Genomic DNA, 71,122 nt, shown 5'->3' with positions numbered 1-71,122 from the left:
AGAGAGAGAGAGAGAGAGAGAGAGAGAGAGAGAGAGAGAGAGAGAGAGAGAGAGAGAAAGAGAGAGAGTGTGTGTGTATGTGTGTGTGTGTGTGTGATGTGAGCTGAGGCGGAGGGAAGCTGGGGGCAATGAGTGGCATGCCACCCAACCCGGGGTCTCCTGGGCTGTGCCTGAGGACAAGCAGGATAAGAGGCGATGGCACAGGGTGGAGTGGGGTGGGGTCCTGCCACATTGAGAAACAGTAGGTGAACAAGCAGGGAGGATTCTGGGAAATTCGAGAGGTTCAGAGGGCAGAACACAGAGCACGTGGTGCTGGGAGGTGAGGCTGGGGGAGGGGTGGGCGCTGGTGCGCTGGTGTGTGCCTAACAGCCAGCTCGGTGCAGAAGGGAGCTTGCCCCTGCATCTGCACACCGGCTTAGACGCCAGGTTATTGCCGTGGAGGGGGCACGGCATGCAGCTTGCAGATAATCGTGAAACAGTTCTTTTGGTTGTAAAGTCCATGTAGCCAACTAGTTCACACAGAGCCCTTCCATTGATTTTTGCCAGATTCTTGTATTTGTAGCCAACTGACAGTTGCAGTTCAAGTATGGTTTGACCATTTTTGTGCTATTCACAATGTAGCAGTTACCAACATGACAAATTATTCACAATGCAGTAATGACAAACATGACATATTAGTATTTTCTCCATTACTTCAAGTCTAAATAATCAACAACAACAAATAAAAATAAATCAAGCCATGCTCTGTAGTTTGCTCATTCCCATGGTGTGACTACTCCCATCAGGCCCAATTTCAAGCTGCCACCATGACGTCACTGAACACAGATTCGGGAAGAGATGTGAGGTATTAGAATTTCTGCCATCCTATCTAATAAAGAGGGAATATGCTAATTGACCCTCACACTGTCGTAAAGATGGCAGCACCCACAGCCAATAAGGAGAGCATATGCTAATTGGCTGTCCCACCCTCAAAGATGGCGGCACCCAGAGCCAATAAGAAGGGAATATGCTAATTGATTGCTATACCCTCAAAGATGGCGGCACCCAGTCCATTCAGCCCCGCTGGGGCAGCAGGCACTCGGACTGTGAGAGGGGGCAGGCCGGGCTGAGGGACCCCTCCCTCCAGTGCATGAATTTTCATGCACCGGGCCTCTAGTTTAGATATAATAGAGGCAAATAACCCCAAGAGGGTAGATGACAGTAACATGTAGTCAAACAATTAGAAAGTGATGAATTGGAGCATTTGTTACCTTTGTTTTAATGCAATTTATTTTATTAATTGTGTGTTTATGCAGCTTTCAATAACAGCTACTTAACTCTTGGCTCCCAAAAGCCCAGGTAAGCCAGCCCCAGCACATCCCACAGGGAGAGGCGGGACCTTGGAGGGACGCCCAGCCAAGCAGCCCAAGTCACAGCAGGAAAGGAGGCCCCGGGGGCACAGACCTGAATGGCTCCCTAATCCTGGGACCTGTGAACGTATCACCTTACAGGTTGGCAGGGATTCAGGTGGCAGATGGAACTGAAGTTGTTTATCTGCTCACCTGACCACAGGAAGATTAACCTGGTCCCCCAGGTGGGCCGGAGCAATCACCTGGACCCTTAGATGTGGCGGAGGGAGGCAGAGGCCTCAGGGTGATGTGAACTGAGACTCTGAGACTCGGCCAGCCCTTCTGCCTTTGAACTTGGGGGCAGGGCCACCAGCCAGGCAATGAGGCACCTCTGGAAGCCAAACAGCCAGAACGGAAGCCCCCTGAGAACCTCCAGGCGGAACCAGCCCTGCCTGCTCCCCCATTGTGTCCCAGTGAGACCCGGGTCAGACTCTGACCTCCAGAAGTGTGAGGTAATGCAGTTGTGTGGTTTTACACTAGTGCTGAGTTCATGGCTATTTGTGACAGCGGCCACTCGTACACCCATAGTTCTGTGACCTCTGTGCCCGGCCTGGGGTGCAACAGCCAGGCCCTGGGAGGACAAACCCCCCCCCCCCCCCCCCCCCCCGGGCCTCGGCAGCCGCTTAGCTTCACGGAAGAGGAAAAAGGAGAGCGATCCTGATCTCAGCGGCTGGTAGGATCTAATGAGATTATGAAGGCGGGGCGAAGCTCTGCTGGCTGTCAGCCACGACCCTCTTTGCCGCTGCGGGACGAGAGGCAGGAAGGGCTGGGGCCAGATGAAGCCCGCTTCTCGGGGAGACTGGGGTCTTTTTCCAGAAGCCGCAGCGGTTGGAAGCCAGCCCAGTCTCAGGACAAGGACTGCTGCGCATTATCTCACAACAGATGTGGCTGCGGAATCTGATTCCTGACGGTGGCCTGGCCCCAGGCCAGCGAGGCGTGGCGTGTGGGTTTGCCTTAGTCCTTGAATGATGTGGGAGAAAGCCCTCTTCGGGCATCACGTCCTTCCAACAGATCAGCAAAGCAGAAAACGCCCCTTTCCTCTGCCACAGCGGGACCACGAGTGCCCGGCCCCACCCCAGCCTTCGGAGCCACATCCGGGGTTTCCAGGTGAACGCTCACTGACCGCTCACGTGGAGATGCCTGCCTCCAGCCCTTCGAGCGACACCCGAGAGAAGGTGCGGGTGTAAGTGCCATCAGGGGCTGGGGCACGGGCCAGCGGGTCGTTTTCACAAACACACCCGCTGAGAGAAGGAGGGATAAAGATCACAGGCCTGGACTGTTTCACAGTCCTGAGGTTCCCCCACACCTGCCTCGATCCTTCGCCATCTCGTCCCTACAAGTCACAGATCCCAGGCGGCTCCCGGGTTCACGGTGTGGGCTTTGGCGTCTGGAGAAATGCCAGAACAGCCCTGCTGCTGCGGGGCAGACTGAAGGCAAGGTAGGGAGCTGGGTGCCAGGCTCCCCTTTCTTCCTGTGCCTCCTGCTCCCTCCCCTCACCTGGTCTGGTGCCTCCATCTGCTGCCTCTCCCTGTGGGAACCCCTTTCACGTCCCGCGTGGTTCAGGGTTCGGGTTCTGGAGAAGGCTGCACACAAATGAAAGAGACTAGGAAAGTATTAATTTGGGAAATGGGAGCCAGGCGGGAGCCCACCTCTAGGGGGAGGACTTCACCCCGCTCTGGCTTTGCTATCCCTTTTATTAAGGTTATGGGATACACTCATATTCTTTAGGCAGGAAATTCCAATAATAGCCAATCAGCAAGAATTTACATAAGACTAACAGGTGGAGGCTGCTTTAACTACCAATGTCTCAACTAAACAGTGAGTGATTAGCTCCGACCTTTCAGAGCATTTAAGGTTGACCAGCCTTCCGGATTCCCTGTCCACATCTCTCTATTAGTAGGACAATGATCGGTTTCCGGCATCTCCCTTGGCAGTCTCGTTAGCATCGGGCAGAGCCCAGATCCAGGCCAGGAGGACTAGCCAGCAGGCCCACGTGTGAGGCCCTGGGGAGCTGAGCCCCCTGGCCCCACACCAGCCACCGGATTGGCTCTCTCCAGGGAAGTTCAGGTCTCGGGGAGAAGACGGGGCTCTATTGCAGACGGAGCTCTGTCTGGGGAGGAGGGTCCCGTGTGGCCATCAGACCCCAGCAGCCAAGGCCAGGACAGCAGTGTCCGCGGCATCCAGCAGGCTCGGTGCCAAAGGGGGAGAAACGCCCTCCGTCCCTCTGCCCCGAGAAGTCGGCTGCAGCAGGCGGGGCTGTGGGACAATCGCAGGCAGCGGGCGACAGAAAGCTCGGGCTGCCAGTCCCCACGGCCCGAGTGCATGTGGGTGGTGAGGGGCTCTCAGGTCCGCCTTGGGCAGAGAATCTGGCTGAGCAGATGGGCCCCCGGCAGGCCCCCAGGTGCCAGGACACGTGCCCTGCTTGCTCATGGTGGATGGGCTCTAGGGCTCCGCATTAGGCCTCCCCGGGCCTCCTGGGCTGTGCCCCACGGGGCCCCCAGCACTGGGGCTCCTGGGCAGTTTCCTCTCCTAACCCGAGTTTTGCTGCCTCGCCCATCCTTCCGTCTCGGCAATAAGTCCTCAGAGACACGGCTGTGGGTCTCGCTCCTTTTTCTGGCCCCAGAACGTCTCTCTGCTTTGTACATAGGAGGCTCAGCAAGCATCGACTTCGCTGGCAGCTGTGCAATTTACTCCACTGCGCCCCCTAAAGTCCGGCCCGAGGAGCAGGGCCTCGGGGTGGCACCTCCATTCCAGTCCTCGGCAGAGTTTACAGCCACAGCAACCTGAGCTGCTGAGCAATGGAGGTCCGTGGGCATTTGGAAATCTGCAAAGAAGGCTCCCGCAGCGCTCAGACCACTGTGGGGAGGGTCCCCTGAATGTTGTAAGAAATGTGGATACAAAATGAGGTTCCCACCCTAACCGGTTTGGCTCAGTGGATAGAGCATCGGCCTGCGGACTCAAGGGTCCCGGGTTCGATTCCGGTCAGGGGCATGTATCTTGGTTGCGGGCACATACCCAGTGGGGAGTGTGCAGTAGGCAGCTGATCGATGTTTCTCTCTCATCGATGTTTCTCTCTATCCCTCTCTGTAAAAAATCAATAAAATATATTTTTTTTAAAAATGAGGCTCCCTCCAGTTTATTGTATCCGAACTCTTGCAGGTGGGGCCCAGGAATCTGAAATACAACCCCCTCCCCCCGCCCCGGTGGTTCTAGGGCTGGTGACAGTCTGGGAAGACCCTTCTCGGGTCAGAGTGCTCCTGCGCCACCGCACATCCCATCCACCGCACAGATGACGAGGCCTGGCGGGCCCGGGCAAGGCCTCCTCCCGCCCCCCGCACACGGGCAGTGGGAAAGACAAGCTCCCTGCGCTGGGATTCGAGCTCACGGTCCCCACGGCGCCTGTGAGACGGCTGCACCGTGGCAGGCAGTGTCCATGCTGGGACTCCTGTCCGGGTGGTTTTCTCCAGGCCTCCCTCGTCCCTGCCCCCCAGCTCCTCGTTTCCGTTGTGTGACCGTCTGTGCTTTATCGGTATTGGTCGCCCAGATCTTGCTCTTCCTCGGGGGAAGCCCATCTTTTGCCATCTCGAATGGAGAGCCGAGACTATCTCTGCAAAACTGCCTGGCCAGCGCCCATGAGCAAGACCGCTCCTTCCAGCAGGACGCAGGGAGCCAGCCTCAGGGCATGGGAGTGGCCTGCCTGCACAGACCCTCTCCCCCAGAGTCACCCTCGGCTGGGAGGCCCGGTGTGCTCAGCCAAGGGTCTTGTCCTGTGAAGCCATCTGGGAGACACCAGGGCTTCCCTATGACCCAGGTCTGTTTTGTTGCATGGACTCTGGACTCTTTCAAAGGGGTCTGATCTTTGTGAATTTTGCACAGCCCTAGACATATAATCCCTTTTGATAAAGGGTCTTTGCTCCTGATTATAGGAGCACTGTGGAACGTCTGTAAATATGTTTTCATAATTCCGTGTGAAGCTGGTGTACACTCAAATGAAACCAGTCCACAGTCGCTGCTGCTCTCTGTCCAGGCCCATGATGGCTGTCAGGAGTGGGGTGGGGGGGAGGGGGCAGGATTTGGAATGAGTGTCTATTCCCTGTAGGCCAGTCTCGTGCTCAGACCTTTAGACTCACTGTCAGTTATCACTGCCAGCACAAGAGCAAAGCGTGTGACCTGTCCATGTGAAGCGTGACGTCATTAAAGATGCTAGTCTTGGCGTCTAGCCAACCTCAGAGCACCGGAGCCGAGCCTCGGAGCCTCAGAGAGCCGAGCGCGGCCTGCCCTGCGAGAGGGCAGCCAGCCTGGGCCTCTCGGAGAGCCTGCCTTTGCAATTCTTGGGCACCACCTTCGTGAGAAGGAAGCCTGAACGTGGTGGGTCTGGGTGGTAGGCAAGCAAGCCTGCTGGACAGTGTTCTCCCAGACCAGGGGGCTGCGCGTGGCCTTGGGAGGCCGGCCTGGGTGCCAGCGACCACAGCCCCTTGTGGGGCTTCCAAAATGGTGGCGTAGGGACAGACACCTGCGGAGAGAGGAGAGCTGCAGCTCACCAGGGACTGGGAAGGTTTTCCATCTGGTCCATGGCGCCTGGCATCAAACCTGGGAAAACGCATTAACCCGCATCCGCCTGAGGCTGTTTCTGCCCGGTGCCAACTCAGTTTTTGCTGAGCTGGTGGCAATTGCAGCTACTCTTAAAAGCAGATGTATAAACACTCGGAGAGACAGACGTGTGAACTGTGATGCAGCCTCAGTGACGGAGGCACACTCCCTGCTGGACCGGAGTCAAGGACACGGAGCTGAGCCCCGCCCCCTCCGCCCAGCTCCACCTGGGTCTCAGGGTGACTTCCAGGCTCTGCGAGGAAATCTGAGCTGGAGGCAGGGAGGGGCCGGCCCCCCCCAGCTGCAAGGACATCTCTTTGGGAGAATTCAGTACTGAGGGCCCACGGGCACCCTGAGGCACGTGCTCCCTCCCACGGGTCCCTGTGCAGTAAAGGGTTAACTCGGCCGGGTTGGGCTGTCCAAACCCTGCACCTTCCCAAAAAGCACTGGATCTCCACGGGAATGTCCCACCTGGAAGAGAATCTCCGCACACCTGGGCCCTGACTGATAGAACTGCTCAGCAGGTGTTCCTCGGGGGGGCGGGGCCCAATGTCCCAGAAGCCTGCTGGGCACTGAAAACACCTTCACAGCTACTGACAATTTCATGTAATTACGGAGGCTAATTGTTAAGAGACAATTTATTTTCCTTAAGTCAGTGGTCGGCAAACTCATTAGTCAACAGAGCCAATCTCAACAGTACAACGATGGAAATTTCTTTTGAGAGCCAAATTTTTTAAACTTAAACTTCTTCTAACGCCACTTCTTCAAAATAGACTCGCCCAGGCCGTGGTATTTTGTGGAAGAGCCACACTGAAGGGGCCAAAGAGCCGCATGTGGCTCGAGAACCGCAGTTTGCCGACCACGGCCTTAAGTAAACTCAGCGTATGAATCTTTAGTTGTGTGCATTTTGCATCCACCTGGGAACGTTGAGCCTCTTTCCAGGGAACATTTGGAGTTGGATGAACTCCGGTGATGGACACCCTCGTCACCAGTCCGTCCTGTTCATTGAACTTCCTTGGGCGTGAATTTCAACGGTGTTTACAAACGTCACTCATTTGCTTTTCTTTGGCAGGTGCTTCCGCGATGCGGCACCTGCGCTTTAAAGAACTCCAGCGACGTGAATGACAGAGCGTAGGAGCGCGCAGCTCTCGGTTCCAGGGCACAATCCACTGACATGTTTCGATTGTTTGTCCTCCCTCTTTCAGCCTGGACTCAGCAGCCCAGGGGGAGCGGCACATTTTAAACCGGAGCCAGCTCTCCCGAGGGGATCAATTCCGAAAAGCTGAGCTGCGGAGCCCCTGACCCGCCTTCCTCCCCCAGCCTCGTGGACACTGGAAACAGAGGAGCCCCGGACCTGACAGGGCAGTGACTACGACGGGTTCGACTGATCACCTGCGTCTGACTCTAAACATTCCTGGAGTGAGAAGGGGCTTCTCCCTACAAAACAGCTTCCCCACCCCAAGCAGGAACGGGCCTACCCTCTCGCTGTGGGAGCGATGTGGGTCTGGATATGAGACCTGGATGACATGTTCTGGATGGTTCTAGCAGGCTGCTGATGAGACCTTTCATAAGAGTCGCCCTGACACCGGACTCCATGTCCTATACACAGGAGCTGGTCTCCCCGGCCACGTTCCCGAGCGCAGGGTCTGAGCCAGGGAGCCCCGGGATCTGAAGGCCGAGCAGCCCAGGGCCAAAGTGGACTGTGGACAAGCCCGAGGCGGTGACCTTGGTCCTGAGACCACCTCCTCCCCAGCCTCCACCTCATGCCTTTCCCACCACAGGAGTCACCTGGCTGCAGGCCAGCAGGTGAGGGAGGCGCCCCGGGGAGAGCCCCCAGCTGGGGTGGAGGCCTTGCGTCATTCCACACCCAGCATCTGCCTCCTGGCCAGAGGGATTGCCTTGGGGACGGGGACAGGACCCAGGAGGTGTCAATCGAAGACAGTCACAGCCCCTTTGGCTGGAGACACCACCTTCCTTCTGCTAGACATGCGTGAAGAAGCACGTCGCCCTGATGACTGCTCACGGCTATTTGGGGACTCAGAGGGAACTTTTTGTGGAGGCTGAAACCATGAAAGGAGAGCAAAAGATGGACAAAACCAGGGTCCTTGAGATCTGCAGGATCAAACCTCACCTGAAGCTCACCCGGACCTGGACTTTTCATTTACAGTCGGCCAAAAATGTCCTTTCTTGTTTGTTGAAGCCCGTGGGAGTTGATGTTTCCATTACTTGTGGCCCCAGGCTCCCTAACCAGTGCTAGGACCATCTCCATTTTACAGGCAGGGAAACTGAGGCTCAGAGAGATTAAAGGCACCATCTCTCCACATCACCCTGACACTCACATGCTACGCTGTGGGGTGCAAACGCTGAGCTTTCTCTGGCTTAAGGAACCCCCAGCAAAGTCCTTACTGCCAATTTCTTTCCATCAGAACTACTTTGGTGTCGGTCTCCAGAGTGAGATCTGCAGTCCCTGATCATGAGAACGACCCTCGCGTCCAACCAAGGCTCAATGTCCGGAGCCGTGGGGGCACCCAGTGGGGCTGCGGTTCTCCTCCGTGCCCTGCACACCTCCCTCCCTGCGTGACCATAACTTCCCAGCACTCATTCCCCCAAAGTTGTGTCCAGGCCGGAAGCACTTCTGCTCGAACACGAACGCTTGCCTCCTCCATCGGCCGGATCTCCAGCTTTGCTCAGACCCTGAGAACCTGCTGCAGGAGCCACCGCTGCCCCTCCCGGAGTCCTCACCCAGGGGCACTGCCACACCCAGGGACACTGCCACACCCAGGGCACTGCCACACCCAGGGGCACTGCCACACCCAGGGGCACTGCCACACCCAGGGCACTGCCACACCCAGGGCACTGCCACACCCAGGGGCACTGCCACACCCAGGGGCACTGCCACACCCAGGGCACTGCCACACCCAGGGGCACTGCCACACCCAGGGACAGAGTCTGATCCTTGGCAAGGCTGCCCCTTTCCTCCCGGAAACAGAGAGGGAGGGGGAAGAAGGTGACTCCCTTTGGTGGGAAGTTGGGGGAGGGAGTGGAGTCCACACCGGCTTTGCCCACTGGCCAGAGCATCCAATTACTCCTTGTTCTGAAGATGCCGGGTCTGTCCGCCCTGAATGACCAATGTCATTTTCTGAGCTGCTTCCAGGGCACCCAGGACCCCACCCCCACAGGACCCCAAAGCCCTGCGGAATGATTTCAAATTCCCCTTTGTTTGCTGGCAAGAGGCGCAATCCGGCAAAAGAAAACAAGCAGGCTGTGGAGGCTGAGGAACAGAGGGATCTCCTGCCCTGGTCTGCCCGCCATCTAGTGGTCAGAAAGGGGTGGTGCCGCCTGGGCCAGAGAGGGAGAGAACCACACAGGTAACTCTCCATCAGACCCTCTGCCTCCATCAGACCCGCCACCACAGAGGGAATCACAGCCTCGGCTCCTGGGCAGAGAAGGACTTGGGGCCCCAGGTGGTGTCTGAACATGAGAACTTCCCAGGACTCAGACCCTCAGCTGCCCGAGGCCAACCTGCCTTGGCGAGGGCCCGGACCTTCCCTCCACCTCTCAGAAGTACCCTGAGTTCTAAAGTCCTCAACGGTCCTCCCTCCCACCCCTCACCAGTAAAACAACTACGTCTTTCCTGGAGGGGCAAGAGCCTAAACCAGGAGGAAGGAGATCTGCGTTTCCATTCTGAGCTGCTTGGACCAGTAATTTAAACTTTTGGCCTCAGTTTTCTTATCTGTAAAATGGGATCGGCAACTTCTAACTCATAGGGTTGTTGCGACAACTAGACGAGTGAGGGGAGAATGTTTGTGGTCATGTTTCTTGCCCTCCCTGGGCCTGTGGCAGGAGGCAGAGTGGGAGCATGCCTTCACAGCCACACAGGCGTGGCTTTCATTCCAGCCCCTCCACTTTGACTAGCTGCTTGACTGTGGAAAAGCTGCACCATGTCTCCATTCCTCAACTGTAAAGTGAGAATAATCATACATGGAGGCTTTTAATGAGGACTGAATAAGAGAATAGCTATAAAGTACATGCATAGCTCCTGCAGAATCCCCTCCCCTCCACGGGCAGAGGACCCAGAGCCCCATGGTCTGTGAGGGGGTCTCCCAAGACCCCCGGCTCTGGCCTTACCGGTAATGCACGGCACCACCTGAGCGTGGCATCTGCCTTGAAGAGCAGGAGCAGCGAACAGCCTCTATGGGTGTCAGGGGCCCCGGGATCCCTCCCTTCCTCCTTCTGTTTCAGCTGCCAAGGATTTAGTGCAGTGGTCGGCAAACTCATTAGTCAACAGAGCCAAATATCAACAGTCCAATGATTGAAATTTCTTTTGAGAGCCAAATTTTTTAAACTTAAACTATATAGGTAGGTACATTGTTATTAACTTAATTAGGGTACATGGTATTTTGTGGAAGAGTCACACTCAAGGGGCCAAAGAGCCGCATGTGGCTCGCGAGCCGTGGTTTGCCGACCACTGATTTAGTGCGTTGAGCGATGCCGGCAGAAAGAGTCTAGGGTTAGAGGATTTGAATTGCAAGCACTACGAGTGTATTCCTACATAGCAGCCTGGACACAGCAGCACCCAGAGCCCTCCCGTGCAAGTAGCGTGAGCAGAGGTGCGTGTGCAGGCCCACATGCACACATGTGCTTTATTCTGCCTCTCTCCTTCCCTCCCTGGCCTCCCTGGCGGTGGTCTTCACAGGGACTTTTCTCCAGGTGGATTTTGGGTTCCTAAGGCAAGGACTCTACCACATCCCTTTTGTCTTCCTGGTATCAATATAAGAACTGGACCTCAGCAAACATTCCTTTGTTAGATGGGGGGATGGATGAGTGGGCGTGTGGATGGGTAAAGGGATGGGTGATGGATGGATGGGTACGTGGATGGATGTGTGGGTGGAGAGGTGAATGGTGAATGGTTGGGTGAGTGGATGGATGGACCAGGTCAGGGGTACCTCACAGCACACATGCATCTGTCCCTCTCAGCACTTGTCATCAGCTACTGATGTGAGTGTCTCTCTCCCCAACAAGACCATGTGCTCGGTGGGGGAGGGCTCAGTCTGCTCTCTCACAATTTCATCAGTGGCTCTGAGCCTGAGACCTGGAGCACGGTGTGCGCTCAGGAAATACTTGTTGAAGGAGACACGGGTGACCCTGTCCCTGGGGCAGGTGAGGGGAGACCAGATTCCCACTGTTATGGAAAACACAAATGAATAAATGTAGAATCTTTCTTGAGATGGCATGAAAACTGTAGAAGATTTAAAGCTGGAGTTTCAAAACGCACATCAGCTCTGAAATCCAAAGCCGCACCGTCGTAGGGCTCAGAGCCTGGGTGATTGCATGTTCGTTGTCTCTCATCCGAGGACAGCATGCCATCGGTCCTGAGCTGGTATCAGAGCAAACGGACACGGCTCAGGAAGAGCCAGAGACATGCTCCCGGGCTGGGCCCTCGCGGGTGCGAGCTGAGCATCTGAACCACAGAGCAGCCGGCACAGGCCCATTTCAATGTCAGAGGCAGTTTATTCTACTTGTTCCAAACGGGTTATCCGCAACGGTGCATATCGTAACTCTTCACTGACTCCGAGAATATCCAATACATCAGAAATCCCACTTTTCCCAAATGTTTCAGTAAGTGGTAGTTAATTATATTCAACAAAATTAGTCTCATGAATTCAGAACTAAAGATCATGTTGCAATTCCAAGTTCGTCAAGGAAAAGCACTATACAATCAGGTGTTAACTATCAAATACAGTTCAATTTGCTTTAAATAAAGTAACAAGCATTATCTGTTAGCGTGGTGTAATGAAGAAAATTCTAAACTATTTAGGTTCTAGACCCATTTCCTCATTAATTCATTTTGTGACCTTAAGTAAACAACTCTCCCATTTCTTTCCTGGTTTCCCATTGTGTAATGGTTAAATGGTACCTCCCCCTGTAGTGGGATTATATCTTAATGGCTGAGAAAATGTTTGGAAAAATATAAAAGAGTAATATATATATTATGTTATTTCTACTTATTATAAAGATTTTCATATTAATAGTGTATTTTGCATCACCACTGTGTGAATAAAACAATATCCTGGTAATGCAAGAGAAAAGTTAAGAGCATGTACGTCCACTAGACAATATATTTATTACTGACCTGTTGTTAAAAAATAACGTCAAGTGTACTGTCAAATATCTTGGAAAATTAGGGATATTACGTATTTGACAAAGAGAACCAAATAGCTGGCTGTGTGGATGAATGGAAAGATGGATGGATGAATGGATGGATGTCAAGGGTCTGGGAGCTCCAGGATTGGGGAGGTGACTGGGTGATGGCAGAGCTGTGTCCATGCTGGGTTTGAAGATCCCTGTGTCTGGAGCTCCAGGCATCGCCAACACCATGCCCACTTCTCCATCAGCTCCTCTCCCCGGCCTGCTTGTCTGGAACCTACAGAATCAGCCTCCTGGGGGCAGGCTGAGGTGATGCTTTCATCATCTCTGGGGCTCATCCAAGTGTGGGGCAGAGTAGACGTCCGTCAATGTGTGATGAATGAAGCGCCGAGCTTGATTCACGGCCTGTGTAGGAAAAGTCACCTGGATCAGCCGCATGCAGCAAAGGAGAGGTTCATACAGGAACCCCCTGGAGCATGGAGTGGAGGGTTGCCAGCAGCCCTGAGGACATGACTCCTTTGCCGGCTGAGGGTGAGGGACTGCGCACCAATAAAAGGACAGCAACTCCCATGAGGCACAGAGGAACCGGAACGGAGATGCCTGTGGCCTGGCCTCTGTGGGTGAAGCCCCGTGTCAGCGGCAGTTGAGCCTGGCGCACATACCTGAGCTGGACAGCGCATCCTCAGGGACCTTGGGTCTCTGTGCTGTCTGTGGAGAACCCCCCTCGGACCCAGGGCTCCTGTGCCAAGTGCCACCCTGGTGTGTGGAGAGGTGGCTGTTCGTTTACCGTTTTTCAAAGAGCTGAGGTTTGCAGAGACCTGAAAACTCGTTATAGATGGTTTTCAGTTTGGAAGACAGAAGCCCCAGGAGAATAAAAATGAAGAATAAAAATAAAACACCATTTTCCCTTGGTGCTTTAATTTCAAGGAGGCGGACACCCAGCACGGCCGTGGCACCAGCACACAGCTTTCCTAAGGCATTTAAGACAAGCATGGGCCGGTTATCGGGATTCACATGTTACATGTTAAGTGAAATCCACGGAAATCCTTTTGGAAGTCTCCCCAGGGGAGTGACTGGCCTAGCCCAGTGGTCGGCAAACTCATCAGTCAACAGAGCCAAATTTCAACAGCACAACGATTGAAATTTCTTTTGAGAGCCAAATTTTTTAAACTTAGACTTCTTCTAACGCCACTTCTTCAACATAGACTCGCCCAGGCCGTGGTATTTTGTGGAAGAGCCACACTCAAGGGGCCAAAGAGCCGCATGTGGCTCGTGAGCCGCAGTTTGCCAACCACTGGCCTAGCCCTTCCATCTATCTGGGCTGTAAGGGTTCCAAGACCCCAGATCACGGGTACACGGCTGTCAGGCGTCCTCGGAGCAGAGGGTGCAGGACAAGCCACGCAGCATCTCTCTGGCGTCTCCTCGAACAGCTCCCCCATCTCTGGTGGAGACGAAGGCCCCGGCAGGGCTGTCGGCTTGTGGGGCAGTGTGCTGTGACCCGCCTCTGCTCTGTGACCTTGGGGAGGTCACCGGAGCTCCCTGGGACCGATTTCCTCACGTTAAGGATGTGGCCAGTATCTATCACTCTTTGCTGAGTTGTCCTGAAGATCAGTTACCTCAAGAGAATAAGGAGCCAAGCACAGGGAAGGCAGCCTTGGCTGGGGATGCTGCTGGCCCAGTGAGGAAACGGGGAGCAGGGGCCAGCCATGGTGGGGTGCATCCACACGACAGTACCCAGACAGGGCACAGGGTGGAACAGGGTCTTCATGACCCAAACCCCGGGGGGCCCACCCAGAGACGGAGGCACCCCACCTCGGCAGGTCCTCTTCTATGACCAGAGTGTCGGGTGAGCTGAAATGTGCTGCTGTTCACTCCCCTATCTGGGTCTCTCAGGGCGGGACAGAGGACCCCAATTCGCAGGAGGCTTCAGGGATCCCAGGAAAGCTCTTTCCTCCTGACCCCAACAGCCGCTCAGTCCACTGTTGGATGCCTGGCACCCCGCCTTGAGAATTGGGGGTATCTTAGATAATTGCTCCCGAACCCCATAGTTTTTGTGTGTTTTTTATGGATGCTTCATTACATGGGCTCGTTTGAGTAAATCATCAGCTATTGGTGATTGATTCAGCTTCCAACCCCTCCTCACCTCCGCCGAGACCAGGCGGTGGGACTAACATTTCCAACCCTCCCATCACATGGCTGGTTCTCCTGGCAACCAGCCCCACCCCTGGGCGCTTCCCCAAAGTCATCTCACAACACAGTAGAAGACACCTTTCCTGCTCCATCGCTTCGGAAAGCCAAGGGTTTCAGGAACTCTAAAGCCAGGAACAGGGGATGAAGACCAAGTACCTACGTCTTACTATATATCACGGGCACAGAATGCTGACGCCCACAAATCTACCTTTTGCCAAAGCCACTGAGACACACTGCGTGGCCTCTAACGGTGGCGAAAGCAGGTCACGTGCACGGCCGTGTGTGCTGCCTCGCTGCTCACCCACCTTCAGGGCAGCCAGGCCTCCTAGTCCTGGAACACCTGGTAGCTGAAGTTGTCCGGCTGGGTTTTGAAGTTGTACTTCCCGGTCATTCTCTGGTAGCGCACAATGAGAAGGGCAGCAACCCCTGTCACCACGGCAAAGACGGCCACCACGATGAGGACGATGTAGCCGGGTGCCAGGCCTGGCTGCCCATCTGGAGACTCACCTGCAGGGGATGAGACAGGCACAGGTGAGAGGTCTGCCCTAGGCAGGAGGAGAGCGCGTCCCTGGGCGGGTCTCCCTCTGGTCCCAGAACTGAGATGTTGTTGTGAGTGTAGAATGGGGCTCAGGACCGAGCCTGGGTAGAGCGAGCTCCCCGCTTTGTCGGCTACTTGGTGGCATGATCGTCTGACTGTGGTTCATCCGAAGCGCTGCAGCAGTGAGGTGTGTGCCCATGTACCTGTGGGTTCCCACAGCTGACGAGGACGGCGTCTGAGGGCCGGGGGAGCAGCAGCCAGCACAGCGCAGCGCAGCCTGCTCAGGGTTCGGGATAAGCCCTGGCCCAGAGGAGGAGGCCAGGTGGGAGCAACAGGCCCTCGGGGAAGAGGTGGACGGCTCAGCGGGACTGCCCACGGGGAGACACGCAGGGCTCGCACACTCTTCAGTGTGGAGGAGTGTGGGCTGATCCTCCCAGGGAGGGCCAAAAACCCACAAAGCACACAGGCGTGCGGACCCAAAAGACTGACAACCGGGGCTCAAATAGCTACTTCCCAACCCATGTTCAAAGCAGCACTCTTCACAACAGCCAAAGGTGGAAACAACCCAAGTGTCCATCAGAGGATGAATGGATAAAATGAGGTACACATCCATGTCCTAGAGAAGAAGCAGTGCCTGGCATACAGTCGGTAGATGAAATAGTAAGTGGGTGGGTGGGTGGATGGATGGATGGATGGATGGATGAGAGGATGAATGGATGAGTAGGTGAGTGGATGAATGGAAGGACAGTAGATGGATGAATGAATAAATGGATGGATGGATGGATGGATGGATGGATGGATTAGAGCAGGCGTCCTCAAACTACGGCCCGCGGGCCACATGTGGGTGTTTTTGCCGTTTTGTTTTTTTACTTCAAAATAAGATATGTGCAGTGTGCATAGGAATTTGTTCATAGTTTTTTTAAACTATAGTCTGGCCCTCCAACAGTCTGAGGGACAGTGAACCGGCCCCCTGTTTGAAAAGTTTGAGGACCCCTGGATTAGAGGATGAATGGATGAGTAGGTGAGTGGATGAATGGAAGGACAGTAGATGGATAAATGAATAAATGGATGGATGGATGGATGGATGGATGGATGGATGGATGGATGGATGAGAGGATGAATGGATGAGTAGGTGAGTGGATGAATGGAAAGATAATAGATGGATGAATGAATAAATGGATGGATGGATGGATGAATAAATGGGTGGATGAGTGGATGGATAAAATCCAGAAGAGTCACTAATTTTCCCAAGACCACACAGCTCATAAGTATGAGAGCCTAAAATCAAACTCAGGTCTCCTAATGCCAAGCCCATAGCTTTTTCCACTCTGGTTTTTACGTCATCTGTAACATCTATGAATTTGCAGGAGGCATGTACAGACATGGCAATGCCATTCACATATGTTCCACTTCGCAGGAGGGCCCCAGTTCTGCTCAGCAATCTAAGACAATGAGGAGGGTAGGAAGAGCATGTTGTCCCAGGACCCAAGCCAAAGTCGCCCGAGGGCCAGTGCCAACACCAGGCCCAGCGCCCAGCCCCAGAGCCCGCAAGGCAGGGCGCGGCCTGGGACCTGTGGAAGTGCGCATTGCCCAAATGCTTTGGATGAGAACCAGCAGCTGAGAATGCCCGGGCAGGGGGCCCTCCCTATCCAAGTCCGGATCCGCACGCACGTCCCGACTCAGACCCTGCATCCAGCACACAGATGTTCTTGTCCCGGAAAATATCAAGAGGAAGGAGGGCCATCAAAATGAGGAAGAAAAACAACAAAAAAGGGAAATAGTAGGATTTCCCAACAATTAGGATTAACTGTCGCTGCAAAAAAAGAGGAAGACCTGAAGTAGCGGTGATGGAGAATGTGGAAGTTTATTTCTTTCGTGCATAAAACTGGTTAAGTCAGAGCCCCGGCCTGGCACAGCAGCTTTGCACCGCAATGTCCTCGGGGGCCCGGCTTGTCCAGCTCCGGACCCTGTGGTCCTCACGGTCCAGGATGGGGACTCGTGGCAGCCGTCTCACCTGCCTTCTAGGCATCAGGACGGAGAGGTAAGGAGGAAGACGGGGTAAAGCAGGGGTACGGGATGTACGGAGGAGGCAGCCTTTCCCATCTGCGTCTCATTGGCCAGCACTTACTTACTCATATGGCCACACCTGGCTGCCAGGTTGGTTATATTTTTTTTAAATATATAGTTTTTATTCCCAGCTAAAAACTTGGGGTCTTATTATTATGGAAGGAAAGGAGAACAGATATTGGGGAACAGCTAGCAGTTTTTGTCTTAATACCCAAAGCACACCATTTCCCCAAACCATTTTTTTAAAAAATAGGATAGCCCTGGCTGGTGTGGCTCCGTGGTTGCAATGTCAGTCCATGCACCGAAGGGTTATGGGTTCAACTCCCAGTCAAGAGCACGTACCTGGGTTGCCAGTTTGCTCCCTGCCCCAGGCCAGGGTGCATGTGGGAGGCAACCAGTCTATGTGTCTCTCTCACATCTAGGTTTCTTTCTGTCTCTCTCTCTCTCTTTCTCCCCCTCCACTTTATCTGAAAAAGCAATAGAAGAAAATCCTCAAGTGAAGATTAACAAAAAATAAATAAATAAAAATAAAAATAGGATAGATCACAAAGAAAGGAAAATGTTTTCCTAGGAAACTAACGGTGAGTTTCATATTGGCTGATGGAAGTTTTATACTAAGAGAGAACAACAGTGCCATTTTTCTGTTTTGCATCTTCTGATTTAGCAAAGCCTAAAATACAACAGCTTCCCCATTCACATGCATTTGCATACGCACACATCACACACACGTGCATGCACACACATGCAAATATACAGAATTTGGCCTGCCTATAGACTGAGTCCCTTCCTGATAACAACCCACTGCATGCAATTATCCAGCGTCAGGAAACTTTACTGCCTTCCCCTTACCCAAACATGCATTATTTAAACATGTGCCCACTTGCTGCAGCCTCGGTCTTTCCATCTGCAACATGGGGACGCTCATAGATCTGACCTTGCAGGGCTGCTGAGAAGAGAAAATTACATTCTGGGGGCACAGAACGGAGCGCAGTGCTGGGAAGTCGGGGCTCGCCATGAGCGTTAGCCGGCATTGTTACTACTCTTACGAGCTCCATGTTCCAAGGAATTGCTTTTTGGTTTACATGATGATGAAATGGAATTGGTCGTGTCTTTTCTTTAGTTTTCTAAACCAAGGCCCCAACTCACCGTCAGACCGAATGAGGGGTCCCCAGGACATCTGGTGTGTTTCAGATGGTTCACCACTTCTCAGCGACCGAAAGTCATTGCAATTCTGTTGTGTGTTTTTTTTTTAAAGGAGAGAAACTTCAATTAGAAGTGGAACAAAGTTTATGAGAAATGTACCCAGTCTCTGGAATGGTACCCTGATTCACAGATTTTTTTCCTGCTGGAGACATGAAATCGCGATGGATGAGCTCAGCCAGGGTGAAGGAAGGCTGCAGAGGCCTGGCCCACCAGGACTGCCTGGCCCACCAGGACTGCCTGGACCGCCTGGACCGCCTGGACCACCAGGGCCACAAGGACCACCTGGCCCACCAGGACTACCAGGACCGCCGGGATCACCAGGACCGCCTGGACCACTAGGACCAGCTGGACCACCAGGACTACCAGGACCACCGGGACGACCAGGACCACCTGGGCCACCTGGAGCACCTGGACCACCTGGACTACCAGGGCCACCGGGACCACCAGGACCACCTGGACCACCTGGACCACCTGGACCACCAGGACTACCAGGACCACCGGGACCACTAGGACCACCTGGACCACCTGAATCACCAGGACCACAGGCTCTGCCCAGTGTGAAGGGGAAGGAGGGCTGGCCGCAAGGAGGTGCACAAGAGCAGTGAGAGGCAGCACCCCCCGAGCTGTCTCTAGCTACCAGTGCTGGTCCCTTTGCCCCTTGGTTCGGGGCTCTTTCTCAACGAAGCTCTCAGAGTCACCTTCGCATCCCTACGGCCTGCTGCAACCACGTGTTCCTTTCAATGCCTTTGCCTAAACCCACTGTGGGCTCATATGTCCCCAATAGATGTTGAAGCCCTAACTCCCAGGATGTGTGATGTGACCTTATTTGGAGACAGGGTCTTTGCAGATGTTCAGGTTAAGATGAGCTCGCTAGGGTGGGTCCTGGTCCAATATGACTGTGTCCTTATCCAAAGTGGAAATTTGAACACAGACACACATAGAGGGAGAAGATGGGCTTCTACAAGCCTCGGAGACCGACCTAGAACAGATCACCCTTTTCAGCCTCAGAAGGAACCGGCCCTGTCCACACCCTGGTCTTGGACTTCCAGCCTCCAGGACTGGGAGACAACGAATTTCTGTTGCTTAAGCCCGTGGTCGGCAAACTGCGGCTCGCAAGTGTGGACGAAAGGAGCCACATGCTAACCTGACATAGCTCAGGGGAGGCCTACGTGGCAGTCTTGCAAACTCAGAGACCTGAAATAACCACAAAAGATGGTTTGAAAATTAAATATTTAACTACAAACAGGTTATGGTGGGTAGTCATGTCCTAGGCCGATATTTCCCCTGACAAAGATCAACTTAGATCTTTCCCGAGCCCATTTGCCTTTTTGCCTCTAAGATAACATATCTGTGAGATGTCTGGCTAACTTGTAACTTCCTTTTTACCCCGGACCCCTCAGGGCACAACAAATGGCACCGGGACATTCCCTCATTGTTATTGTTATCAAGTTAATTGTCAACTGTTAATTATGTTAAAGTATCCTGTATCCATCTCTGTAAGAGAAGCACATGTCCATCATTTCACTTTTCACCCAATCCCAGAGGTTTCCCCTGCTTTGCTTTATCTCACCTCCTTAATCTATCACCAATGAATTTCATGTAACTCACCTATGCCCCTTTCCTTTGATTGCAATGTATAAATATAGATGTAACCCTGCATTCTCCGGAGCATTATCTCAATTCATTGAGGTTCTGCTTCCCGGCATATGTCGACAGTTTGGCTCAAATAAACTTACAAAATTCTTTACAGGTTTCAATGTTTTTGTTTTTTTTTTCATTAACACAAGCCACATGTGGCTCTTTGGCCCTTTGAGTGTGGCTCTTCCACAAAATACCACGGCCTGGGCGAGTCTATTTTGAAGAAGTGGCGTTAGAAGAAATTTAAGTTTAAAAAATTTGGCTCTCAAAAGAAATTTCAATCGTGGTACTGTTGATATTTGGCTCTGCTGACTAATGAGTTTGCCGACCACTGGCTTAAGCCAATCCTTCTAGGGTACTTTGTACAGCAGCCACAGGAAACCAATACCATGTCCATCCTCAAGCAACTTGGAAAGAAATGTGTGGAGCTCCTGTTGTAAAGAATTTGGGGGCTGGCAGCTCCCTGCAGAGGCCAGGTGCTACTGTGGCTATTAATACTCTCAGCATCTCTGTGGGGCCAGGGCAACCAGGTGCAGACTCATCCGCGCCCTTAGCTGGCGGGCATCGGGAGCCCGTGTCCCTTTCCTCCTGGTGCTCCAGCAGATCTGCTGTTGGATAAAAGTGACATCAACAAAACTGAGCATCACTGGATTTCGCTCATCCATGACCTACTGACGCTCAGAGGTGGATGATGCAGGAAAACCTTAGCAAAAGCAGAGGGACAAGCGTAGACATGCAGAGCGACATGCAGTGGTCCGATCAGCGGCCAACAGATCCCCCTACACTGTCCTTGGACCCAGACAACATACAACAGCCACTTCTCATTCTTGTCACTGGTATGAAGGAGAGCTTTCAAATCTCAGGACTGCAAAGCACATTTTGAATTCAAAGGTCAAAGAAAATGAGAATGTAAAATTATTCATAATCCCAGCATGAATGCTGCACATAGGGAAGGAAGAACACCTGATTGAATGCCACAGTGGCTACGAACGAGCAGTGTTCCATCAAAGTAGCTAAAAATAAAGTGAAATTAAAATAACACTTTCGCACCTAAATATGCATTAAATCGCCTTGAGAAGTACAACAGCCTCATGACAAGGAAGCTCTGATGTGAGGGCCAGCAGATGGTGTAGCCTCAAGAAGGACTGAGGTGACACCCAGCTATGTCGCCCCCCACCCCCCGCCTCAAGGGCTGCCCACTGTTGAAATGCCATTTCCCACCTTTTAGGGGCCACGTCTGCAGGGCCCAGCACCTCTTCTCAGAGCCACCCACACCCTGGGCTTTGGATAACACAGCAACCCTCTTCATAACAAGAAGGAGCGAGGACCCAGACAAAAACTTAGAACACCCAACACCTACGATTTTGCACGTGGCTCCGGGGGTCTCCATGCAGATGCGGAGTTTGCAGTGCAGGTAGACTATGGAGTTGTTGATGAAGGAAAAAATTTTCAGCTTAAACTGGGCCTTGTTGGAGTCTCCGTTCTCAATCACATTGGTATGTGTGTTGGGGATGGGGCAGCTGGGAGGAGAAAAAAGGTGACTCATCCTATCTAATAAAAGAGTAATATGCAAATTGACCATCACTCCAACACACAAGATGGCTGCCTCCAAGTGGTCAAAGATGGATGCCCCCATGTGGACATAAGATGGTCACCACAAAATGGCCAGCAGGGGAGGGCAGTTGGGAGGGACCAGGCCAGCAGGGGAGGGCAGTTAGGGGTGACTAGGCTGGCAGAGGAGGGAAGTTGGTGGCGACCGGGCCTGCAGGGAAGGGCAGTTGGGGAGGACCCAGGCCTGCAGGGGAGGGCAGTTGTGGGGGACCAGGCCTGTAAGGGAGGGCAGTTGGAGGCGATCAACCCTGCAGGGGAGGGCAGTTAGGGGCAATCAGGCTAGCAGGGGAGCAGTTAGGCATCAATCAGGCTGGCAGGGGAGTGGTTAGGGGGTGATTAGGCTGGCAGGCAGAAGTGGTTAGGGGCAATCAGGAAGGCAGGCAGGCAAGCAATTGGGAGCCAGCAGTCATGGATTGTGAGAGGGATGTCTGACTGCCCATTTAGGCCCAATCCAGATAGTCTGGAAATACAGAGGACCCAAAGCAGGCCACCAGCAAGGGGGGCAGTGATGCCCAAGGCCCACCCGAACCCCTACCTGTTGTTGATGAAGCCAAACGTGACCGGGTCCCTGGCGTTACTGGACGGCGTTGCCCAGCACTCGGTCAGGACCACCTTGAGGTTGCTTTTCTGTTTATAGAGCCCCACTTCGATCTTGATGTCGTCGCTGGCAGACACGCTATAATTCCGAGGTATAGGGGAGTCCCCAATAAACAACTGCATTTCTGTGACAAAATTTCCAGCGCCATGGAGGTCCTCGATGATGGTGTAAACCCTGCGGAGGGAGCAGTTTGCTGGAGGTTCCCTCCTGAGATCCCTCTCATCCCCACTCCTCCCCAAAAAGCATAGAAATAAAGAAGCGTGGAAATAAAACCCAAATGAGAACAAGCGAGAAAGGCTGTTTATTCCGAGCTGGCGGCAGCGGGGGCTCATTCCTATCCCCTGACTGATGGAGACTCAGAGACAGGTAGAGTGGAGGGGGAAGGGAGGCTCAGAGAAGCCATGGGCAGGCTCGCTCTAAGTGGGACGTCCTATGTGGTTGAATAGAGAAACATATATGGCTTCCTCGGGTGGGTCCTGAGTTGGAAGCGGGAACAAGGTTGAAGAAAGCTGGCCATTATCAGCCAAGTCCTGGCGCCGTCCATTGTGTATTCAGTCTCTCAGAGAGATCCTCAAGTGATTGGGACCCTAAGGAAACCCCCAGCGAGGGTGCTGGGGAGGAATGCATGCTGGGGAGAGGGGGGTGCCTCTCCACTCACCCCCACTCCGGGGTGTAGCCTGATGACGTCAGGAGATCGTTGCGGAAGGCACAGCGGATGGGGCTCAGGATCTTCAGGTGGTGGATGATGCCCTCGGGGGACAGGTCGTTCCTCAGCGTGGTCCGCACCACCGTGTTCGTCATGTTCTGAGCACAAACCAAACGGGGCATGAGCAAGCTCCCGGGCCCCAGCAGGACCTCAGTAGGGGTGCTGGGGAGGGGTCTTCTTAAAAGCTTTTCCCCAAAAAATATAAAAACCCAAATGAGCCCGAACCGGTTTGGCTCAGTGGATAGAGCGTCGGCCTGTGGACTGAAGGGTCCCAGGTTCGATTCCGGTCAAGGGCATGTACCTTGGTTGCGGGCACATCCCCAGTGGGGGGTGTGCAAGAGGCAGCTGATCGATGTTTCTCTCTCATCGATGTTTCTAACTCTCTATCCCTCTCCCTTCCTCTCTGTAAAAAATCAATAAAATATTTTAAAAAATGATTTTTTTTTCTAACATAAACTGTCATAGAGAGGGTGAAGTCCAGGACTGGCTAATGCCTATGTCCCGTGCCAGCTTCCTCACTGGAGGAGAATAGAGACGGCCTAGATCAGGGGGTACCCACAATAACACATCTGACACCACCACCCCCCAGATTATCCCATGAACATTTCTGAAAATGAGAGCACAAAGCCCTCCCCGGAGAATCAAGAGTTAACCTGGTAAAGGCCTGAGGCCGAGGCAGCCAGCACTCCTTCTAAGTTCTCTAGTCTGGGAACAACACCGAGCCAAGATCCGGAAGAGAAATGGAAGGGAAGAACGTGATCCTGATGGGGACGAGGGTGCGCAAGTGACAGCGTGGCTAAACTGTGGGCTTGAGTCTCCGGGGACAATGCTAAGCCTGTCGGTGTTAATGAAGTGAGCGGGGTGGGGAGCCTTTCCTCTGCCAAGGGCCATTTGGGTATTTGTCACATCATTCCTGGGCCATAGAAAATGACCCACCTAAAGATGAGCCTGCTCTATGGGGTCGAACATTTCATTACCTCACTCCCGCTGCCTTGGCAGGGCCAGACCGAATGATTTCAAGGGCCTTATACGGAGGTTCCCCACCCCTGTTCTACCATAAACAAAGGCGTGGAGCAATTGGCTTCAAGCACAAAGAGGCATGTTCCCAGGTCTGCTGGGGTTCAGGTCTGGTTGCTGGCATGCAGAGGTTGAGCAGAGAGAGGAGGAGATTGCGGACAGCAGGCCTGGAAATGGGCTTTTCTAAGAGACGGCAGCGAGACAGGGAAACCAGACAGAGGCCCTGAGGGGGAGCCGGGAGGGGTGTCATCATTACGCTGAAGTCTGCTGTTGGACAAAATACCTGAAGTTCTAACTATTTGTTTGAAGCACTTTGCTGGTTCGAGGCCTGGAGTTTGACTGTCACGGTGGTAGATCTCCCATGCCCCCTTACTGACACCCCCTAAGTTGTCACCAGAACAGAGCACAGGGCCCTCCGGGGACAGCTGGTCACCTGCCGTGGTGACCAGCCGCTCGCAACAGTTCGCAGTGGGCACCGCTCTGCAGGTAGCTCGCCGGCCTCACGGGTTTAGACAAGGGAAATGTTGTGTGAAGTCGGTATGTCAGAACCGTCGACGGAGGAGGAAACGAGGGGCAGGGTTTTTTGAACACGGAGGATAGTGAAGAGGTTCAATGAGAGTTGTTGAAAACACAAGCCAAGAACAGCAGAAGCCGCTGGACTTCTCGGAGGAGGCACGAGCGAGGCCGACTGTGCACTATAAGACAGAACGTCTGACCCTGATAGGGCTGTCAGTGCAGTGTTTGCTGAAAATGAAAGTTCCCAGGCTCACAGGAATCCGAGAGACAAGGAGTGCAGTGGCCAGCCAGGCACCAGCGTGAGAGGGCTAAGGACAGAACGCTGTAGGGGGCAAGGCTCACGGAGTGTGAGGGGAAGGGGTGGCTTTCAATGGTTCTGAAGAGAGATCCATTGAAGAGAAGTCTCTTTCCCCTTCTGCAGCTCCTTAGTTGCTACTGGACACAAAATTACGGAACGAATGAATTTTTGTTGTGTATTAAACAGGCCTGCACAAACTTTGGTGACGTCGATTACATCAGAGCCACTAGCATATCTTTGAAAGCTATTGGATTTGCTTTAGGATTTTATATAAGCAGCCAAGTCTGGATGACTGAAAACCAGGTTCATGTTTAGAATTCATTTTCCTTAGGAGTGACTAGCAATGCATTAGCTTCTGGGGACAAATGCGTACAGTTCTTAACAGATGGGTCCCTCACGGAAGCCTTTCATCCCTTTTGAATTTATGCCAATCTTTTGTGTTGGCGTCTTTAAAAAAGGCCTGTGTCTGTAGCTCCGTATTTGGGAGGAATTGTCTGCGAGATTCCTTCAGGCCCGGTGGGTTTTCAGCCAAACAAACTCCTGTTCCTCTTAGTTTAATCTCAGTCCCAAGGCCAAGTCTTTGATGGGCGGGAGGAGAGCCACCAGGTACAGGGAGGACTCGGTCTGGGACGTGTGACACCAGGTACAGGGAGGACTCGGTCTGGGACGTGTGACACCAGGTACAGGGAGGACTCGGTCTGGGACGTGTCTTCACAATGGTGACGGGTTTTGTGCCTTGCAGCATTTTGCAAAGTGTCTCAGGAAAAACAGGGAAGTCCCCTTCTATCTTGGCAAGAATCTTACATGTATTTACGAAGATGATTCTGTACTCAAGCGAAACTTTTGGGGGCATGGGTGAATGTGTGTCTCTTCATAGTCATATCTGCATGACCTGTTTATAGTAATCAAACAGAGAAATGTGACCTTTTTCTTTTTTTCTTTTCTTTTTTAATCCTCACCCTAGGACATTTTTCTATTGATTTTTTTAGAGAGAGAGGGAGAGAGAGGGAAAGACAGAGAGAAATATCGATGTGAGAGAAACGCATAGATTGGTTGCCTCCTGCACATGCCCTGACCAGGGCCTGGGCCGGGGAGGAGCCTGCAACCAAGGTACATGTCCTTGACCGGAATCAAACCCAGGACCTTTCAGTCTGCTGGCAGACACTCTATCCACTGAGCCAACCCGGCTAGGACTGTGATCTTTTTTCTTTTAACCTGGGGGTCAATAAAATGTAAACCGCTTAATAAAAATAAAAAAAAAGGAAGGTGGAACCTGCTGTGTGTAATCCATCATGTTTGTACAAATAAGTCTTCAAGGCAAACTTAGCTTTTGACAAACATCAAAGAACATCGAGAACTCGTGTGGATTCCAGGGCTGGCATGACTCATGAGAGACGTATTTCCCTCCGCTCTGACCAGGCCCTGAACTCAGCTGAATGTAACTGCTAAGCAGGTGTTTGCCCAGCTCAGAAAACAAAGGGAGCGAGCTGACATGGCAGCCTTGACTCCGGGCCCCTCGCCCACCACAGTGGCAGACCCACTTGGGAACAGCCTGTGGGGGCATCGCCAGCAGGAGCTGGACAGCTCTGCCCATGGCAAATCCTCCAACACATGCCCGCACTCACACACCATAGCTACACACACATTCACACATGCACACACACACACACACTCACACACACACCCATACAACCATAGCTACACACACATTCACACACTCACACAACCATAGCTACACACACACACACACACCCATACAACCATAGCTACACACACATTCACACACTCACACAACCATAGCTACACACACATTCACACACACACACACGCACACTCACACACATACAACCATAGCTACACACACATTCACACACGCACACTCACACAACCATAGCTACACACACATTCACACACACACCCATACAACCATAGCTACACACACATTCACACATGCACACATACACATAACCATAGCTACACACACATTCACACACACACATACACATATATACACATACATATTCTCACTCATGGACGCCCACGTGCACACATGGACGCTCATGTGCACACATGGATGCTCACGTGCACACATAGGCTCCAGCTTCCCTCCTCCTTTCCCTCCCCACTGGCTCTGCCTGTGCATCAGACTCACCGAGAGGCGGTTTTGCACCCTGACTCTCAAACGTGCCCCAGGCCCTTTGCACCGGAATCCTGGCTGGGTGGGGCTCTCAGGTCCCTCCTGGTTCGAAGGTGCAGCCCAGTCTGCAGTGAGAACCCAGCCCTCTCCTGACTCGGTTGCGGGTCCCTCGCTTAGAGGCAGGATCTCAGGGTACAGGGTATCTCCTGGGCCCCAGGTCAGGGCGGGCCCTCCCCGTATCGAGGTCCAGAGAGCCTGGACGCCCCTGCCCCGGGACTTACGCTTTGCACGAGGGTGCCGCACTCGCTCCACGCGGCCACCAGGAACACGTGTGTGCTGTTGCTGTCGCTCACGTTGCAGGACGGGTGGCCCAGGTACAGGGAGGACTCGGGGATGGACTCCTGCTGCAGGAAGCGCCGCTCCACGGCGATGGCCACCTTCTCGATCTCGCAGAGCACCCTGACCGCTCCCGTCAGGTTCAGCCGCGGGGGTGGGTCCTGGGGCGCTGGGCTGGCCCCTGGCACGGAGGCAGCCCTGGTTTCTGCGGGGGTGGGGGGCTGCTCTGGGCCGGGGCCCAGGGAAGACCCGGGGGCCCGGGTTGTGTTACCAGAAGAGTCACCTACACGGCACAGGAGACAAGCAGCATGTGGGTCTGTGTTTGGGGACTGTGACGTGAGCCTGACTGTGAGGCCGGCACTGGGGGTGGAGAGCCCACGGGGAGCCCCTGCACCGGCAGCACACACCTGGGAGCTGCACATTCCAGCCACGGCCGCACACACACACACGTGTGGCACGTTTCTGCCAACCCAGGTAGCTGGGCTGGGCTGGGCTACCCATGGGCCCTGTGGGCCAGGGAATCGAGGGGCCTCCTGCCCTCCCAGCCTCTCCCTGGCCCAGGCTGGGCATGTGCTAAGCCTGTGGACTTGGGACAAGCCGTCTACCCTCGGGAGTCCCCAAGTCCTGTCTCTGAGATGAGTTAATGATGTTTACTCTCTGGATCCTTGAGTCCCTCGCTCCTGCTCCAGCTCCCTGCTTCCCCCAAAGCACTCTCGGTTTCACCCTCTGGAAGAAGGAAGAGGCTCCTTAAAGGCGCCCACCACTCTCCCCGGGCTCCCTCCCTGGCCTGCATGAAGCAGACCCAAGACGCATCTCAGCTTGTCCCCTGGGCCCTCCTCTACAGCCCGGCTACCTTCATACCTGCCATTTCTTGTCTCACGGTGGGGGTGGGGAGAAAGGGGGTCTCACCCATCACTCTGCCGCCTCACCTGGCTCTCCCTGCCTCCAGCATGCAGTCCAAATCACTGCTCCTGGCGTCTGCAGCCTTCCCAACTGGCCTCACCCACTTCTCTTGGCAGCCTGCCTCCCACTCCCTCCCCCCACCCCATCTCCTGCAGGCACCCACTTTGAAGCCAGCCCAGCTGCATGCCGGGACCATGCCCACCTTGAACAGTTCTGTTCTCACGGTTGCCCCCACCCACCATGGCCTGCCCCACCACAGCCCCCTCTGCCCAGTGCTTATCTTAGCCATCCTTTGAGACCAGCTCTAAGGCACCTCTTCCAGGAAGCCCACCCTGACCACACACATGGGGCTGAAACAACGTAGTCTCCTCTGGGCCTCCTGCTTCTACCTCAAGCAGAGCACGTTCCACATTCCCTGTGACACTGTGTTTCCTCGTATAGACGTCTGTCTCCCTCCACTGGACTACAGACCCCGGCATGGCAGGCATCACCTCGCAGTCAGTGCTGAATTCACTCCAGCCCCACTGGACGGGGAAAGTGCTGAGTGGAGCAGGGGCTGAGGAGAAATGTCTCGTGCATGGTGCTTGTGTCATGGGCTATACCAGTGGTCGGCAAACTCATTAGTCAACAGAGCCAAATATCAACAGTACAACGATTGAAATTTCTTTTGAGATCCAAATTTTTTAAACTTAAACTTCTTCTAACGCCACTTCTTCAAAATAGACTCGCCCAGGCCGTGGTATTTTGTGGAAGAGCCACACTCAAGGGGCCAAAGAGCCGCATGTGGCTCACGAGCCACAGTTTGCCAGCCATAGGGCTATACGTTTTGCAAGAAAACACACCTCGGTTCTGAGTGTGTTTTCTCCTCTCAGTCATCAGAAGAATCATTTGGGGATATGAGGCACCACCAAGAAGGCTGGAGACATATGAGAGAATGTGAAGGGACAGCATCACACACATATACTCATACACACTCACACGGGTTACATGTGCGCGCGCGCACACACACACACACACACACACACACACACACACACCAGGAAACTTGCCCAGGACATAAAATAGGCCGACCTCATTTGGAAAAGAGGCACTTTGCTTCTTTTAACAGGACAGATCATCGACAGTATTCCAGAAAAGGGACCGGGAGGACATTACCTTCACAGGGTCTTCCAGAATATTCTACAGGGAAGTCGGGGGCAGCTCCCCCACAGCTGCAAGTGAAAGACCCGAGCGTGTTGCGACAGGCTGTGCCGGGTTCGCAGTCGTCCTCCCTCCTCTCACACTCATCGAAATCTGTGCGGCACGTAGAGAACAAAACAGAACTTCTCAGGGGGCTGGAGGGTTGCGGAGGGGGCACCCTGCCAGCTGTTTACAGACAGCCGCGTGGAAAGCGCATCGCAGAGAAAGTTAAAAATTACCAAAGTTATCAGTTCTGGGCAGTTCTGCGGACAGGGATGGGGTGGGGGCAGGTGTCAGCCGGCTACAGGGGCTGTTCTGGAAGAATTCCTGGTCCCGGGGCTGCGGGGGTGGCAGGGCGGGGGAGACACTGGGCAAAGCAGTGTCACATCAGAGCAGCCAGGAGGTGAGCAGGCCCCACCCACCCCCTGGTCTCAGGCAGAGGGGCCCCGAAAACAAGACAGCCTGGGCCGCAGGCCCTCAGCCCACCTGCCCTTGGTTTCTGTGCTCAGTTACTTCACTTACTAACAGCCATGCAGGGTTACTGAACAAAATGGATATGATCAATGCGTGTGATCTCTCTCTCCATTTAGGGTTTAATTCTCCATCGAATTATTAAAATCATACTTTGTTTAGTTGCTTGCTTTATAAGGGCGCCTTTACTTTGTGTGACGTAAAAGATTTACATTTTCATGGAATCAGATATTCCAGTCTTTTCTTCCGTGGGCTTGTTTTCCTTCTGCTTTTAAACTTGAAAAACAGGTCTTACTCCAAAAATTCAGAAAAATAGTCATCTGTGTTGTCTTTGATTGCTTACACAGGTCCCTGGGAGCCCTTTATCACGGTTCTCAAGTAGGACACGTGCTGTGGACGGAACTGTGCCCCTGGAAGTTAACCCCCATGCGACAGTGTTGGAGACGGGCCTTTAGGGGTGACTCAGGTTAAAGGGGGTCATCGAGGTGTGGTCCTGATCTGGTGGGAATGGCGTCCTGACATGAGGAGACACCAAGGGGCTCGCCTTCTGCGGACACACGCCAGGAAGTGGAACCTCACCAGAAGCCAGGTTGGCTGGCACCTTCATCCTGGACTTCTGGCCGCCAACGTCCGCTGTGTGAGCCCCCCATCTGCGGTGTTTTATGTGACAGCTCGAGCTGACTCAGACGATCTGAGGAAAGCATCGAGGTTTGCCCTTTCTCCCTGCTTTTCAATGATTTTCACTAGGGTCTCCTTGGCAACCGTGCTCTGGAGGAAGTCTGGCTGCGGGGAGGGACGCGTCTGCCCTGGGCCCATGGAAACGGGCAGTGGAGGAGGGGCGGGGGCGGGACGCAGCCTGCGACCAGGGAGCAGCACCCCAGGTTCACCGGGGGCTGTTCTCAACCCTTAGGTCATAAATACAAACAACATAGAAGCAAAAGGCAAGAGGAGGGTCCTGCTTCTCGTGTCCATCTAATGCCCGGGAACCTGGAGAGGAAGCGCGCAGAGCGACGTCTTTCAGAAACAAAGGCAGTAGCTGGGCGCCGGCTGCCTCGCGGTCCAGCCCGGGTGAGCCTCCATCCGGCCGGACCAACACGTACCCCAGATGAAGGTGTCCCCTCCGACCACCTCCAGCAGAGAGGCGTTCTGAAAGGCGGCGAGGAACGCGGCAGACACCGCCTGGACCTCCAAGTCCGCGACGATCAGCAGGCTGAACTCCACCACGACACTGCCGTTGGCGATGCGGGTCACTTCCAGCCGCACCCCGCCCGCGTCCAGGTGCTGGCGCATGGCGGGTGACAGGGACTCCCGCACCTTCGGAGAGACAGAGCCGGTGAAAAGAACGCCTCTTGGGACGGCAGGCAGCAGGGCAAAGCCACAGGTCGGGCCTGGGCCCAGTCCCAGTGCCTGTGTGTCTGAGATCTGCGGAGAGCCCTGTTTGTCCCTGACCAGCTGTCCGCATGGGGCTGGGTGCAAAAGCCCTACCCTAGGGCTTCTCACTTGGTAGGGGACTCACAGTGGCACTTGGGACCTGCCCCCATCAGCTCAGAGCCATGGGGGCGGGGCCCTGGATGAGTGGTCCCTCACTTTGTTTTTCCTAGAATAACCCTTTTGCTCCTGATACGACACATTTCCCCTCTAATCCTCCTCCCCACCTTTCCAAAAACTGCTTCCCGTGAGCACCCTGGGGGGCAGGCTGTTCCCGCCTCTGAAAGCCGTTTCTTATTCCATCACTTTGGACAGCACCTGACACCACACACGGTATCACTCCGGTCCAGCCCATCATGGCCGCGATGCCCAGGAAGACATGGTGGTGAGCTTTAAGGGGCCCATGTGATGGAAATTGTCTATGGAACATGCACCTCCAGACGTTGCTCTCACAGAGAAAGCCTTGCCGCCTCTGTCCTGTAGGAGGCGCTCAAGCCCAGGATTCACTTCCCAGCCTGGGGACAGTCAACCCCAGCAATCTAGTGTCATCCACCAGGGGCTGCAGAGGCCCAGAGAACAGGAGCTGCCTGAAGTCACATGGCTGACATTCTTATGACTTGAACAGTCAACTGCTATCTATCTATCTATCTATCTATCTATCTATCTACCTACCTACCTATCATCTATGTATCTATTATCTATATCATCTATCATCTATCTATCATCTAGCTAGCTAGCTATCAATCATATATCTATAATCTATTTCCCTCTCCCTCTCTTTTGCTCTCTGGGACTTCCTAAGAAGGATCTGTCACAGTCTTGGATCAATGCCACCTTCAATTGCTTTCCAAACCCATCTCAAACCAAGTTCCAGGCTCCTTGCTAGGCAGTTACAAAGAACAAGGTAACCCACAATCACCTTGAATTAACCCACAACTTCCCAAAACTTGTCTTAAAGTCCTACACATGCGATAAGTGGCACACTTATTTGCTATCCTGAAATTCTAAATAAACAAACAAAAATTATCCCCCAAAAATTGACAAATGAGGAAATGGTTTGGAGAGGAAATCAAGAAACTCAGGGTGGAAATGGAGCTCCCTTGCGTGACCACTAGAGCGATGTGGACTGATTTCAGTGTTTGCTTCATCTCAGTGTAGCTATTTTAACCTAAAGCAGATGGGTACGTGAATGAGTCAAACCATCAACAGCTCCGGAATCCACGCACTGGACCAGGATCTGGGGTCCCAGGATAAATAATGTGGAGTCCCAGATCCTGGGGATCCTCAATGGAGGCTGTGTGACCGTATTATCACTAAGTGATGCTGACAGGGTTGAACAGAATCAAAGGTGAGGCCACCTGCATTGCTAAGGCGCCCGCGTGTCTTCACACTCCACCACTAGATGGCGCTGCTAAACTCTGGCTATTCTGTATCTTAACGGCCCAGAATAAGGAAAAGCTGGCATCCATGAGATTTCCCCTGTGCAAGCAAGTCACTAGGTCATGACAAGTGTGTTCTCTGTTCATCAAAGGGAAGTCTAACCTCCATCAAAAATAGCATTGAGATTGCTACCCCGACTAAAGCGTAACAACATACCGTCCCAAAGGATGCTGACGGGATGGGAGAGGAAGGGCAAGGAAGAGCAGGAAAATAATTTTTTAAGGTAAAAATTGGAAACAACCTAAATGTCCACCAATGAGTGAAAGGGTAGACAAAATGTGGTCCATCCACATGATGGACTATTCTTCAGCCATTCAGAGGAGATGGTTTCCTGAATGAAGTTCTGCACACGCTACAACATGGGTGAGCCTTGAAGACAGTATGCTCAGTGACATAATCCAGACACAGAAGATCACATATTGTATGATTCTGTTTCTACGAAATGTCCAGGACAGGCAAGTCCGTAGAGACAGAAAGCACATTAGTGGTTGCCAGGAGCAGAGAGAAGGGGGAATAGAAAGTGATTATTAATGGGTAGGGTTTGCGGGGCAGCAGGGGGGGGGGGGAGGGTGATGAAATGTTCTGGAATTAGAAGGTGGTGATGGTTGCACAATTTTATGAATACAATACAGTCCAAACTACTGAACTGTGCACTTTAAAACTCTGAGTCCTGTGGTATGTGAAATAGATCTCACTTTAAAAAAAAAAAAATGTTCTTTTTAAGGCAGGGAGGGGCTTTCTGCTTCAAGGGGTCCCACCTTGCTAAAGTCGCACTGAGCAGGAATCAGGGTGAGGCAAGGAGGCAGCGAAGGACCAGGTAGGTCTCCCATCCACTGGTGTGTCTATTTAGTGGCAGATCCAGGGACACCCAGGCCCCACGCCAGAGCCGGAAGTCCCAGCTTCCTTCCGAAAAGAGGGTCGAAATCCTGCTGGGCTGCAGCTAGGATTCTACCCGCCTCCCTCCTTCACATCCCACAAGGAGGTAAGGACGATCTCACCAACTTACCATCCTGAAGAATAGCTCTAGGAAATCCTGGGATTCCTTGCTGCTGGCGTTGCGGAAGGATTCGGAATACCTGACGTTGGCTATTCTGACTTTCCCACTGAGCTTCTGGCCGGCTGCAGGATGAAGAAAAAGCAAGTTTGGGACAGGAATGTGTTAGGGAACAGATGATCCTGTGTTTTCTTAATCCTCGCCTAAGGATTGTTTTCCATTGCTTTTTAGAGAGAGTAGAAGGGAGGGAGGGAAGGATAGAAAGAGGGAGGGTGACAGAGAGAGAGGGGGAGGGAAGGGGGGAGGGAAGGAGGGAAGAGGAGAGAGAGAGAGAGAGAGAAACATTAATGTAAAAGAGACACATCTGCCGAAACCGGTTTGGCTCAGTGGATAGAGTGTCGGCCTGCGGACTCAAAGGTCCCGGGTTCGATTCCAATCAAGGGCACGTACCTTGGTTGCGGGCACATCCCCAGTAGGGGGTGTGCAAGAGGCAGCTGATTGATGTTTCTCTCTCGATGTTTCTAACTCTCTATCCCTCTCTCTTCCTCTCTGTAAAAAATCAATAAAATATATTAAAAGAGGCACATCAATTGGTTGCTGCCTATACGAGCCCCAACTGGGGCTGGGGATTGAACTTGAAACCCAGGTACATGCCCTTGCCCAGGAATTGAACCCGTGAGCCTTCAATGCATGGGCTATTGCTTTAACCACTGAGCAACACTGGCCACGGCCACTTCTAACTTAATAATAGTATTTTCATGTTGGCCGGGAAGAACATCAAACGAGGCTGACTTGGGCTCTACAAAGAAGGGACAGCGCCCGGCACTCCCAGTCGCGGCCCGCCAGACTGGAGGACACGGGGACAAAGCCGGGCCCAGGGGAGACCTGTGGAGGCCGTGGAACAGCTCAGCCCCGGCAGCTGTCTCCTCCCTGCCTGTGGCATTACCTGTGCACAGCCTGTCCGGGTAATTTACCAGCAAGCGGGGACGGCTTTGAGCGTGAAAGGAGGCACGTACATAGTTCACTGTGCCAGGGCCTCAGGTGCTCACCGCTGTCCTGGCAAACCCGGACCTGAGGTGGCCTTGCCAAACCTCTGCTCAGAGCCCTGTGCCCAGGACAGAGCGCCCAGAGGTCCCGACACAGTCAGCTCTTCCTCACCCTACAGCCCCGCCGCTCTGCGGTCTGAGGCTGCCCTGCTCTGCACCGGCCAGTTCCACCGGATCTTCCTCCGCACAGGACTTCCAGGACAGAGCTGGTCCGGGACGTCACCGGCCGCATCCCGCTCCCGCACAGCAGCCATCTGTTCTCACGCAGCCCTTCCCCGGGCGTCTGTGAGGCCCCTGCTACGGGCCAGGCCTCTGGGCAGCGAAGGCGGAGGACAAGGCTCTCCCCCTGGAGCTGAGAGGCGCCCCCTCAGAGGCTTGCTGCCCCTCCCCCTGCATGTAAGACAAGCCACAGCGCCATCTCACTCTGCATTCCAAATGAGCCTACACCCCAAGTCCTCAGGGTCACTGCTGCGTCTGAGGGCCACCGGTCCAGACTCAGGACAACGGGGGCGTGCGGCCTGATCTAGAAGCCGCCAGGAACAGGACAGTGCACAGGTGAGAGCGGATGCCGACCCACCTGAGGCACCGGCAGCTCCTCCCTCCAGGGAAGGTCCAGTGGAGGAGACCTTCAGAGGCCAGACTCATGCTGACCCGAGGCCACCCTGCTGGACCGTCTGGCCAACGTCACCTCCCTTCTCCAGGTCCCACCAACGTGTACAACAGCATCATCGAACACCTTTCCTCTATTTCCCAGCCCGTAGCTAATTAGAACTTTAAAGATATAAACAAAAATTCTAAACTTTCACCCTAGCCGGCCTGGCTCAGTGGATAGAGCATCAGCCTGCGGACTGAAGGGTCCCAGGTTCGATTCCAGCCAAGGGCACATGCCTGGGTTGCGGGCTCGATCCCCAGTAGGGGGCGTGCAGGAGGCGGCCAACCAATGATTCTCTCTCATCACTGATGTTTCTCTCTCTCCTCTCCCTTCCTCCCTGAAATCAATAAAGAAATATATATTTTTTAAAAAATTCTAAACTTTCTGACTGCATTCCTATAGGTCACCTTAGGCATCTCCCAGGGGTGTGCACCCCACCTTGGAGACGCTGCCATCAACTCCTGGACAACCGCCCAAGATCTGAGGACTAACCGCAACATCAAGCCTGCCCTTTGGCGGTTCAGGTAAGTTAGACTTTCAAGAAAACATCCGCTGATAATTGCCAGAGAGGAGAAGAGAGGAATTTTATCTGTATTCTAGGGACCCAGTGCACGAATTCATGCACCTTGAAAGGAACTGTGGGCCACGAGGCTGTGGTGGGCACAGGGGCGGGTCTCGGCCCATCCTCCGCACCCCTGCCTGGCCCCTCCTGCTGCAGCTCCCCCCACTCCCATCGCCTGTCTGCCTGCAGCCCCACTCCTGCTGCTGCGGCTGCCGCTCCCTCAGGGGCAATAAGGGCTGGCAGCCACCACTCGCACCCACTGACAGCGCCGAGTGATTGGGGCCAGCAGTAGGTGTGAGCGCCAGGCAGGACTGTGGTGCGTGGGAGCAAAGAATTTTCAGTAACCACCAGAGGCTCGCCCCAATGACAGTGACCGGTGCCCCACCTTGGTCTGACACCCCCGCTCACCTGCTCCACCATCCCACCGCGGCTGATGCCCGCCATGTTCCATGCGCGCCCCCTCGTGGTCAGCGCACGTCATAGCAACCAGTTGTTCTGTTGTTCCTCCGTTCAGTCTATTTGCATATTAGCCTTTTATTATATAGGATATGACTACTAGAGGCCCAATGCATGAAATTTGTACAAGAGTAGGCCTTCCTTCCCCTAGATGCCGGCATTGGCTTCCCTCTGGCACCCGGGAACCGGGCTTCCCTCGGAAGAACATCTGGTCTAATTAGCATATTATGCTTTTACTAGAGGCCTAGTGCATGAAAATTCATGCACTGGAGGGGGGATCCCTCAGCCCAACCTGCCCCCTCTCATGGTCCAGGAGCCCTCAGGGGCAGGAGGCAACCTGGTGATCAGGAAAAGGTGACGCCCCATCACACCTCTGCTGCTGCCACTGCCGGCAGCACAATCCTCAGCGGCCCTGGTTACCTGAGCCTCAGGTGGCCCTGGGCAGCTGGACAGCCACCATCTGAGGCTTGCCTGTGCCTCGGGCCGGCCCTGGGTGGCAGGGGGGCTGAGGGAAGTGGGGGACTCCTCAGACAGGCGCACGGAGCAGCCGGGCCCGCCTGGAGGCAGGCTGGGCCTTGCCGTGCACCTGCCGTCCTGGCGGGGCTGAGGGGACTGGGCACTGCCATCTTGTGGCTGTGGGTGCTGCCATCTTTGAGGGCATGGAAGTCAATTAGCATATTCCCTCCTTATTGGCTGTGGGCACCGCCATCTTTGCAATGGCGTGAGGGAGAATTAACATATTCCCTCTTTATTAGGTAGGATTATTATAGATGGTCAACAATTAGCAGCAGCTTATCAGAGTCTGTGTGTGATTTGCTCAATTCTGTTCCCATCCCTTTTACTCTGCAGCCCCAGGCTCTGGGGGCCATTCACAGATCCACGGTGTGTCCATCTGTCTGTTGTCCTTCTTCCTGGAAACCAAATGCAGGTCCACTGGGAGTGAGAGTGAGAGTGATCGGGAGGAACGGCTGATGCTCAGTAGACCTGCACCACCCACATCTGCCCACACGGAGGGCACAGGTAGGCAAGCGTCCACACCTTGCGGCAGAGTCTGGAGCTCTCTGCAACTCCACCTCTAACACCTCTTCCCAAAGTGAGCCACCTTCTGCCTGGCTGTCCCATGCCGAGCATGAAGTGAACCCGATGTTCCTATGCTGAGAAGCAAATGGAAACCCAGCAGCCTGCAAGTAAACGCAGCTCTTTCAACCCTGAACCCGTGGAAACCCTCTTTCACACGTCTTCCCTCCCTCAAAGAGCATGTGGCCCTCAGCGTCCCGGAAGCCCATTACCTGTCCGCACTTTCAGGTGTGCCCTGGCACTTTCTTCCCCACATGCTTTGGCCACTATCTCAACCAGGTGCAAGACACCGGGCTCCAGGCCCCACAGCTGCAGACTTGTGTTCCAGGTCTCCAGGTGCACGGCGGGGCTCCGCGTGGACGTCAGGGTGAGCTGGAAAGTGGGGCGTGGGGCGAGGTCTGTCACCCACGCCACGTGAAAGCCGGTGCTGGTCACATTGGAGACAGTGGCCCTTTCGATGGGGGCAGGAACTGGGAAGTGGATAGAAATGCTGAGATTAAAAACAAACGCTCCGAGGAGAGAAGAGAGGAGAAGCCTCGCCCCCAGTGCTGAAATCAAATGCACCGCTCGCTCGGGACGTAAGACGGCCTCAGGAACGCCGGCCCAGGGGAGTCCTGTGAGGCCTTGCTGCCAGCGGCGCCCAGGGGTGCAGGTCCCTGGACAGCACCCCTGCGCCTCCGGTTTGGTGTCTGCCTCTGAGGTCCCCGGACTTCCCGAAACGAAGGCCTCTGGAGCAGGTTGTGGGCGGCTCCTCCAGAGGGTGCATCCCCCTCGCCCCCTGGGCTGACGCTCCGAGGAGTCAGCATAGTGGCCACTGCTGGCTGCAGAGTCGTTTTTACAGGGGGCCCCGGGGATGCGACAGCACTGGGTTACGCGGGCTTAACAATTTAGTCATGGAAGCTGCAGGCTCAGCAGAGGAGCTGCATCGAACAGCTACTTCCCCCTGGACGCCGTCCAGGGCCGCGCCAGCCGCGTGAGCTCACAGAGGTGCCAACGTGGCGCCCCGAGGGAGATGGCACGGCCAGGCCGTCCCCTGCCAGGGCTGGCTCCTGGCTCCTGAGCTGTCACCCGTGGGCCTTGGAATGTATAATGTGGAGCTGCTGGGGTCAGCGAGGCTGGGGAGGTGCAGACATGTGGGGGGCCCAACACAGCTGGGGGGTGTGCCCCACAGTCTCCTCCAGATGCCTGAGTCCCTGCCCCAGATGTTGGCAAATGGGAGGCTTCGGGAGCGGGAGGAAGGGCTAGAGAGAACACAGAGACCGGGTTCTCGTCCTAACAAGGCCCGAAGCCGGCCGCCCAGGACAGGGCTGCTCTGCACGCTGTTTGGCACTGAGTGTTGCTAAAAGGTCTCTGACCCGACAGCTGTCTGAGCCTGAGCCACCAGAACTCGCGCCAACCATGTGGTCCCTCGTGCCCCTGGGACACGCCATTCCAGGCACTCACCACAGGCCGGGGTCTTCAGAGACGTGGGGGTGGAGGCCAAGGGCAGGTCTGGGGAGCCGGCGTGCCCAGGGTCTGTGTTCTGCGGCCATGTAGGGCCCAGAGGTGCAGGCGGTGTGCCCCGCGGGGGGAGGCTGGTGTGCCACATGTGGCCAGGAGGGCCCTCGGCGGGGCTGGGCCGGGCGCGTGGCTCTGCAGTGGAGTTTCTCAGCAACCATCCAGAGGCCTCCAACAGGCCGTCCGTGGGCCCGGGAAGGGAGCTGCGGGTCGGCCCAGGAGCCCTGCTGGCCGCCCACTGGCTCGTCCCCAGACGTGGGGCCTCGCTGGGCGCCGCCTCCTTCACGCCTTGCCCTGTGCTGTTCCTGTCCTGCCCGACGACGACGCTGTCCCCTCTCCTGGGCGGGGGCCCTGGGGTCTGGGCCTGGCCTGCTGCAGGCGTGCCCCACGAGTGCCCGGGGCTGGGTGACAAGGCAGGCGTCTCCAGGCCAAGGGCTGTTGTTTCTGTGCTGACAGCTGGGGCCGTTACCCTTGTCGCCAGGGACAGCGCACCTTCCATGGGGCTCGCCACGTCACCTGCGGGGACACAGCCGCTCTCAGATGGGGTGTCTGGCCCACAAACATCTCAGCAAAGCCCCAGATGCCACTGATGAGCGGGAGGCCCCCAGAAGGACCCCACGTGGGGCCACGGGCTGTCTCGGTGACTAGGACTGTTTAACGTGGCGTCTCCCAAGCGACTCTCATGGAGGAGCCTTTCCACTTCGTACACGAGGATGCTGGGGCGCCAAGAGCAGGGTGTTGGGGGCCCAACACAGCTGGGGGATGTGCCCCACAGTCACATTCCCCGGGGCGGGGGGTGGGGGGCGCTGCTGAGCCAGGACCTAGATCAGTGGTTCTCAACCTTCCTAATGCCGCGACCCTTTAATGCAGTTCCTCATGTTGTGGTGACCCCCAACCATAACATTATTTTCGTTGCTACTTCATAACTGTCATTTTGCTACTGTTAATGAATCGTCATGTAAATATCTGTGTTTTCCGATGGTCTTAGGCCCTACAGCAGCGGTTCTCAACCTGTGGGTCGCAGGGTCGCCTAAGACCATCGGAAAACACAGATATTTGCATGACGATTCATTAACAGTAGCAAAATTACAGTTATGAAGTAGCAACGAAAATAATTTTATGGTTGGGGGTCACCACAACATGAGGAACTGCATTAAAGGGTCGCGGCATTAGGAAGGTTGAGAGCCACTGACCTGGATGCAGGGCTTGGTTCCTGCAAGTTCACACGAATCCATCCGCCTTTGGGAAATGGAGTGATTTCCCCAGATGTGTGCTCAGGGCGGGGCTTGGCGCTGGCACCGGTGCCCGCCTACTGGACACATGACTGAGAAGAAGGGACGCGCTGCCATGTGGGGAGGTGGGCTAGGGGCCCAGCGGGCAGGGAACAGAGCTCCTTCCTGAGGACAGCTCTGCCAGGGCTCCCAGCCTGAGGCCTGAGCTGGCAGGGCAAAGGTGGCCGAGCCCTCCACTGCCCACCCGCGCCCAGGGCACACACGCTGGCCCATCACAGCACGTGCATCCATACGGGCCTCCTCCTGCTTCTCCCTCAGCCCCCCAGGTGCCCCAACCAACCAATCAGAACTGGCCCCCCAAAACTCAGGGCAGATGTTTGGGCCCCACATCAGAGCCTTCTCCGCACTTGCCTGGGCTTCTCTAGCCTCGGGCTCCAGGCCACCTGGGGAGGGCCCCCTCGGGGTGAACCCTTTCTTCCATAAAAAGATTAAACATCATATTATAAAAATAAAGATAGGATTCACTACTGATATTCACAAGTATTATATTCACTTCTTTCCTTTGATTTAAACGAATGAAAACATTTCTGTGGGTTCCTAACTGTATGAGGAGCCCTCGACACTGTGCCTGATGGAGAAGGGGGCCTTACCCCACACCCAGGTCCGCAGGGTGGGGGCCAGCCCAGCGCCGGGGAAGGGGTGGGGTGGAGGACTCACCCACGCAGGCCCGGCCAGCTCGGGACGGGTTGGCGTCCGTGGCCGTCAGGCAGCGGCAGGTGTAGGAGCCCTCGAGGTTGATGCACTGGGCGGCCGGCGAGCAGTCGTGCTCCAGGCTGTCCGCACACTCGTCCCAGTCTGCGGGAGGGAGAGAGACGGGACGGGCGCCCGGGAGAAAGGCCAGCGGCTGCTCAGAAAACGGATGGGAACAGAGCTGCAAAGTCCTCCCTGACTGTCTTTCAGGGAATAGCCCAAAGGCCGAGGCCAGGGTGGGTGAAGTGCCCGGGTGTCCAGCACCCTTGGGAGGAGGCTCTGCACAGATCCTTCCCCAGAGGCTGCGCCTGAACCAAGGCCCAGGCTAAGCGCCCGATGCGCTGACCCTCACCGTTGGCTGGCTGATTCGGGGCAAAGATTAGGGGATGGTGGTTACTGTTTAAGGCAGGCGTCCTCAAACTACGGCCCGCGGGCCACATGCAGGTGTTTTTGCCGTTTTGTTTTTTTACTTCAAAATAAGATACGTGCAGTGTGCATAGGAATTTGTTCATAGTTTTTTTTAAACTATAGTCTGGCCCTCCAACGGTCTGAGGGACAGTGAACTGGCCCCCTGTTTAAAAAGTTTGAGGACCCCTGGTTTAAGGTATTAACACCCACAGATGGGAATATATTTCTTCCTTGTTTATTCTTTGTTCCACACCTAAACCTCTCTAATGTGTCAACATGCCCTAATACTTAGTGTTCAAGAGAGAAATAGGAAAATGGCTGAGCCCGGTGTCCAGTTAAGTATAATGTGAGCTTTCTTTGACATGGACAGGAATGGCCCTGGAGGGCCCCCTCTGGGAAATGACTCTCACAGTCCCCATGTCACCAGCAAGCCCTGAGCCTTCTGATTTGGGCAAGGAAATGTTAGGTAAGCCCCTGTCCCTGTAGACACCCCAGTGGCCCCGGCCCTGGCTCACCCACCACACCCAGTCCAGCCCTGCCTTTTCCAATCGGCCGCAGCCAGGACTGGCATGAGCCCAAAGTGAGAAACAAAACTCACCAGGAATGCCATTCCCTTCTTCCTCCCCCCTCTCCGCGCCCCTCTCCTGGACCCCCTGTGCCCACCACCCGTCCTTCCGTACCTGCCCTAAGAAAGGATCTGATGGTCTCGTGCGTTTCGACACATGGCCAATCAGTAAAGGGCTACGTGCAGTCAGCACAGTAAACCTCAAGGAATGCATATCTCAAACTGGTTTCCAGGCTGGGGCGGGGGGAGGCCCCGGGGGTAGTTTCCCACACCCCCAGAACTCCACCCTCCACCCACCCAGCTCTTTGGGTCACTACCTGCCCCACCCCCCTCCTCTCAGGGGAACAAGTGGTTCCAAGCAGAGTCACCTCCACTGGCAGGGCACCCTAGGGCCCCGAGAGGGGCCTGGATCCCGGGTGGGGGTGGGCTGCGAGGCCCTCTGCACACGCCTCCCTGAGCCTGGGCAGAGGCCCGATCATGCCCAGTGCGCCAAGGGAGCCGGGCGGGGCTGGGATCAAGTCAAGATAAGGGACGAGGTCAGTTTTGTGCAGAGAAACTGCAGCTGATGCTCAGGGGCCCACGTTGTGGTTTTCAGTTTTGTTTCATGTGATCTTCACGGAAGCAGCTCCCCGGAGACCAGCAGGCTCACTCGTCAGCTGATGCAACACTTAAACACACACACCACACACACATACCACACACCAAACACACACACACACACACACACACACACACACACTCACACACACACATACACACCCCACACACCACCACCACCACACACACACCACCACACACACACACACATACACACACCACACCACACACCACACCACCTCACACACACACCACACCACACCACACACCATACACACCCCACACACCTCACACACACACCCACACCCTCCACACACACCCTCACCACATACCATCCACACCCCACACCCCTCACACACATACCACACACCAAACACACACACACACACACACACACACACATACACACACACACCACACACATACACACACTACACACCCCACACCCTCCACACACACCCCTCACCACATACCATTCACACCACACACACATACCACACACCACACACACATACACACCACACACATACCACACACCACACACACACCACACCACACACCATACACACCCCACACACCTCACACACACACCCCACACCACACACCACACACACATACCCCACACCCCCACACACACCCCTTATCACATACCATCCACACCACACACACCTCAGACACACACCACTCACCACACACACCACCACCACCACCACACACACACCACATACACACACATACCACACACCACACACACACACCCCACACCTCACACACACACACACACACACACACCACACACACACACACACACACACACACATACACATACCACACACACACACACACACACCACACCACACCACACACCATACACACCACACACACACCACTCACCCACACACACACCACACCACCACACACACACATACCACATACACATACACACACCCCACACCCACACACACACACACACACCCCACACACCTCACACACACACCACTCACACACACACCACCACCACCACCACCACACACACATACCATGCACCCCACACACACCCCTTGCCTGGGCTCTTTTGCAGACAGGGCCCGGCTGGCCTTCCCCCCCCCCCCCCGGATGTTCTGGAACCCTGCCCCACAAGCAGCCTGCAGGCAGCGCCCGGGTGCTGGGGGTGGAGGCCAGAACGGAGCCAGGCTGGCCCAGCAGCAGGGCCCGAGCTGCTCAAGGTCCCAGTCAGATCTGGGCTCAAACCGCAGAGCACCTGGTGGCCATGTTCAGTGACTCCCCTCCGCCTCGCTCCCCCAGCACACGGCTCAGCAGCAGCCCGGGAGGCGGCCCAGCTCTATCGGGCCTGTGTGACAGCCCAGGCGGCTCTCCAGGGCCAAGGCAGGAGGCAGGCCTGCAGCAGGCAGAGCGGCCCGTGGCCTCCGGGTCTCCCACCTACCGTGCACCAGCGTCCCCCTCTGGTCAATCTGGAACACTCTGCTCGCCCACAGCCGCGGGAGCATGGGGGCCAGCGTGGAGACACCCACTGGGAACTCGGGGTCCTGCACCGTCACTCGGAGCTTCACGACCACGCTGCCCGCCTGGAGAGACACGATCTGCAGCCGCAGCTTCCCCCGCGTGCACAGGTCCGACACCGCCGGCGGAAAGGCACTTTCGACCTGGCCGGGGAGAGGCGACAGCCCGGTTAGAGCCGATTCTCCATCAGCATCTTGAACACGGCCAAGCGGGGCCCCAGGTGTGGCTGCAGACGGGGCGCAGGACCCGTGTGTCCCCTGAAGAGGCACCCAGCAGCCAACCTCTTGGGGCAAGCAAATGTCCCCCAGCTCACTGCACCCCAACCGGGCCTCCCCTGGGACAGCGGACCGGGCGTTGGTGAGGACGGGCAGTGACCACTGGAGTCGGGCTCTCGGTCAGGGAGCAGGAGAGACGCGGTGCCCTCCGGGTGCTCTGAACATCGCTGTGAAGGCAAATTGCGTGAGAGAGCGACAGCGGGCTGCCGGACTGACTGATGGATGGACTGACTGACCCAGGGGGCCGCCAAGGCACAATCTCATGGCTGTTTGGCACTGTCCCCCACTTACAGGGCTGTCTCCCCCAGGACACACCCGGGCAGAGCCAGGGGCTCAGGGTCTGCCCTGCCGGATCCAGGGAGACAGCAGCCTTGCTCACCCCCCCCCCACCCCTGCCCCCATTCCTGCCACACCATTCCTGCACACACGCAAATCCCATTGGTTTAAAAACCAATTTTCCCTGTAGGTGACTGTGGAGAGACACCCCTCCTCCGGTCTCTCGCATTTCTACACAGTTTGCAAGCAGAAGCCAGAACTGCCCTTTTGTCCCCGAATATCGTTCCGAGACGTTTGTAGGATGAACAGCCTGAGGGGGAGAGATCATGGTGCCAAGGACAGATGTGTTTCCTGAGAGAATAAAGGCAATGTCTCCCTGTGGAGTAAGGTTTAGTCGGGTTTGCTCACAGCCCAGTTACAAAGGTTCGGGCTCCCCAAGCTTGGGGCTCCCCTGCTGTGATGCAGACCTACTGCGTGCATCACCCACCTGGACCCCTCTGAGTCACCCCCGTGGGCCCCAGGGGCAGAGGGGGAACTGGCCCCAGCGGGACGCTCAGGCCGCCTGCTGTGCTGGACAAAGCCCCTTGTCTCTAACCCAGGCACCTCGTGTCTTCGGCCAGCGCCCAGCAACAGGAAGAGGCTGGCGTATTAGCTCGCAGGAAGGGTAACGTCTTAGACCTTTCGTGGTTCTCGACTGTTTCTGAGGCGCTGTTTCCTTGGTCCTCCCAGGCCGGGTGCCAATGGCCCCCTTTAGCCACCGGGGAATGGGTGCCTGGTCCCTGCTTAGCGTTCCTGATGAAGCCGCCCCGAAGAGGGAAGACAGAGCCCTCAGATCCCAGGGAGGAAGTTCGACAGAAAACCCAGCTGTAGGATCCAGTGGGGTAGACCCGTGGTCGGCAAACTGCGGCTCACGAGCCACAGGCGGCTCTTTGGGCCCTTGAGTGTGGCTCTTCCACAAAACACCACGGCCTGGGCGAGTCCTATTTTGAAGAAGTGGCGTTAGAAGAAGTTTATGTTTAAAAAATTTGGCTCTCCAAAGAAATTTCAATCATTGTCCTGTTGATATTTGGCTCTGTTGACTAAGGAGTTTGCCGACCACTGGGGTAGACCATTTGAATCCAAAACACGTATTTCAAAGACGGTGTGGCCCCAAATCTAGGTTAAGTCCCCCATAAACGAAGAGGGGGAAGTATTTGAGGAATGGCTCATGTGGGCTCCTCGCTCGGAGCATCAGGGACAGCTCCCCGCGCCCCTGCTTGGCTTTACCTCCTGGAGCAGCTGCCGGGAGAAGGCCCGGTACTCGGGGCTGGCGCGGTCCAGCAGCGGCTCCGTCACGGTGCGGTCCAGGATCCTCACGGTGACTCCAAACACGCGGGCCTCTGAAACAGACAATCGAGCACATTAGCTGCAACCCAGGGAGCCAACATCACACGGTTTTCTGTCAATGCTTTTCATAAAGCCAACGCGTTGAGATAAATGTAAAAAAATCAAGGCCTGCACCACCCAGGTACCACCAGGACGAGGCAAAGGGGGGCTCGAACCACGGGGCGGGGCAGAAGTCAGCCACCTGGCCGAGTCCCCCTGTGGCCACGCCAGCTGCCTTCCGGACGCCAGAATGCCCGGTTCATTCCTACCCGGGTTTGTCTGGGGGAAAGTTCTCTCCTGGCCCTGACACAGCGGGCGGGGCAGGCCCTGGTCAGGTGCCCCGTGTGGGAAAAGAGGTTTCGCAAAGCGCTCAGGCCCTGGTTTGGGGACGTTATGCACACGCAGCCTGAGGGGTTAAGTGTCACAGAAGGTCTTTCGATGCCTGCAGGACGCAGTGAGGGGAGCGAGGGAGCCCATGGTGGCCACGACCCCCAGACATTGCTCAGAGGACACGGAGCACACGCCACCCCATTAGGACGGTGGGGCCAAGTCCATGCCTGCCCTGCCTGGTTATAAGAAGTTTGAATTTCTGGGGCCAACAGAATCGGGATAGAAAGACCAGCTCAGCTCACAGGAAACACACGGTGCTCAGACGAGTGCCTCACCGGTTCTGACGGTCAGCATGGCGGTGACATTGGTCCTGCACGCCTGGTAGCTGGTCTTCACCCAATACAGCACCCCGGCCTCCAGCCCCGTCACCTCCAGGGTCGTCGCCTGGGTCCTGACACTCCTGAGCAGCTCCTCGCCCCTGGAAACCTGCACGTGGAAGGTGCGGTTCTGGGTGGAATTTAAACTCCAGGACACTTGAAAGCTGCTGCTGGTGACATTGAGGATCATGTAGTCTGTGATGGGAGGGCCGTCTGTGAACACACAGAAAGAGAAGCATCGGAGGACGTCAGAGAGGCAGCAGAAGCAACATCAGCAAGTGGAACCCCTCAAACAAAAACGCTTCTGCACAGCAAAGGCAACCTCCCACGAGACGAAAAGGCAACCTAGGGAATGGGAGACGATATTTGCAAATCACACATCTGGTAAGGGGTTAGCATCCAAAGTATGTATGAAACTCATACAACTCAACGGCAAAAAAACACACAAATAATCTAATTACAAAATGGGCAAAACATCTGAGTACACATTTCCCCAAAGAAGACATACAGATGGCCAGCAAGCACAGGGAAAGACACTCAACATCACTCATCGTCAGGGAAATGCAATCAACACCGCAATGAGATACACCTGTCAGAACGGCTATCCTCAGGAAGACCAGAGGTCAGTGCCGGCGAGGGTGTGGGGGGAAAGAGAACCCTTGTGCACTGTTGGTGCAGCCACTGTGGGAGGCAGTACAGAAGCTCCTCAAAGGATTAAGGCTATCGAGCTGCCACGTGATCCAGCAAGCCCACTGCTGGGCACTTACCGGAAGGAAAGGAAAGCACTGTCTCCAAGCAATGTGCGCGCCTCAGCGTTCACCGCAGCCTCACTCACAATAGCCAGGACGTGGACACAACCTCAGCTGTCGCTGCAGCTGTGCCATTAGGGTGTGTCATGGGCTGAACTGCATCCCCCAACATCCACAGGGTGAAGCCTTCACTCCCAGGACATCAGGATGGGACAGTATTTGGAGACAGGTCTTTAAAGAGGTAACTAAGTTCAAGTTAGGTCATTAGGGTGGGCCCTTCTCCAATCTGACCGTGCCCTTTTTAAAAAAAAATATATGCTTTGATTGATTTCAGAGAGAGGAAGGGAGAGGGAAAGAGAGTTAAAAACATCAATGATAAGAGAGAATCATTGACCGGCTGCCTCCTGCACGCCCCTTACTAGGGATTGAGCCCACAATCCGGGCATGTGCCCTGACCAGGAATCAAACTGTGACCTCCTGGTTCAAAGTTCCACCCTCAACCACTGAGCCACGCCAGCCAGGCTGACTGTGTCCTTTTAAGAAAGAGAGCCAGATTCAGGAACCAGGCTTCTTACATTTTCATATGAAAATCCATGTGTTGGGGAGCAATACTCTAATATAAAACTCTAGCATGTAATATTCTAAAAAAAACCAATTAACATATATTTTAAGATTTAAATATAATTAATCTCTGTTTTTGAAGAAAAATTCTGGCATACAACAGGCACCTAAGAAATATGAATTATGTAAAAAGTAGTTTAGCCCTCAGTCTAGGCACAATAATTCTTACATCAGAATCTATAAAAAAGCAAGTCATGAGGATTTTTTTAAAACCTTTTGCGGAACCATAGTAAAAAGACACAGTTAAGACGTGTCTAAAGTTTCCCAAAGCCCTTCGTGAAAGGCTTCATAAAACACGTTTTCTAGGATCATGAAAAAAATTCCACCTTTCCAGACAAATGTGTATGTTTCCTTTCAGTAAAAAAATAAAATAAAATAAAAACCAGTGTAATTCAACCCATTTTCCTTTCTGCCTTGGCTGCCAAGAGGCTCAGAATCAAGGTTAGTGCCTCACCCTAGTCCTATGACTCAGCCCCGCTGGGTCTTCCTCCAACTGAGCACGGAGCTGCCTTTTATAACTGGGGGTGCCCCGTGGGTGCATGCTTCCCTCCTGTGAACCCCTGTGGGTCCCCCTCAAAGCAGGTGGAGATAAATTACAGTGAGCCTCCCTCCCCCCCACTCCCACCGCCTTACTTGGATGGCACTGGGGACCTCCACCTTAATTCTCACTGTGCCCTGACCACTCTCCCAGGATGGGAGGTAGAGTGTGGTTGAGGAAGACACATCTATCCTTTTCAGACCTCTGCCCTCCAGAACTGTGAGAGAATACATTACTGCTCTTTTAGTCTTTTTTTTTAAAAAAAAAAAAAACTTGATCACCTTCTTTTGCTTTTCTTTTTACCTTTTCTCTGCTGTTTTACACCACCAGGTGTGTGGCCCTTTGTTACAACAGCCACAGGAAACGAACCCACCTCCCAGCCTCTTTAACTACTTTTCAAGGCAGCTGTTGGCTGGACAGCCACTTGGAAAATTATCCGTGTTGCTGCGGAATCAGCCAGCTTCTGACACACTCGGCCAAAGCCCTCTGCTATGTCGGAGCTCGAGGCCTGTTACACTGGACACGATGCCCTCTGCCCCTTGTGCTCGAACCCCGGTTTTCGTCCTTCATTAGCCAGGACATCTGCTCTCGCAGCCCTTCAGCTTTTTGACGACCCTCGTGTAAGGAGGCCCTTGAAAATAATACCCAACTCCTGAGTCTGTGCAACCCAAGGACACTGCTCCCCTGTGCCTCCCCGACCTTCATTTGGGAACTTGACCTTTAGCTCGGTGAGCACATTGGATTCCCTGTGTCCCTGGGTCTGAGCCTTGTTGCTTTGGGGCAGCCCTGACCCGCCTCTGGGGAAGCAGGATGGAGCCTGCCTGCTGGGAATGCTGCCTTTGCCAGGGTACCCCGGGTCAGGCCGCTCCCCTTTTCCCTGGGGCCTGTCACCCTGAGACCTGACCCTCGTAAAGGTAGAAATGCTGAGGATGCGAGCCAAGAGCCTGAGCATTCAGTTAGGGACGAGGGGGTCTTGGCTTGGTGAACGGCCTGCCAGCCTGGCTGCCTCTGGAGCGGGCAGCCCTGCCCTGGTCAAGCACGCGTTTTTTTATGGTGCTGACCAGGTATTGGGCTCCAGCGGAGAAGGGGACCATGGCAGACGGAGTTAGGCGGGTCCTAGAACAGTTCCTCCCCGTCCGAAAAGCAGAGCGTGTTCCTGGAACGTCACATGCCAACCAGGCAACATGTCCTACGGTCTCTGTTCTGTGCAAGAATCCAGCTGCCCCGTGTGTCATTAATCGAATGACTAATTTCACAAGAAAAGCATGTGAAATTTGTGCTGTATTTTCCACGGGTTTGTACCTCTAAGCCATTCCAGCAGATTGCTCATTTATATTAGCTTCTAAATTTAAACCATGTGCTGCTTCCCTTAGCAATATGCTGTTGGAATTCACTCTGTTTCAGAGCTGGCAACGCTGGGTTCGCCTTTTCTGCCCGGTGGGGAGTGGAGCCGGGCGGGGCAGCTTTCCCTTTACCTGTGGGACAGCCCTTTATCTGGACGGAACCTTGTAACGCAGTATCCGGGCAGCATCCCTAACTATAAATAGAGTCTAATGTCTTTTTCAGATTACTGACCACAGTATTTTCAGTAACTGATTCAAGGCTTCTATTCTCAGTGACGGACAGGATTCTCCCCCCAGAGGCCACAGTGTAGATCCCAGGATGGTCTACAGGGGAGTCTGTGCAAAGCTTTGTGGGCCCAGTTGTGCGTGGAGGGCACGCACAGTTCTGATTAGACCCACATAGTGGAGGAGTGCCCTGTTGCTACAGGTGGGCTGGTATGTTCACCACTCAACACTCAGAGATCCTAGGAACAGCCACCATTCAAACCTCCCTCTTCATTCATTGATATTAAATACTAGAGGCCCGGTGCATGAATTCATGCACAGATGGGGTCCCTCTCGGCCAATCAGGGCCGTCTCACCCAGTCCTGATGGGGGCCAATCAGGGCTGATCGGGGCCGGCCAGCCAAGGGAAGGGACCCCGGGAGGTTGGCTGGCTGTGGGAGTGCACTGACTACCAGGGGGCAACTCCTGCGTTGAGCATCTGCCCCCTGGTGGTCAGTGCACATCATAGCTACTAGCCGGTCATCCGGTCATCCAGTCATAATGGTGGCTTAGGCATATATATTGAGTGTCTACTATTTGCCAAGTACAGGACTCACTGGAAGTGATCAGGAGACCTGCTTTGTGGAGCTTCATCCTGGAGGAAGTAGAACATTCCAGTGATGAAGACTGACCCTCCAGGTCCTCAAGTGGGGCTGGGAACCAGCCCCTCCCAGCATCATCCCGCAGCCTCCACCCTCACCCCTCCATGGCAAAGCGGGAAGAGTCAGCAAGGACCCTGCACTCATTATCCAGTTGAGTTCTGGTCACCTAAGGAAACAGTCCACAGCCTTAGAACCCTGGTCAGCTCCCGAACCTCCACATGAATGAAGGAGGAAAGGGCACGGCCACCCGGGGGCACAATGCTGTGACGAGGGCAACCTCTGGGGGATGCACTGTGGGGCAGTTGCCTGGCGGGGTTGTTCTAAGGGTTAAATAAGGTGATGGTGTAAAGGGGCTTATTACAGAGCCCGGGTGACTTACGTGCTAAGCAGCTCTTGACTGTGTTACTATCAACAAAGAAAGATCTTCACTGTTACATTCCTTTAAAGGGGACAGGACATGCGAATTAAATTAAGTGATCCAAACGTGAGTATAACAGTATTCTCCATAACCACTTCACCCTGCTAATGAAAGTTCTCGTTTCTACAGCAGAATGTTGGAAGCCACCTTAATGCCCCCCATGAGGCAGATAGCTGAGACATGATATCACTGCCATACGCCATCATTATTACTCAACCATCGAAATTAGGATGATGAAGACCAGGTTGCTTCTTGGAAGCCTCTACAAGAGTATGAGTGAAGAAAGCAGAACACAAAACTGCACGCACAGCAGGATTTAAATAGGGTAGAAAACCTGGAAGAGAACAGGGAAAAAGAAAACCGTCTGCTGGCGCGCTGGGACTGGGGGTGACTTAGCCTTCCGCTGTTGTTAGAATGTTGCTAAAGTAATAAATCAGATTCTGCAATAACAAGAGAAAGTTTTAGTGGCCAAATTGAATAAGCAGTATCTGCTCTAGGCTGAACTCTGAGAGAGGTACCGAGTCCATCGAGCCCCATCGTGCAATCTCCTCTCCCACTAACGCCCAGTCTGTGGTTTGCGCCCAGTTATGCTGGGAGGCCTAGTGTTTATCTAGCAGACACACCTCCCCGCCACACCCACTACCTCACCACCAGCCACCTGCTTCCAGGTCCCTCTCTGTACTTTACCTCCCTGCTTCCTGCCTTGCCCCGAGCCACTTGCATTGGGATAAGTTGCTCCATAGAATAGGAAACCCCACATAACAGGCTTTGACCCCTGTCGGGTGTACCCTTTGTGTAGGAAACATCTATGGTACCTGAGGCCCAGGCCTCGTCATTGTCTCTGCTGCCCCATCACTAGTGTCTGAGCCTCATCCTCAAGGTCACCCTGTGGCTCAGATGGCCGAGGGGGCCTCAGCCACCATAATCCTGTGCTCGGCCTGGTCTTAGCAGGGCCTGTAACCATAAGCAGTCTTCCTCATTCCCATGGAAACTTCTGCCATGTCTCATTGGCTAAGACAAGTCACATGACTAGGTAGGGAACTGTAGTCTCTTCAACTAACATTTCGACACAAAACTCAATCTAACTTCTGTCACGACGGAAGGAAAGAGTGGATTTGTGGTCTGCCATGACTCCTCTAGTCTGTTCTTCACCAGCACAGCAGGCACAGTACCTGGTGCATTACAGGCTCTCATTAAAACGTCTCCTGTAAGTGAACGAATGAATGCTCACTTACTGGCCCCTTCCTGTCCAGCCATGCAAGCGGAGCTTCTCCGGCTCACCGTCCAGCTGCACCTGCAGCCTCACTCACCTGCAGGCAGCCCTACAGGCTGTGGCCACTAAGCTTCTCCTGACCACACGCTGGCCACCAGAGCAGCTGCAGGTGACTGTCATCCCAGCTGGGGAAGCCCGGGGTGGGGAGGGGAGATGTCCAAAAGCCGCTTCCCAGAACAGAGAAAGCTTGACTGGGCGCCGGAGCTGCAAGAATCGACCAGGGTCTCTCCCATCAGCACACAAGCCTGCTCTGGCATCACCCTTCTTCCAGAAAGGCCCTCCTGGGAGTCTGCCCTTCCTCCAGGCTCTGCTGGGTCTCTGCACCTCCTCCTTGTAAACACTCTGAGACTGTCTTTCCTACTGTTCTTCCCATCTCACTCCGTCCCTTTGCAAGCCCCTGTGCTGACTTCTAAATAGCTGGGTTCCTCAGCCCCAGGCACCAGGGCCCCCCTCCAGACCCCCAACCATGCCCATAGTGAAATGCTACCTAGACGCTGATGACCCCAGATTCCCGTATGCAGCTCAGCCCCCTTTGAGCTCCAGCACCCAATATGCAGCTCAGTCAGCATCCTGGCCGCTCACTCAATTTCAGCCCCTTCTCAATTTAAACAGTTATTGTTAAAAATAATCATTATAACCCTAGTCTTCCCCCAACTCACTCAGGAATCGTCATCTATTACACTGTTCGGCCAACACATCTGCATGCTGCCTCTTTCTCTCTTGCTCTTTTACGTCTAATTAATCTGTAATCCCAGGGCTGGTCCAGGTTATTCCTGGGCCCAGTGTAAGTATTAATCAGGCCCCTTCACTCTCAGTGTCCTGATTTAAACAATAAATTACACAGGCATCTACTCATATGCATCATGCCCGCCAAGCATCTGGCATGCTCTCCGCTGAGTTTCCTGAGAGCAGAAATGATGATCTACTCATACGTGTTTCTATTGCCAGCATCTCGCACAGATTGGTTCAATTGGAGAAAGAAGGTGAGAGGAGCCGGGTATGAGAGCCAGAACAATCTACAGAACCAGGTGACCGTTCTCTGCCCATGAGCCAGCCGTTCACCTTTGAGAGAAGAGAGGATCTCTGTGGTCCACGGTCCATCTAGATTGAAAGGGTTCCTTAGCCAAGTCCTGTGGCATCTTACCTTCACACGGGCCGTCCAGCTTCTGGGGAGACGAGGCCGGCGCCTCTGGGTGGCGGACACACTGGTATGAGCCCTCCGTGTTTAAACACAGTTCCCTTCCAGAGCAGGCGTTGAGTTCCTCATGCAAACACTCATTCACATCTATTGAAAAGAAGAGCAGGTGAGTGGCAACCACCTGGCCGTTCTCACTAGCCTCCAAGTGTGTGTCCTCTGAGCTGAGGAAGTGGACGGGGCAGTGGGTCCTGGTGCTTTTTGAAGCCCTGACTCAGAAAGCCTGCAGAGCAGCTGGCCTACGGCTCAGGACACGTGCCGCACTCGCCTGCAGCCGTCACATGCGCTTGGGCGGCTGCAGATGCCTGAGCCCATCGCTTTGGGGCTGCATTGAGTCTAAGGGTCGTGAAATGATGGGTCCAAGCATCCTACCCGTGAACTGGTCTGGTGAATGGGCTCCTTTCTGGACTGAGAAAGGGAGCAGAGCGGCCCCTGGCATTCAGAGGTGGCCTGTCACTCACAGCTGGGTCCTTCCCTCTCCTACCGACAGAAACCGTCTCAGAACACACGCGGCTACTCCCCGACCAGGAGAAAGCGAGACAGAACCATGCCACTGCACGATTTTACCAAAGCCAGGCACAAAAAAAAAAAAGACCACTGTGCTACCCACAGAATGTCACACACACCCCTTGGGCAAAAGGAGTGGCTCTTCGTTTTTTACTAATTATAGCTTATCTTCAGGCAAATTTGCTCCTCTTGTTGAGATACCCAATCATAGAATCCCCACTATCTGACAGCATCCAATCTAGAACAAAGCCCTGGATCAAAAAACCACCCAGTCAAAGCCCACACCCCATAACAGATTCTCCCACCTGCCCCCTCCTGCCCCAAGCCCGTGGCGTGCCTTCGCTCCCCCCTCCAGTGCTAACCCCCATCTGTTCACCCACAGGTCCGTTCCTGGTCTCCGGCGGGGGGCCTTCACAGGCCGACAGGCACTTCTCTCATTGGCACGAGTGGGCCTGGTCCTCAAGCACATGTGTGGGTTTTCAGGGAATTAAAGACCCAGAGCCTGGCATCCTCCTGTGTGACCTTCACTGTCCTAGGAGGAGCTTCCCCACAGGAGCAGCCACCCTCCCAGGGGAGCAGGGGACTCAGGTCTTCCTGTCCTGGGACAGGATGTGCTGCTGGCGCCGTGGGCTCGCTCACACCCTACCGCGCTCCTTCCACGTCACACGGCAGCTGAGCTCAGAGCCAGAGGCCGTGTGGTCCACAGCCCCAAGTATTCACTGCCTGGCCCTTTTCAGGTGTTTGCTAACCCCTGATATAGACCAAACACGAGAAGAAAAAGAAGAAGAAGAAGGAGGAGAAGGAGGAGGAGGAGGAGGAGGAGGAGGAGGAGGAGGAGGAGGAGGAGGAGGAGGAGAAGGAGGAGGAGGAGGAGGAGGAGGAGGAGGAGGAGGAGGAGGAGGAGAAGGAGGAGGAGGAGGAGGAGGAGGAGGAAGAGGAGAAGAAGAAGAAGAAGAAGAAGAACAACAACAACAACAACCACCAGGTAATTTCTTCCAGAAACAAGTCCACATCTGTGTGCTTCACCAAATCCAACTTGGTACAAGTTCTGCTGACAAAGCCTTCTGGGTACAAGGATGTCCTTGGCGAGGGTGGGAAAGAGGCAAGAAGGGGACATGGAGGAACCTGAGAACTGACGGAAGAAATCCTTGTATGTTCTGGGGTCTGTCCATCAGCGCCCACCTGGATGGAAGTGGGGACCTGGCAATAGGAGCGTGTGGTGGAGACAGTTTAACTTGGTTTGGACCAGAATGGGCTAAAGGGGTCAGCCCCCCCTCGCCTGCCGGATTATTTTTCCACTCCTCCCCCCGCCCCAAGGAGAGGACCGGGGGAAAGCACACCTTGCACCTGGAGGTTGATCACCTCATAGACACGCTTCACGATGCCGTCCAACACCGTGGACACATTGGCCACAGGCACCGGCCGCGGCAGGCCCAGCAGCAGCCGCGACACTGTGGTCGAGGTGTCCCCACAGGCCGAGTGCAGGTGGTAGACAGCAGCGTCCATCGGCCGCAGGGCGCTGGTCACCTGTGAAGCCAGAGTTAGAGCGTCAGCCTGGGAAAGTGCCCCCATCAGACAGGGAGACTGAGGCCCGGAGAATCTACATGAATTGTGCGTGCGCCATTCTGGTCTGCAGGAGAGAACCCCTATGATAGTTTATTTCCGTCATCACCCCAGTGAAAGCCCTGCAAGCCAGATTATAAATACTTCTGCAGCGCTGGCTGTCATGGGCTGAACAGCAGCCACCCCCACCCCCGCCCCGAATCCTTATGTTGAAGTCCTACCCCAGGACTTCAGAACGGGCCCTTATTTGGACATAGGGTCTCCGTGGATGAAATCAGATGAGGTCATTCGGGTGGGCCTTTGCCCAGTGCGACTGGTGTCCTTACACAAAGAAGAGGTTTGGACACAGAGACGGACACTGATAGAAGGAACTGCTGTGGGGACAAAGGGGGGAGGAAAGCCACCTACAGCCAAGGAGAGGGGCCTGGGAGGGAGCCTTCCCTCACAGCCTCGGAAGGAGCAGCCCTGCCCACACCTCGATCTCAGGCCTCCAGCCTCCAGACCTGTGGGACCCTAAGTGTCTGTTATGTAAGCCCCCCAGTCTGTGACGCTCTGTCACGGCCACCCCCGGAAAAAACACCGGTCAGCCCCCGGGCCCCGGGGTCCCCATCCTCACAGCTCACGACAGAGGTCACATCAGGAATTAGAGAACTGGACGTCAAGCTTCATGTTGCACATCTGACTTCTTTAGCTTTCGTGGCCCCTTGTCTCATTTCATCTGAACCCTTTTTGCTCCAGCCAGATATCTCTTTAAGCTCCTTCCATGCACTGTTTAAACCTCACAGCCACTGTCTCCAACAGGACTATGACTATTTCTAGTTAAAGCAAGTGGTATCTAGGGCACAGAGAGGTTAAGTAACTTGCCCAAAGCCACACAGCTGATGAGTGGTAGCACTGGATTAGAACCCAGGCAGTCTGGCTCCTGAGCCATGCTCTCACTGGCTATTTAGCTGGGCCACCTTCTCCTCCAGCTCGGGTAGGTAAGAAGCATCCAGGGCTCGCCCGCCCCTCTCGAAATGCCTCTCAAGTCGCTTTCCTGGACAGCCCAGAGCAAAGTGAGTGTGTGTGCCATCTGTTCTGCGGGGAAGGGATCCAAGTCCGGGTCTACCCCTTCCCCGTCACCCATGGGACACATCTGTGGGATCTGAAAGTCAAGCAAAACCAACCACGGAGTGTGTGGGGCCCAGTGCAGAAGCAAAACGGGGGGCCTTACTCAAAAAGTGTGAAGCATTTCAAGAGGCAACGCCAGAGCATTAAACAAAGTGTGGGACCTTCTGAGCCTGGGCTCACGCCAGGGGACACGGGCCCATGCGGCCCTGAGTGCAGACCACACCCTGGAGAGACCTCCATCCGTGAGGATGGGCAACGCCCCGGCCACCGCCGGGTAAAGTCATCCTGGCTGGAAGACTCTGCAGTGTCAGCAAGGGTGAGCTGTGTCTGCAGCAGGAACAGTGCCCCTCAGCGGACATGTGGCCTTGTTCAGAGACATGTGTGGCTGTCACAGCTAGGCATGCGTCTGGGTGCTTGTGCAAAGAGGCCAGGCATGCTGTGCAATCCCATGATGACAGGAAGCCCCCGCCACAGAGAGCCATGCAGCCCCAAACAGCAATAGTGTCGGGTAAAGGTCCCCATCCAGCACTTTCCAGCGCGCTGGGGATCGAGGGGGAGGCCAGTGAGGGCCCAGCTCTGGGGCCCAGGCCATCTACACTGGGCACCCTTTGGTTTAAGCAACAGCCCGTTAGAAGATTAGGGGTTCCGTGTTCTACCCCATGATGGTGTACGGCTTTAACACCGTGTGTGTCAGACTTCAAACTGCACACTTTTGTGTGTGCACTTCGTTGCACATAAATCGCACCTCTTTGAAACTTTGTTTTTAAATTAGGAATTTGCATCTGCTTCCGAGTCGGGCGTCCTAAGTTCACTCGTGGAACCCCTCCACAACCCCTGGTTTGCACTGGCGCCAGCAGGGCGGCCTGCAGGCTCGCCCGCCCCTCACCCACCATGGAGTGCAGCAGCCGCATGTGATCCAGGAGCCTGGCATCCACCTGCTGGAGTTCCCTGAAGTCCATTTTCACCAGGACGGTCACGTTGTACCAGGAATGTACCCAAGTCCCCTCTGGAGCTGCAGGGGGCACAGGCTGATGAGCTACAGGCCTGGGACCAGGTGTGGCCACCAGAGGCCCTGGGCTGAGAAGGGGGACAGGAGGCCTGGAAGGCAGGAGCTGGCCCGTCTGCATTCACCCTCCTGCATGAGGGGACTGCCGCATGGCCGGCATGGGACACCTCCCCCACCTCCTGTCCCACACTTCTCTTACATTATAATATTTGTAATCTTATATATACTACATACTACATTTTTGGAAATAATGTATACTAGACAATAACGTGTGTAATATATATTTTATACGATATGTAGACTGTGTATACACTGAGTGGCCAGATTATTATGATCTCTGAACACATAATAATCTGGCCACTCAGTGTATATCCTATATAATAAAAGGCTAATATGCAAATTGTCCCCTCGACCAAGAGTTCGACCAGCAGGCAGGCGGGCCAACCGCCCATGTCCCCTCCTCCTGGCCAGGCTGGCCGGACCCCCACCCATGCACGAACTCATGCACCAGGCCTGTGAATATATAGTATTAGGGCTTCCGTGTTCTACCCCATGATGGTGTACAGCTTAAACACCGTGTGTGTCAGACTTCAAACTGCACACTTTTGTGTGTGCACTTTGTTGCACATAAATCACACCTCTTTGAAACTTTGTTTTTAAATTAGGAATTTACATCTGCTTCAGAGTCGGGCGTTCTAAATTCACTCGTGCAACCCCTCCCCAACATCTGGTTTGCACTGGCGCCAGCAGGGCAGCCTGCCCCTCACCCGCCCCTTACCCACCATGGAGTGCAGCAGCCGCATGTGAGTGTATAATTAAATAGCATAATTAATATATGTGATATATAATACTTTACATTATTTATACTATACTAATACTAGACTATATTATCTTACCTAATAATAGACAAACAGCCCTGACTGGTTTGGCCCAGTGGATAGAGCGTCGGCCTGCAGACTGAAAGGTCCCAGGTTCGATTCCCATTAAGGGCATGTACCTTGGTTGCGGGCACATCCCCAGTAGAGGGTGTGCAGGAGGCAGCTGATCAATGTTTCTCTCTCATGGATGTTTCTAACTCTCTCTCCCTCTCCCTTCCTCTCTGTAAAAATCAATAAAATATATATATTTTAAAAAATAGGCAAACATGTAAATTGACCGTACCTCCGCTACGCCACCAGCCAATCAGAAGTGATATGCAAATTAACCCAACAAATATGGTGGTTAATTTGCATACACAGGTTCCCGAGTGATGGGGGTGGGATGCTTGCATCGTCACCATGGCGATGATGCAGGTGTTCTGCCCCACCCCCAGTCTCTCAGGGCCTCTGGGCAGCATGGGAAGGCAGGGCCGGAGTGGAAAGGTGGTGCCAGCAGCCAGGGAAAGGAAAGCCCATTCTAGCACGAATCTTCATGCATCGGGCTTCTAGTAACATATAATGTATATGATATTTTCTTTTTTAATCCTCACCAGAAGATATGTATTTTTTTATTGATTTTGAGAGAGAGAGAGAGAAACATCAATATGAGAAAGAAACATCAATCAGCTACCTCCCACATGCGCCCCAACTGGGGATCAAACCCATAACCTAGGTATGTGCCTTGCCCAGCACATACCTAGGTTATGGAATCAAACCTGCAACCTTTTGGTGATAGGACAACATTCCAACCAACTGAACCACCCAGCCAGGGCAATGAATATGATATATTTATTCTTAGCTCTGAACCTTGACCAACCCATTCTCCAAGGTCAAGACCAGAACCTTCCAGACCAGATAGGCATGCCCTGAGGGCGGGGCCACGGGCCTTCCAGGCAGGTGCTATGAGCAGGATTTCGGGCCCCTGTGGCGTTTCAGGAGCAGCTACCAGACAGGTCGGCTTCCAGTAAGTGCCACCTGCCACGGGACTCTAGGGCGCCCCAGGCAACTGGGGAAACTTGGGTCACTGCTCTGCCAGGAAGGCCTGTGAGCCCTCCCCACCCCCTGAGGCGTCAGTAGTCAGAGACATTGCAGAGAATTTGCACTGAGTGGGAGTGGGATGTGCCCACACACAGCTGTGGACTCCCCGTGATATCGTGACCTTGGCTGAGGTTCCTGGAAATCACCCCGCAACCTTCACCAGATCAGGACCAGGCCCCAGCCCATGGGCGGCTGCCTCACTGGGCACCTGCTTTGCTGCAGGTCTCAGTCCTACCTTGGGGTGCAGGGGCCACACAGCGGTGGCCCCACGAAAAGGAACAGCATTTCTGAAGTCCAGGGCAGTCGGCGTCCAGGGTACACGGCGAGGTGGATGCTTCCTGCCCCTCCTTCGGGCAGACGCCGGGTCTTGATGCAAACTCCCCGGACCGATTCAGGGCTGGGGGAGAGCAATGAGCAGCTAATGACGTCAGCAATAAAAACCAGGTGAGCCGCTCAGGCAACACCTCCGGGTGCCTCCCGACGCTCATTCCGTCCGTGGACCGCGGAGAGCACAGTGCAGCCGCTCAAGGGCGATGGCCAGGCCTGGGCAGCGCCATTCTGATGTCTAAAGTCCTGGAGACATCGCCACACAGGGACTGGCTTTGGGGACGTAAAAAATGGGCGAGTGGTGCCACCCAGAGAGCCACTGGGACAGAAGTTCCAGGGTCCCTGTGGGGCCAAAAGCCAAGGATTGCTTTCTCCCCATCCTAAAAGCCAACGCCTTACAGTTAGGGAGACCTGAGACTAAATGTGAGGTGACTCCTGGGACAGAAAAATGACATTAGGAGGGAAGAAAGGGAAATCCAAATAAAGTGTTCAGTCGAATGAACAACTGTGCACCAACGTGGGTTGCTTCGTGGGGACATGTATCCGATGGTGACACAAGGCGCTAACACACGGGGAACCTGTTGAAGGGTATGGGGAACTCTGCCACCTTTGCAACTTGTCCGTCAACCTAAACTGAATGAAAAGGAAGTACAGGCCACCAAGAAAAATCAGCAGCCAAGAATGGTTGTCAGTCGCAACAGACATGTTTTCCAGTTCACGTTCGTCTTGAGCTGACCGCTGTGGGGACTCCCTGCCTCCCTCCCCTCAGGGCTGGCGCTTGCCGAGAGCCCAAGAGAACAGTCAACAGTTCCAACTTGGTAGAAAGTCAGAAATCCGCTCCTCTTTCCACTATCTCATTACGGACGATGAAACAGGACTGCTCCGCGTCTGGCAACCCACAGCGAGTCACGGTGCTGGGGGACGGCCCACAGGGGTTTCTGTCTGAGCGGCAGCACTGAGGCCTCCTGGGCTCAGAAACGTGATCCTTCTGGAACATCATTCCCGCTCCCGCCTCCTTCCCAGGCGAACTCCTTCCCCCAAGGGGCCCTGGTCTCCACCTGGGGGACGGGGAGTTTGCGGTAGTCTCTGGGTGCAGTGGGGTCCTTCTGCCACGATGATGGGCCCGTGGTGAAGGGAGGCTGAGGGGAAACCAGGGTGCCACTGCAGTTGGCTAGCGCCGGCTGAGATGCTCAGTTAGCGCCACCCCCAGGGTGCGTAGCGGTGTTGGCACCCTTGGACGCTCGTGGCAGCGTTATGGACAATAATGAGAACTTGGAAGCAACTAGATGTGAAATGTGGGAGATTGCTACATGCTGATACATCCCTGTGAGGTAATGCCATGTGGCCGTTGAATCATGCTGCAGGACAATATTTATTGACATGAAACGGGGCCCAAATACATTGCCAAATGGTAAAAGCGTGTTACAGAGACATCTCAGACAGGGTGACCCCCCCCCCCTTTTGTAAAATGCCTGCCCTGCATGGAGAGAGAAGAGAACGCTCGCAGTGGCTCTGCTTTGAGGAGCAGGGCGGCTTGTCGGTGATGTCCTCCTGTGCCCCAGATTTTCCGCATGGCGTGTGCATCCTTTTGTGTAACGACAGCACAAAGATACATTTTTTAAAAATAATGTAGGAGTTACCATTGCCTTCCAAAGGCTGGGTTTTTAGAAATTGAAAGCCATTCAGCCTGAAAGGCATGCCACTGTGTTCTCATAACGCTCTTCCCGTTTTAGTGACTCGGTTGTCGAGTGGGAGGGGAAAGGAGGAAGCTCGTCTGAGCCTCCCTGCTGCCTGGGGATGAGGCCTGTGGGCTGAGAGCACTGCGTTGCCAAGACACAAGTCTCCCCATGCCCCGGGGGACCTGGAGGCCCACCTGTCCCCCCAGATGTCCAGGCTGTCCCCATAGCTACCACAGCCAGGGTTTGGCCTCTGCCCCAACCTGTGCAAAGCACCCAGTGGGTCGGGGGATCCCTCACAGAGACTGAATCTCTCCAGTTTCCAAAGAGCCAGCCTGTCGCTAGGCTGCTCTGAATGAGCTCTAATCAAACAGGCCCTGAAGAAGGAGCTGTGCCAGCGTGGAGGAGGTTGTGTTGCCGATGCCCGTGGTGTAAATGCTTCCACCACGGGCAGTTCCAGCTGCCAATGCGCTGGCTCTGAGGTGCTCAGCTTGTCCTCCCCCCACCCACCCCCATATCCCCACTCTCCTTATTCTAGCCACACCCCTACTGTAACTCCCCAGAGCAGCCCTGCCCATGGGACTCTCTAACGAGAACGTTCCGGCCCTCCAGCCACCTGGTGAGCTCCTAATTAAAGGTGCTGACACTTTAAAAGTGGGGTTGATGTCCCATGAGAGTCATTTCCTGTGGCTGGTTTGTTGAGGGGAAGAAAGATGAGAGGCAGGTGGTGGGGAAAGAGCACCACCCTCCCTGCCTCCTCTCTTTCGGGACTTGTTCAGCTCAGCAGGGCAGCAGCCCTTACAGAAGAAAGGTCACCCTTTGGTGGGTGGGGCTTGTGTGGCTCAGCCAATCCTGGACCCTCCTCCAGGCCACTGGACCTGTGACCTCAATAGCCCCAACCACAGCCAGCAGGTTTTGACCTGTGTGGCCTTCACAGGTGAAGACAAATGGAACAGGGCACACCTGCCTTTTTTCCCTGGATTCTGATGCTCCATACCAAGGCTCCATGGGCCCCGAGGTCTCCACAAACAATGGGACCCCCGCCCCCCAGGAAGAGAGGTGCTCCCAGGGCATGGGCAAGCAGCTCAGCTGGCCACCCCTTCGTGCATGTGCGAAGACATGGAGAGAGGAGAGGGAGCAAGGAATATACAACTGGCTCCAAGCCATCGCCCTGAGGTCAGCCGGCCCTATCTGGTTTTTATTGGTGATGGCAGTGTTTGTGACAATGGTGTCATTTGAAGACACAGCCCTGAGCCATCAGGACATTCCCTTGTGCCTGGCCCTCTGAGCAGGTCCGTGGAAAGTGGCATCCCTGACCCTGGGAGATTCATCCTTGTTACCAGAGTTTCTGCATGGCTCTCATATTTGTAATTATAGTAAAAAGATACATTTCAATAAAATGATGTATGAATCATCACTGCTGAATTTAAAAATAATGCTGAATTTAAAAATAAAATTTAAACTTAGACTGAAAGAAATGCCATACGTGTCCTCAATGCTCTTCCCGTGTTAAGGCCTTGGTTGCTGAGTTGTTTAGGGGACTTGAGCGGGGAGGCTCAGCATGACTCAGCGTGCCAAGCCCACGCAGCCTTCTGCAGGTCTACAGGACACAAGGCTACATCCTGTCGCCCCTGGTATGTGATGGCCACGCCTTAGCCTCGGGCCCAGGTATGGGAAGTGGGATCCCCTCTCGGACCCGCCTGAGTGGTGCTTTCTGCACCCTGGAGAGGGTAGCCCTCACAACTCAGGGTGACCCCGTTGGCACGCGCTGAAGTCACACTCTTCCCACTTCCCCTCCACGACGGGATGGGGACAGAGGTACCTCTGACTGCTCAGAAACTCAATTGAGATCTGGTATTGACTCAGATGTAACAATCGCCACTACCCACACACACACACACACACACACACACACACACACATACATATGCACCCGTTCCCCTGGAAGAGGTCTTCTGGAAAGTTCCCTTTCTACTGAGAGGCTGAGCCCTGAACCCCAACACAGCACAGCCCACCTGGCCTCAGACACTGGCCCAGCACACTCCCACCGGTCACCCTGGTAACCGCCCCAAGAATCTTCCAAACCACACCGAGCAAGTAAGAGGACTTGGGGCCTCTGAGCAGTTACGGGGTCCTGAGGGGACCCCTTCCATCTCTTTCATATATTGGAGTTCAGATTAGGATTTCAGATTTTTTAAAAAGGAGCCACTACCACTTTTAAGAAGAAAAGGAGACTTCAACAGAATGGACTGCAACACTGGTTCTCAAATTCAGCTATGGGTTAGTAGCTTGGGGAGCTTTAAAAACATCCCAACGCCCAAGCTATGCCTCAGGCCAAGCCCATCACAATTTCCAAGGGCAGGACCTGGCATCTGTGTTTTTAAAGCTGCCCAGGTGCCTTCGGTGTGCAGTGAGGTCTGGGAGCCACGGCTCCTGAGCAAAGGTTCTCAAACCGGAACCCTGGGCCAGCAGCATCAGCACCACCTGGGACCTTGTACTTCACCCCGACCCGCTGGGTCTGAAGCCGAGGGTGGGCCAGTGATGTGTGCTTGGACAAGCCCTCCACATGATCCTGATGCTCAAGGTTAGGAACCAGCGTTTCAGAAAGATCTAGTAAGTTCAGGGCTAGAGGATGTGAACAGTAACGATCCCAAGACTCGTCAGGACTCCCAGGGAGAAGGAAGTGGGGGAGTGGCCCACAGTCCGCCCACCGCCCTGGACTCACGCAGGACGCAGTAGAGGCCCAGCTGCTCGTAGCCCTGGCAGCAGTCGGTCACGTTCCTGGACTCAGGGACGTCCACGGCCAGGTACCGGGTCTTGTAAATGGTCTTGGGGCACCGCCTCCATGGGATCCACCCGCCGCAGGGGGCGTAGGTCACATGGGACATCCGGACGGCCTCCACTTTCTGGACATTTTGGGTCACGCTGTAGTTGCACAGCTGGTAGCTCAGCAAGGACAGGCCTTTGTCTATGAGGGAGCAGGGAGGATGCAGGAGCCAAAGAAAGAACAAACACCAGAGTCAAATCGATATGAGGGGTTATCTCGCTTCTGCAGAAACGAGGAAAACAAGATCCCTGCATTCCTGTACCCTCGGAATCTGCCCACCAGCCCACTGAGAAGTCAGGACAGCAGCGGAAACTCAAAGGGATAAAGCGTGAACAGAGACCTGCCCACTAAGAGACCCTCCTCTACAGAACACAGAGCAGCCACAAGGCCGAGCCACGCTGTGCCCAGCCCCAGGAGGGAGACATGGAGGAGTCAGACTTCTGGAGGTACACAGGAGGGAGACACGGAAGAGTCAGATTTCTGGGGCTCAGGCCCTGTTTTCAGCTTCATGCTCTGTGATTCTGCAGCCAGGAGAATTGTGTGCACGTCTCAATCTCCATGAGCCACAGTTTGTCACAACACAAGTGCATCAGTTACAATTCCCACAATAACTGTATACTGAAGGCGTTCTATGCACCAGGCTCAGAGAGCAATCAGACCCTTTTAAGGAATGAGATGGAAGACAAATAAACAGAAATCTCCAAGACACGTGAGGAATCATCGATGGTCAAGGTCAGTCCGACTGTTACTGTCGTCATCGAGAGATGAGGGCATAGTGCCTGCTGTAGGATGACACTGGGTTCTGTGCCCATGGCCCCTTCATCAGCATGATCACTCAAGGCTCTGACCCTGTGGTACCACTACCATCTCCAGTCCTGTGCGTCTTTGTCATGGACACTGCGGCCTTGGGGCATCCCCTCTGCCCTGGGAGCTTCAGTCTCATGTAGCAGGGACTGTTATGAGCTGAGCTGAGTCCCGTACCCACCCAAAATTCATATGCTGAAGTCCCCACTCCCAGTGCTTCAGGATGTGACCTTATTTATGAATAGGGGGTTTGCAGATATGGTTAAGATGAGGTTATGTTGTAGTAGGGTGGCCCCCATTCAATAGGACAGGAGAAATTTGGACACAGAGACAGGAGTGGGCACAGGGAGAAGGCCACATGAAGATAAAGGCAGAGATCGAGGTGATAACTCTACAGGCCAAGGATCCCCAAGAGGGCCAGCAACCAGCAGGAGCTGGGGAGAGGGTAGGGCAGGGTCTCTCTCACAGCCGACAGGAGGAACCAGTTCTGCTGACACCTTGATCTTGGACTTCTGGCCTCTAGAACTGTGAGGGAGTCAATCTCCACTGTTTCAGTTCCCAGCCTGCGGTACTTGAGCTCAGGCCGCGGCCCCGGGGAGCTCACGCAGCCAGCATGGGGCTCTCAGTGCAGGACGAATACAAGATCTGAATATACTTCACACTTTCAGATTCTCAACCTCTGAGCTCCAAACTCTATGAGACGGTGCAGCCAATGGGTAGGCGCTCAATTTGATAGTGTACAACCCTCAGGGAGAAGCTGGGTTTCTGGAGAGGAACTCAGGGATGGCAGCATAAATCCTCTTCATCCCCAGCAACAGGCAGCACCCCTGAGTAGTCTGCCTCACAACAGCGCCCAAGTGCGCAGACAGCGAGACGCAGGGGGCTAGTGATCCCCAGGAAGAAATGGACTGAGCTGGCCCTCAGCCCGGGCTGGTGGGAGAGCCCGCAGCCTTACTCTTACAGCCTCACCCCACAGCGAACCCACCCCACAGCCACGGGAACCACTGGCTGCCTCCTTGTCACCTTTGGGGGTGGCAGGGCCTCTGCGGGTGGAGACACCTGCTGCCCATCTCCACCAAAAGGGTGGGCGACAGTAAGCTTTGGGAAGGAATGGGAGGCCCCTTGGTGGGTGGGCGGGGCAGGAGAAATCAGCCTCTGGGACCAAGGTCACTTAGCCCAGAGCTTAGAGGTGACTTGGATGAGGGGCTAGGGACAATGGCCGCCGTGGAAGTGATCGACTAACAAGACAAGACACAAGGACTTCCTACAAGGTGGACCTAGATCCTGTTTTTCTCGTCTTCACCCGAGACGAGATGCCAGCCTTCATTAGTGGTTGGCACCTCGTCCCTATCTCCAGAGAGTCACCGGTCCCCAGCTGATCATGGCAAGGTCCCAGCTGGTCATTGGCACACACGCCACACGCACACACCTCTCCTGTGAAACTGCACTTGGGAGCGAGTTGTTTGGTTCTGTTGTTTACATTCTCCCGGAGGCCTCTCCAAGCCCGGCTGCTCGGCAGAGCCCGGAGTAGACACCCCTTAGCAGATCCTGCCATTCAACAAATCCCTTCGAGGGCCATCAGCGTGGGAGTCGGGGGTCCTGGGCTCTGGGCTCAGAGGAGGCACCTCTTCACGCTCCGGAGCCTGGGCCCTGGGGTCAGAGGACCCGTGCACAGCAGCTCCACAGTCACCAGCTGTGTGGTTCGGAGCCCGTTTCATGCCCCTCTCCCTTCTCCCCCCCCCCCCCCCCCCCGCCCCCGGTGCCCCGGTCTTGTCATTTGTAAAGTCCTAGCTGTGCCCTGGGTTGTAGGATCAACTGAATGGGTGCCTGCAAAGGCAGTACCTGAGCCTAAGACCAAGAAGATGTGGGACTCTGAGCATCCCTGCGCTTCTGTCCCCGTGTCCTCACAGGTACCACGAGGGGTCACGCAACACGCCCAGGTCTCCTCTAGCTCCGCGATAGTCCCGCTCCTTCTGGGCTGAGCTGCGTGGTTCACGCGTTACCCCCTCCAAAGGGGAAATGGAGTAATTAACATCACAACTAAACCAAAATCCTGCTTACGGGTCAAAAACCTCAAACTGGAACAAAACTGAAGTGATTATAGGAACAGAATGGACCTGGTTGAGTTCCCAACTGAATGAGACAGATCGAAGGAGGACAATGATTTAAAGGTTTCCGATCTCAATTCTTTGAAATCTGAGGCTTCAGAAATCAATGTTTTTTAGGAGCCGACCCTGTGCCGGGCAAAGGCTTTGGACAGGTGCCCCGCTGCCCTCAGCTCCTCGCTCCCCGGTGGGCCACCTCCGTCCTCACTTACCACTGAGGAAATGGGGGGCTGGCAGAGCCCAAGGTGAGGGGCAGCTGGACGGAGAGCCCACTTCAGGGCTCCCTGTCAGGGTCCCCCATGGAAACAGCCCTCCGCCGGCTGTGTGGCCTGGGGCGAGGTCCTGACCCCCTGGGCCTCCGACTCCTCTGTAAGTCGAGGACCCAAGGCCTGGACACCTCATCTGCACCCACTCTCAGGGTGGCCTGTGGCCCTGCATCCCCGCACCACCGGCAGGAATGCACAGTTCCGGGTCCCACCCGGACCCGTTGGCTCAGAATCTGCATTTGAATCACAGGCCCCCAGGGGATTCGGGGGCACACACGCCACCTCTTTTGTGGCTGCAAGAAAGTGTGGTGAGAAGAACAGATGCTACCCTCTCAAAGCAGAAGCGTCCGCCTGCCCAGCTCTCAGCGGGGCTGCTGCCCGTACTCATGGAGACCCTCCCCCAGGGAGCCCCCTCCTCCGGCATCACCTGCGCTGTGCCGGGACCCCTCACCTGTGAAGCCGCTGGCCTGGCCGGAGCCCACGGTGCTGAGCAGAGGCAGCAGGGCCAGCCCCAGGGTCCTGAGCATGGCCGGGCAGTGGTGGCGGCTCTGGGCCTCTCCTGAGCAGAAGCACAAAGGGGCCTGGGCCCTGGGCTGCAGAGAGGGCCCTTCTGTTCCCTGTGCCGCCGACGGTGGCAATGGCTTCAGAGGATGCGCTCCCAGGGAGCAGTCCCTTATGCCTTCTCGTTAGCGCCCGCCACTGCCACGGCCGCGTCCCCGGGGGCGCCTGCATGTCACAGCCCGTTCTCCCTCCGGGCTGACGGCGTCTTTGAGGAAAGGCGAGTACCCACCCGCCAGGCTGCATCGCTGGGTCCCATCTCGTTGTTACGCAGAAAACACATTTCAGACCCGAATCTGACTCCCTCCGTCAAGTACAAAGTACTCTCTGAAGCTTATCACTGCGAACTGGCAGGAGACAACGGCGTCAAATCAAAGTGGTCCATCAGATTCAGAAAAGCATCCTTCCCCCAAGTGGACACTACAGATCAAAAGCCCTGAAAATGTCCCTCCCCTTAACCCAGTGATGGCTCCGGAGGACCTGCCTGGGCAGGATGCTGTGGTCCCGGAGATGCTCATGACCTGTCAGGATTTAACAGGGAAAAATGAGCATCGCAGGAGAACGGGAGGGTAAATTACCACAGAGCATCTGACGTGACATCCCACACGCAATGACAGGCTCAGCTGAAGGCTTTTAGCAGCAGGAAAACAAACCTTCACAGTGCCAAGTCAACGCGGCAGCTCAGACAGCCTGTCCCCATAAAGACCACGATTCTGTGTGATATATACCCATGGGCACGGTCCCGAAAGGGCCACAGGAATAAAAGGAACCATAGTGAGGGCGACAGAATGATGGCTGATCTCCGTTTTATGTCAGTAGCCATGATCTTGTATGTGAAACAGATTTAAATCGCCTGCGAAACACTGTCTGGTGGGGTGCTGTCTCATTCCCCCAGTGGGTTGTTTTTCAGTGCTTGGTATTGAAAACCGAGGCACGATTTTGAACATTAGGTGAAGATCTCATTAATTCTGCTGAGAAAACTTCCAATTAGGGCAACAGAGCCCCATCGTGGCTGAAGGTGCAGAAGTCTACGTCCCCTGTGTGTGAACCACTGAACAGTGCTTCCAGAAGGGAGCCTCTAGCCTGGCGCCCGCATCACCGTTGCTGCGTTGCTATGTCTCCTGTTCTCCGTAGATTAACCTCTGAGATTACTGGCTGCTGCGCTTGCATGGTTAACGGCTAAATGACACATGCTAGGATAAGAATACCAAAAAAGGGAGCTAGAAATAATCACGCAGTTAAGGGGCTCAGCACCAGTCTCCTGGGAGACGGCACCCTTTACAGAGAACCAGGAGAGCAGGATCGACTCCTCGACCCTCACAGTGCTGGAATGGAGGTTTAAAAAGGTCTCAATAAGAAAAGAATACATTTTAAAGCTATCCTATCTAATAAAGATGGAACATGCAAATTGACCATCACTTCACGACAAAGATGGTGGTGCCCATAGCCAATAAGGAGGGAATATGCAAATTGACACGACAAAGATGGTGGCGGCCTGGCCGGGCCGCTTGCTTCGTCGCCATGGTGACGATGCAGGCGTTCTGCCCCACCCCAGCCGCTCCGGGCCTCTTGGCAATGCGCAAAGGCGGACGGCGGCTCCGGGCCAGAGCGAAGGTGGAAGGTGGCTCTGGACCTGAGCGAAGGCGGAAGGTGGCGGCCAGAGTGAAGGCCCGGGTCCTGGGTGCCGGCAGCCAGGGGAAGGAAGGCCTATTCTTTAATGAATATTCGTGCATCAGGCCTCTAGTAATATAATATTCAAGAGATATATAATATTCAACTACAATATATTTTGTACAAAATACTAAATATATTGTAATTTAGGGAAATCTCAATATTAAAAAATGTGAGAGGATTTTCTATGATGACATTCTATTATACCATCTCTTAGAACTTTTGGCTCCTATAATGTATGGCCATTTCTATAAAATATGAAGTTGAAATCAAGAGTAATGATACATTTTAAAACTTGAAATTGGTGCTGTGGACCATTTTCTCTCATGTTCAGGATGACCCTACGAAATAGGTCCCTTATCCCCATCTCACAGAAGAAGAAACTGAGGGTCAGAGAGGCCACACAGCCAGTGAGTGGGAGATTCGGCCCCAAAGACTGAGTCCTTCATGCTCCACTCCACTCCACTCCCTGGCTGGTCACAGTGCCAACCAACAGACCATCCAGCCACAGCCTCCAAGAGAGGGTAGCAAAGCCACGACATTTTACCAGTGGGGCACTTCATCCTAATTTGAAATTCTCCATTAAATGTCATCACACATATTTTCTCTTTATATTGAAACTCATATAATGTAATAAAACCCTCAAAACAGACAGTTTGTTTCTAGCTTGGTCCTCCCTCAACCTCTCTCTCATACAGGCACAAGAAGAATGTGCGTATGTGTGTGTGTGTGTGTGTGTGTGTGTGTGTGTGTGTGTGTTGATTTCATCTACAATGGGGTGTCTTTCTCCAGTTATTATGGAGGCATATTTTTCTGCATGATGACTGTAGGGATTTTCCACATCTGCCTTTTTCATGTAAACACTCTGAAGAGGAAATAACCATGCACTGTAACTGGAGGGATGTCCCTCCAGTACGTTACATCTATCACCTCCAGGGTGTGCTCAGCCACAGGTTCATCCAGCAAAGATCCCAGTTCACTCTAGGTGCAGCCTCCTTGGTGCGATGCTGGATTAAAGGACATATATATGCACACTCACACTCATGCATGCACACATACACACTAGCACTCACACTCTCATATGTATACATAATACAGGCACATTCACACATGTCCATACTCATGCATATTGCACAGCCTACAAAGGATCCAGGGACCCTGAAGCTCATGCACATGCATACTCACACTCACACACTCACATGTGTGTGTGTACATGCAGAGGCACACACCCAGCATGCTCACACACATGCACAAGCACATGGGATGAGCATGCTCCTTGTCCCTGGAACCAGTGTCTCTATGGACATGAACCGTGTTCTCTGCTTTCAGTGTTGGTACCTGAGCTGAGCTCTGCCTGCTTTCT

At 54.4% G+C, this 71,122-nt stretch overlaps 1 protein-coding gene across 1 annotated transcript; it reads right to left on the bottom strand.

Annotated features, from left to right (window-relative positions):
* Positions 1-11,505: 11,505 nt before the first annotated feature.
* UMODL1 (uromodulin like 1) lies at positions 11,506-68,057 on the bottom strand. The gene is made up of 23 exons (XM_028151871.2): positions 67,982-68,057; positions 64,254-64,496; positions 59,761-59,922; positions 57,455-57,576; positions 55,232-55,418; positions 53,334-53,474; positions 46,340-46,594; positions 45,576-45,688; positions 43,682-43,901; positions 40,635-40,772; positions 38,972-39,201; positions 38,632-38,854; positions 37,401-37,658; positions 33,408-33,520; positions 30,634-30,847; positions 29,039-29,176; positions 26,926-27,263; positions 22,629-22,774; positions 21,908-22,144; positions 21,122-21,281; positions 18,067-18,151; positions 14,621-14,822; positions 11,506-12,530 (listed from the first exon to the last, which is right to left on the bottom strand). The coding sequence occupies exons 1-22, from the start codon at positions 68,055-68,057 to the stop codon at positions 14,641-14,643; spliced, it is 3,981 nt and encodes a 1,326-aa protein (XP_028007672.2). The 3' UTR covers positions 11,506-12,530; positions 14,621-14,640.
* Positions 68,058-71,122: the final 3,065 nt, after the last annotated feature.

The sequence above is a fragment of the Eptesicus fuscus genome, chromosome 3 (assembly GCF_027574615.1).
Source record: "Eptesicus fuscus isolate TK198812 chromosome 3, DD_ASM_mEF_20220401, whole genome shotgun sequence".
NCBI classification, from domain to species: Eukaryota; Metazoa; Chordata; class Mammalia; order Chiroptera; family Vespertilionidae; genus Eptesicus; species Eptesicus fuscus.
The sequence above is the reverse complement of the archived record's forward strand: the minus strand, read 5'-3'. Positions and strand labels throughout refer to the sequence as shown.

Coding starts and splice junctions, on each gene's coding strand:
- UMODL1 (XM_028151871.2), bottom strand. CDS start 68,057: ATGCTCAGGACCCTGGGGCTGGCCCTGCTGCCTCTGCTCAGCACCGTG. Junction 45,689..46,339: donor CATGCTGACCGTCAGAACCG/GTGAGGCACTCG, acceptor TGTCTGTTTCAG/AGGCCCGCGTGTTTGGAGTC. Junction 39,202..40,634: donor AGCTGGCCGGGCCTGCGTGG/GTGAGTCCTCCA, acceptor GTGTCCCCGCAG/GTGACGTGGCGAGCCCCATG.